General features: G+C 36.4%; 4 protein-coding genes across 15 annotated transcripts in view; 3 read left to right on the forward strand and 1 right to left on the reverse strand.

The window, feature by feature from the left end:
• Positions 1 to 1,832, forward strand: part of LOC127939046 (mitotic checkpoint serine/threonine-protein kinase BUB1 beta) — a 12,735-nt gene extending 10,903 nt beyond the window's left edge. For all 4 annotated transcript variants that reach the window (XM_052536034.1, XM_052536036.1, XM_052536037.1 and 1 more), the window contains exons 14-17: positions 21 to 157; positions 234 to 369; positions 1,167 to 1,282; positions 1,467 to 1,832. In XM_052536034.1, the coding sequence (XP_052391994.1) occupies positions 21 to 157; positions 234 to 369; positions 1,167 to 1,282; positions 1,467 to 1,578 (501 nt within the window). In that variant the 3' untranslated portion in view covers positions 1,579 to 1,832. The remainder of the gene's footprint in view (positions 1 to 20; positions 158 to 233; positions 370 to 1,166; positions 1,283 to 1,466) is intronic.
• A 6,729-nt stretch (positions 1,833 to 8,561) lies between these two features.
• Positions 8,562 to 29,873, forward strand: LOC127938478 (serine/threonine-protein kinase PAK 6-like). Of its 9 annotated transcripts, none has more exons than XM_052535120.1 (13): positions 8,562 to 8,637; positions 10,472 to 10,614; positions 11,632 to 11,662; positions 11,801 to 11,860; positions 13,119 to 13,211; positions 15,457 to 15,684; positions 18,039 to 18,506; positions 19,425 to 19,784; positions 20,739 to 20,872; positions 21,828 to 21,954; positions 23,496 to 23,621; positions 25,840 to 25,974; positions 28,306 to 29,873. In XM_052535120.1, exons 6-13 carry the CDS (start codon positions 15,469 to 15,471, stop codon positions 28,471 to 28,473), a joined length of 1,734 nt encoding a protein of 577 aa, XP_052391080.1. In that variant the 5' UTR covers positions 8,562 to 8,637; positions 10,472 to 10,614; positions 11,632 to 11,662; positions 11,801 to 11,860; positions 13,119 to 13,211; positions 15,457 to 15,468; the 3' UTR covers positions 28,474 to 29,873. The 9 variants fall into 9 exon arrangements, 8 of the variants coding, with proteins under 8 accessions (XP_052391080.1, XP_052391081.1, XP_052391086.1 ...); XM_052535121.1 differs by having other exon boundaries at positions 8,608 to 8,637; positions 10,303 to 10,614; XR_008148725.1 differs by lacking the exon at positions 8,562 to 8,637 and having other exon boundaries at positions 9,774 to 10,614; positions 28,306 to 28,719; positions 29,685 to 29,873.
• Positions 29,874 to 31,618: 1,745 nt separating this feature from the next.
• myh6 (myosin, heavy chain 6, cardiac muscle, alpha) lies at positions 31,619 to 38,494 on the forward strand. Its single transcript, XM_052535117.1, has one exon. It carries the CDS (start codon positions 32,206 to 32,208, stop codon positions 38,014 to 38,016), a length of 5,811 nt encoding a protein of 1,936 aa, XP_052391077.1. The 5' UTR covers positions 31,619 to 32,205; the 3' UTR covers positions 38,017 to 38,494.
• Positions 38,495 to 38,614: 120 nt separating this feature from the next.
• On the reverse strand, positions 38,615 to 47,760 carry LOC127938480 (mitochondrial basic amino acids transporter-like). The gene is made up of 4 exons (XM_052535127.1): positions 47,053 to 47,760; positions 43,143 to 43,186; positions 42,555 to 42,638; positions 38,615 to 41,272 (listed from the first exon to the last, which is right to left on the reverse strand). The coding sequence occupies exons 1-4, from the start codon at positions 47,078 to 47,080 to the stop codon at positions 40,502 to 40,504; spliced, it is 927 nt and encodes a 308-aa protein (XP_052391087.1). The 5' UTR covers positions 47,081 to 47,760; the 3' UTR covers positions 38,615 to 40,501.
• Positions 47,761 to 72,089: the final 24,329 nt, after the last annotated feature.

Consider the following 72,089-nt stretch of genomic DNA (forward strand, 5'->3'; position numbering starts at 1 on the left):
CTCCATCGCTCCTCCTCCAGGATCTTCTCGCTGAACCCGTTGCTCCAGACGATGTTTCTCTGATAGTTGTTCTGCTGCTGGAGCTGGTGAAAGAGTTTCATTCCTGTCGAGTGGTTCACGGAGGCCTGAAGCCAGAGTCGCTGTACTTTTATCACACGTATGTGAATATAACATGCATGGCTTCTGTACTGATGCTTGTTTCTGAGCTGATCGTCCTGTGTTTGTGTCTGCAGGGGCATCACAGCACTAGATTTCTCAGACTCGGTGGATCTGCAGCTCCAGACTGACGTCACAACAGCACGAGATCTTCCTTCTGCTCAGAAATACATCCAGCAGGGTCTCCTGTCGCCTTCTGACTCGCCCTATCACGTACATTCAGCCTCTAGTCATCTATTTTAATTCATAGAAAATTTTATATAATTATATTTATTTATTTTTCAATATATTATTATTTATATTTAATAATTTTTGTATTATTATTAATTATTATTTATTTTTTTTACATTATTTTTTCAAATGTAAAATCATGTCCCAGTCAAATCTTCTTGGTTAAATAAAATAAATTGAAACAGAAAACAATTCTATTATTTGTTTATTTTATTTTGTACATTTACAATGCAATCAATATTCTGCTTATTAAAGCCAAATATGAATCTCATCATGTTAATGTTTTTAAGGATTTTACATTTTATTCCAAAATAACTATATATATATATATTGCTTTTTTTTATATAATTTTTATTATTCTTACGTATTTATATTGATTTTGTATTTATTAAAATGTGTATTTGTTTACATTTATTTGTTTATACGGATTTAATTTTTTTAATTTGTATTTATCTATTGCATTAATTTTTTTATTATACTCATTTAATTAAATATAATTTATTATACTAACTTATTTATTAGTCCGTTTTTGTTTTGATTTTATTTTCAGTTACTTTAATTACATTTTTTATAATTTTTATATTCAGTCTCCTGAGGGTTCGCCATTATTTTATGCTGAATATCGTTTCACAGTGAAATATCACGTTAAATAAGTTTCACGGCGAATTTAAAACGCAGTAGTGAATCATCTTTAGAGCAGGAGAAGAGTCAAATGCTTAAAGTGTGTAAAAGCAGTATTGCATTTAACTTGTGCGGTTGTTTGTGCTCTCGTGCGACAGGTCGATCTGATCGGCGTCGCAGAAGTCGTTCACATGCTGCTGTTTAATCGGCCGATGAAAGTGACTCAGGAAAACTCGGCCTGGAGTTTAGATGAAGGATCCGGATCCCAGCACACGTAAGAACATCATCTCTGTATAGAAATACATGTTAAAGACATGCTTCACCCCAAAACCAGCCTTTAACTTCTGCAAATGATATGTCACAGTTATGTAATATTAATAATGTGATTGTGGTGCATGTGATGTTTTTGTGAGTTTAACCCATGCATGCACGTGACACGAGCTGTTCATGTTTCCCAGCGTTCCCGTCGAGGCTTTATGGAAGGACTTTTTCCACATGATTCTGAATCCAGAGGGAAAGTCTCCGGAGCTGGTTTTGTCCGAACTCATCCGTAACGTGAAGAACGACTGATGAAGTCAAGCTGCACTCATTCGTTGTACAGTAATGCCATTTGTTAAACAACAGCTCTGATTATGAATTGGTGGCTGTGAAATTAATGTTATATATATATTGTTTTTTACATGTTAATAAACTATTTTCACATCATAATCTTAAAGAGTTTTTTGAATTAAGAGCGTCTGAAAGCATTAGTCTTTGTATTAAAGAATGACTGAAGCTATGAGAGCTTGTTATATAATGAATAAAGGGTGTATGACACTAAATAATATCAGTATCTTTTGCTTTTTATGAAAATGCTGCTACATGATTAAAACGTTTGTATTAATTTCATTGTATTAAGAAAATATTTAGATAATGATATTCAAAAACTATATATCATAAAAATAAATGTTCAGCCGTCCACCAGGTGGAGATGCAATCTAAGGTTTTCATTGGCGAGCACTACTCCAAGCTCTTCTTAGTTTAGTTTTTTGTCCTCAGGAGACCTGTATTTTGGGTTCATATTATTAGACTGTTTTGAATCTCTCCAGTTTTCTTTGGGAACCTGAAAATCAATGCACAGATCACCAAAATGAGAGTGATTCTGCTGTATGGCAGTGATATTACAGCAGTTATCATTCAGTTCATTTAAACTCTTCATGTTTTCATCATTGCATTCTTTGATTGCACGTTACAATGAGTTCTTGCTTATTAACATTAGTTAAAACTAGAAATAGCAATGAGAAACTTTAATGAAAATGTGTGTGTGTCTGTGAGTTTGAGCTGTGTGTGTCTGTCTGTCTGTCTGATGCGTGCGCATCTGTGTGCGTGTGTGAGAGAGAGAAAGAGTCTGTCTGTCCGTGTGTGTGTGTGTGTGTGTGTGTGTGTGTGAGAGAGAGAGAGAGTGTGTCTATCTATTTGTGTGTGTGTGAGTGAGTGTGTGTGACCAGAGTCTTGCAGCCATGAACTAGCTCACATTACAGCTAACAGCCAAAACATTAGCACTAACACCTTGCATGAAAAACACCGGACACACAATAAACATAACTGAACTTTGATGAGTTTAATTACAAAGCAGGGTTTTATAAAAGTATAAATAGTTGCTTTCTTCTGCCACAGGGCTCTGCTTCCTCACATGTGGAAAAAGAGCTAAACTGAGGATGTGTGAAGTCTATCAGGTGATGTGTAACTTGTTCCTTATTTGAGAGACTGGAAGTGTTACATCTGACAAATTACTATAAAGAGGAGCATTTTACTAAATATGTTAGTGCCTAAAGTGGACACATTAGTGCCTTAAGTGGACACGTTAGTACCTTAAGTGGACACGTTAGTGCCTAAATGGACACGTTAGTGCCTTAAGTGGAAACGTTAGTACCTTAAGTGGACACGTTAGTACCTAAGTGGACACGTTAGTGCCTAAATGGACACGTTAGTACCTTAAGTGGACACGTTAGTACCTAAGTGGACACGTTAGTACCTTAAGTGGACACGTTAGTGCCTAAGTGGACACGTTAGTGCCTTAAGTGGACACGTTAGTGCCTTAAGTGGACACGTTAGTACCTAAGTGGACACGTTAGTACCTTAAGTGGACACGTTAGTACCTAAGTGGACACGTTAGTACCTAAATGGACACGTTAGTGCCTTAAGTGGACACGTTAGTACCTAAGTGGAAACGTTAGTACCTTAAGTGGACACGTTAGTACCTTAAGTGGACACGTTAGTACCTAAGTGGAAACGTTAGTACCTTAAGTGGACACGTTAGTACCTTAAGTGGACACGTTAGTACCTTAAGTGGACACGTTAGTACCTAAGTGGAAACGTTAGTACCTTAAGTGGACACGTTAGTACCTTAAGTGGACACGTTAGTACCTTAAGTGGACACGTTAGTGCCTAAGTGGAAACGTTAGTACCTTAAGTGGACACGTTAGTACCTTAAGTGGAAACGTTAGTACCTTAAGTGGACACATTAGTACCTTAAGTGGACACGTTAGTACCTTAAGTGGACACGTTAGTACCTTAAGTGGACACGTTAGTGCCTAAATGGACACGTTAGTACTTAAGTGGACACGTTAGTACCTAAGTGGAAACGTTAGTACCTAAGTGGAAACGTTAGTGCCTTAAGTGGACATGTTAGTACCTAAGTGGAAACGTTAGTACCTAAGTGGAAACGTTAGTACCTAAGTGGAAACGTTAGTGCCTTAAGTGGACACGTTAGTACCTAAGTGGACATGTTAGTACCTTAAGTGGACACGTTAGTACCTAAGTGGACACGTTAGTGCCTTAAGTGGACACGTTAGTACCTAAGTGGACACGTTAGTACCTTAAGTGGACACGTTAGTACTTAAGTGGACACGTTAGTACCTTAAGTGGACACGTTAGTACCTAAGTGGACACGTTAGTACCTTAAAGTGGACACGTTAGTGCCTAAGTGGACACGTTAGTGCCTTAAGTGGACACGTTAGTGCCTTAAGTGGACACGTTAGTACCTAAGTGGACACGTTAGTACTGTCACGGGAGGAGCACAAGACAGACACAGTGGGCGTGGCGTCAGGCCTCGGAGAGGCTTTTATTAACAGAAATCATAAAACAAAGGGGATAAAAGTGGCCAAAGGGGGAAAGTGTCCAAAATAACAGGGAATCTGGTGTCCTCGTCGTGCTGCGGGATTTGTGTAGGTCGGGCAGTGTTCATCAAGGAAGGGTCCAGGCAAGGGGCGGAGTCCGGCGGCCGCACGCGCTCCCCTCCTTGGTCCGGGGCGCGAGGGGCGGCGGCTTCTCCTAGCGGCCGCGTCTCTCTCGTTGGCCGCAGCGCTGGTAGGGGATGGACGGCCCGGCATCCTGGCCCGTCGGCCGTGTATACGGGTGCGGTTCCCATCCGGATCGCGGGTCCGGCAGCTCACGTCTTGGTGGCGCGGGAGTCCCTCAACGCACCCTTCCTGGACCCACGAGGACACCAGTGTGCATGCACGGGGAAGAGACCGGTCTCCTGAGGAGAGGCGCGTTGGGCTTTTAAACAGCGGCGGTAATGAGGCTCCACTTCCTTCAGGTGTGCCCCATCACACGCCGCCAGCCCTGACTCGTCCAGCGCCCCTCCTCTCACACACCCACTCCAGTCGGGAGCCTGGTGAAGGGCGGCGATTTAGGACGGGGTGCCGGTGACAATCAGGGAGGAGGCAGCTGACTCGTCACATTCCCCCTCCCAAGCGACATCCCCGTCCCCAGGGCGCCACCCACACGGGAGTGCTACCATCCTCAACCAGGCTCCAAACGGTCGGAGTGGGCGGGGCTTCCTCTCCGGGCGGTCCTCCCTCTCGCAGCGCACCAGAACAGGGACAGAGAAACCGGGTTTTAGTGACAGCCTCAACCAACCACCGGGCAAAATGACAATGGAAAAGTCACTTACCCCTTGTGTGGCTGGGAGGCTGTCCCCAGTTTTCCTCCGTCCCAGTCTGGGTTCTCACGAACGTTTGCAAGCGAGAGGGAGTGACGTCACCAGACGTTTCCCAACTGCGCTGTCTAGGCTCCGCCTGCCCGCATTCTCCACCAGTGTCACGGGAGGAGCACAAGACAGACACAGTGGGCGTGGCGTCAGGCCTCGGAGAGGCTTTTATTAACAGAAATCATAAAACAAAGGGGATAAAAGTGGCCAAAGGGGGAAAGTGTCCAAAATAACAGGGAATCTGGTGTCCTCGTCGTGCTGCGGGATTTGTGTAGGTCGGGCAGTGTTCATCAAGGAAGGGTCCAGGCAAGGGGCGGAGTCCGGCGGCCGCACGCGCTCCCCTCCTTGGTCCGGGGCGCGAGGGGCGGCGGCTTCTCCTAGCGGCCGCGTCTCTCTCGTTGGCCGCAGCGCTGGTAGGGGATGGACGGCCCGGCATCCTGGCCCGTCGGCCGTGTATACGGGTGCGGTTCCCATCCGGATCGCGGGTCCGGCAGCTCACGTCTTGGTGGCGCGGGAGTCCCTCAACGCACCCTTCCTGGACCCACGAGGACACCAGTGTGCATGCACGGGGAAGAGACCGGTCTCCTGAGGAGAGGCGCGTTGGGCTTTTAAACAGCGGCGGTAATGAGGCTCCACTTCCTTCAGGTGTGCCCCATCACACGCCGCCAGCCCTGACTCGTCCAGCGCCCCTCCTCTCACACACCCACTCCAGTCGGGAGCCTGGTGAAGGGCGGCGATTTAGGACGGGGTGCCGGTGACAATCAGGGAGGAGGCAGCTGACTCGTCACAGTACCTTAAGTGGACACGTTAGTACCTAAGTGGACACGTTAGTACCTAAATGGACACGTTAGTGCCTTAAGTGGACACGTTAGTACCTAAGTGGAAACGTTAGTACCTTAAGTGGACACGTTAGTACCTTAAGTGGACACGTTAGTACCTAAGTGCTAAACGTTAGTACCTTAAGTGGACACGTTAGTACCTTAAGTGGACACGTTAGTACCTTAAGTGGACACGTTAGTACCTAAGTGGAAACGTTAGTACCTTAAGTGGACACGTTAGTACCTTAAGTGGACACGTTAGTACCTTAAGTGGACACGTTAGTGCCTAAGTGGAAACGTTAGTACCTTAAGTGGACACGTTAGTACCTTAAGTGGACACGTTAGTACCTAAGTGAAACGTTAGTACCTTAAGTGGACACGTTAGTACCTTAAGTGGACACGTTAGTACCTTAAATGGACACGTTAATACCTTAAGTGGACACGTTAGTGCCTAAATGGACACGTTAGTACTTAAGTGGACACGTTAGTACCTAAGTGGAAACGTTAGTACCTAAGTGGAAACGTTAGTGCCTTAAGTGGACATGTTAGTACCTAAGTGGAAACGTTAGTACCTAAGTGGAAACGTTAGTACCTAAGTGGAAACGTTAGTGCCTTAAGTGGACACGTTAGTACCTAAGTGGACATGTTAGTACCTTAAGTGGACACGTTAGTACCTAAGTGGACACGTTAGTGCCTTAAGTGGACACGTTAGTACCTAAGTGGACACGTTAGTACCTTAAGTGGACACGTTAGTACCTAAGTGGACACGTTAGTGCCTTAAGTGGACACGTTAGTGCCTAAGTGGACACGTTAGTGCCTAAGTGGACACGTGAGTGCCTAAGTGGACACGTTAGTGCCTAAGTGGACACGTTAGTGCCTAAGTGGACACGTTAGTGCCTTAAGTGGACACGTTAGTGCCTAAGTGGACACGTTAGTGCCTTAAGTGGACACGTTAGTGCCTTAAGTGGACACGTTAGTACCTTAAGTGGACACGTTAGTACCTTAAGTGGACACGTTAGTGCCTAAATGGACACGTTAGTACTTAAGTGGACACGTTAGTGCCTAAGTGGACACGTGAGTGCCTAAGTGGACACGTTAGTGCCTAAGTGGACACGTTAGTGCCTAAGTGGACACGTTAGTGCCTTAAGTGGACATGTTAGTGCCTAAGTGGACACGTTAGTGCCTTAAGTGGACACGTTAGTACCTTAAGTGGACACGTTAGTACCTTAAGTGGACACGTTAGTACCTTAAGTGGACACGTTAGTACCTTAAGTGGACACGTTAGTGCCTAAATGGACACGTTAGTGCCTTAAGTGGACACGTTAGTGCCTAAGTGGACACGTTAGTGCCTTAAGTGGACACGTTAGTACCTAAGTGGAAACGTTAGTACCTTAAGTGGACACGTTAGTACCTTAAGTGGACACGTTAGTACCTTAAGTGGACACGTTAGTACCTTAAGTGGACACGTAGTGCCTAAATGGACACGTTAGTACTTAAGTGGACACGTTAGTACCTAAGTGGAAACGTTAGTACCTAAGTGGAAACGTTAGTGCCTTAAGTGGACATGTTAGTACCTAAGTGGAAACGTTAGTACCTAAGTGGAAACGTTAGTACCTAAGTGGAAACGTTAGTGCCTTAAGTGGACACGTTAGTACCTAAGTGGACATGTTAGTACCTTAAGTGGACACGTTAGTACCTAAGTGGACACGTTAGTGCCTTAAGTGGACACGTTAGTACCTAAGTGGACACGTTAGTACCTTAAGTGGACACGTTAGTACCTAAGTGGACACGTTAGTGCCTTAAGTGGACACGTTAGTGCCTAAGTGGACACGTTAGTGCCTAAGTGGACACGTGAGTGCCTAAGTGGACACGTTAGTGCCTAAGTGACACGTTAGTACCTTAAGTGGACAGGTTAGTACCTTAAGTGGACACGTTAACACCATTAAGTGGACATGTTAGTGCCTTAAGAGTACACGTTAGTTCCTAAAATGGACATGTTAGAGCCTACAGTGGAGTTTGACTTCTAACCCTATGGCTGAGGGATCGAATCTTGGGACGTCAATACCACGACTGAGGTGCCCTTGAGCAAGGCATCGAACCCCCAACTGCTCCCCGGGCGCCGCAGCATAAATGATGCCCACTGCTCTGGGTGTGTGTTCATAGTGTGTGTGTGTGTGTTCACTGCTCTGTGTGTGTGCACTTTGGATGGGTTGAATGCGAAGCACGAATTCTGAGTATGGGTCACTATACTGGGCTGAATGTCACGTCACTATCACTAAAGTGGACATGTAACCTCAGTGACGGCTTTTGTACTTTTTTTTTCTGAGAGTGAAATAAACAATTATTTATGACTGTAAATAGTTCTCAAGTTGGAAAAGACATTTAGTTCCCAGCCAACCTTAGTTCCCAGGACATCTACAAAATGGATTGAAATGCTGATAAAGACGAGAGGAAGTGAGACCTAAACACATGACCGTGTGACCGAAATGTTAAAGTGTTAAAACATACAAAACGTTTATACTTTAGCACATGCGATTGATTTTTTACAATTTTCTCTGGAGCCTTGCATTTGGAATAAAACAGTATTGCATGATCGTATCAACCATTATCTTAAACGACACCAACAAAATAGTACCACAACATTGTCATGAAGCAGAATGTGATGAACACACAGATGTCCGGACTCCCATGGATCTCATGTACTGTGTGTGTGTTAATGTTTGACCTCCAGTGGGAGGAGTTTGCAGATCTTTTGCTAGTTAAATGACTTCTGTCTGTAGTATAGGAAAGATTGTGACGAGGAGTTATTCTTGTTGACCAGACTAACACTCCTGATGGGTAAGTGGCTTGTGTTAAGAATGAATTCACAATAGCACTACCATTTTGTAATAAGTTACATAAATGTTAGAACAAAATGTTCTTAAAGCAACGTTCTGATGACTTTATTAATATCTGATACAAGTAATGTGGAGGAAAATCTTTCTGCAATCAACTGAGAAGCTTATAATAACCTGAACATTGGTGTGGACGTTAATGAGTTATTATAAATCAATAATAGAGTTGTTTTAGTAGTTTATTCTCTTGTTTGACAGTGAATTAGTGAGTGTGGACAGCTGAGCAGCTCTGGGTTTTTTCCTCCATATTCTCGCAATAAGAGCCATAAAAGCCTGATGTATCAAATATGATTTTCAACAAAATACATAAATGCACACTTTTTAAAGATTCTGTAAACTGTTCCATAAAAAAAATAAAAATAAATGCCATGCCATATCTAAATATTTTTTTACCTTTACAGTGAATATTTGATAGTTATCATGTGCTTCTTGGGAAAACTCGGTCAGTTGTGTAAATATTTGTATAATATCTATAAAAACCGTGTGACTGTGCATCGTCTCTTATAAGAACCCAACAGCAAACCTCACTTTTTTATTTTTTATTAAATTCATTCATCGTTGCTGTTTTGGGGAGTAAATAGACATTAGCTGAGAAACAGTAATAGAATTAATGTCTTGTTTCTTCAGGAACCAAACAAAAATGAACGACCTACTAAAAGTTGCCTGTGATGCTATATTGCATTTTTATTTTATTTTTTATTTTTTATTAATTCAGTAATTTAATTCCATCAATGAGCAAAGTCACAAAGTTTTAGTCCAGTGTGTTAACATCATAGATGAGCATTTCCATTATTCAAAACGTTGAAACCAAGTTTTGGTGATGATGAAAGATTTATAAGAAATGTTTATAAGTTCAGTCCAAATGTGATCGTGTTAACTTTTTAGTTTTTTTAGAATATTAGTTTTATAAAAAGTTTGGTGATAATATAGTTTGCAGTTTACAAACTACTTAAAAAATACCAAGTGTTTTTTTTTTTTTTGGACCCAGAAAAAAACTGTGGGGGGGGGGGGTAATTTTAGAAATAAAAAAAAGATAATGTTTTTAAAAATAATTACACTTAATTTAACACATTGGTAGTTAATTAATTAATTAATATATTTTTTTTGGACATTTTTCAACCTTGTGTCAGCAAAGTCACAAAGTTTTAGTCCTGTGTAATAACATAAATTAACATTTTCATTTTTCAATAAGACTGAATCCAATATTTGGTGATAATATCTCATATAAAAAGGTTTACAAACGATTTTTAAAAGGTCAGGTTTTTTTTTTTTTTTACCCAGAACAGCACAAGAAATAATAATAATAAAAAAGTAGAAAATATTTTTAGAAATAATTACAATTAATTTAACAAATTTGTAGTTAATTAATTAAATGATTAATTTTATGGAAGGTTGTCAACCATGTGAGAACAAAGTCACAAAGTTTTAGTCCAAACGTGATCATGTTAACTAGTATTTCAGTTTTATAAAACGTTAGAAAACAATATTTGGTGATAATATCGCATATAAAGAGGTTTACAAATGATACATTAATTTAGAAGTTTGTCAACCATGTGTCAGTTTTAGTCCAGTGTAATAACATAAATGACCATTTCCATTTTTCAAAAAGACTGAATCCGTGATTTGGCGATAATATCTCGTCATGACGTATTAGCAAGGAATTCTGAGCGGGAAGGCCAGGTTTGATGAAGGACTTCCTCTAGTAGCTCCTGATGAAGATGATGATGATGATGAAGAGACTAAAGCGCGGTGTGTCTGTCTGCTTTAACGGCCCGCAGCACACTAGAAGTCTGTCATGAGAGTGACTCGGAGAGGATAGAGACGCTCCCATACCCTCGAACATGCAGCAGCACGCAGATCTGTGTGTGTGTGTGTGTGTGTGTGTGTGTGTGTGTGTGTGTGTGTGTGCTGCGATCCTCAGGTAGGACCCTCTCTCTGTCCTGAGTTCCTCTCTCTTCTCTTTCTTCTGTAAGTGAAGCTGGATGGTGTTGGTCTCTGTTTGAGACACTAAAGAGAGCTCAGAGGATCTCTCTGCTTCCTTTCTCTCGTTCTGATCTCTCAACTCATCTTGATCCTCTTTCATTCCAGAAACTAAATGAATAAATGGTTTAAAGAACTGGAAATATGTTTTAGGATCATCGAGATCATTGTGGTTATTAAGCTCACATTGCTTATTACTGTAATGATGTTATGATTGCATCTATACAGTGCTATTTCAGTGTCATTAATATACAATTACAGTTTTTGTTAATATTCTGAATTTGTTGTAATTTTATATTTTCTGTTTTCATTTCATTAAAAAAAAAATCTATGTAGTTCTCCTTAATGTTTATTGCAGTTTCTGTTTTAGTTTTTTCAGTACCTAAAATTAAATTTTGTTAAAGATTTTTTTTAAATAATCTTTATAATCGTTTTTCTTTTTAAATGTGCCTATATTTATTTATTTTATATATATATTTTTTTTAGTTATTTTACTACCTAAAGTTAAACTAAACTAAAATTAGATTTCCTTTTTTTTATTTAATTAAATGTTTACTTTATCTCAAGTAACAAATAGATAAATGAATATATATATATATATATATATATATATATATATATATATATATATATATATATATATATATATATATATATATATATATTTATATTTTATAATTTATAATTTATATTTATTTATAATTAAATTAATTAAATATAATACCCCTATTTAGAATTTGCTGTACTGATATTAATTTATAGTGAGTTAAATAAACATTATTTAACAGTATTTAGTTTATGAATAACAATAAATAAATTGCAGTAATTAAAATAAGAGGGAAAAAAACTCAAAAGTACATCGTCCAGTGTTGAGAATATTGAGGAAAAATGTGATTTACTTTTTCATAATGCATAAATGATAATTCTTGTCTTTTCTTTTGTTTCTGACGTGATCCAGATGTTTTAATGAGATGAGTAGTGCGTGTAAAGTAAGTATATTCAGCTGCTGAATCACTCATAGCATTGAAATGTTATGAATTATTGTTTAATGTTCTTGAATTCAATCGCTTGTGTCTTGCTCCAAACCAGCAGGAGTTGTGTTAAAGATCTTTTGCTTGTCTAAATAGAGCGTGACGTTCCTGGACCTGGGTTTTGCATGAACTTAGGCTCGATGAAGAGGAGAAACGGTGATTTCTAAAGCTTTCTTTATCTGTATGACAAAAATATATCAGCTATATTGGATGTAACTTGTGTACAAACACATATTATTATCTCTCTGGACGCCTCGTGTCAACACGTTTCCTGTAATTCCATCATTTGTGAATTTATATTCTGCAGTTGCATCTCAAAATCTATGAATGTTGAGTTATTTCTCATAACTGGATTGATTTATGAATATTATGCCTAAAAGATGTCACAAATTCAACTAGTCATGTGACCGGGGTCATATGATGTTGCATTTATGTGGTTTAAGGTTCAAAAAACATATTATTTTCCACATAATCTACATTATTGCTGTTGTTTTATATATCATTCATGGAAAGGATTTCTGAAACATGTCAGTTGACGCTCATCGACTTCTTTCAAACTTCTTTTATGGATTGAAATGTTGCTACTTTTTTTCAGAACTCTCAGAACGTTCAAATGTAACATTGAGTGTTTGAAAAGTTACAGATTCTTCACTAAACATTTGCATACGACTCAGAAAAATACGCTTAAAAGCATTTAAAAAAGGACGTTTTGAACATTCAGATAACATTTAGAAATAACATTTTCATAACTCACTGGGAATGTTAGCGAAATGTATTTTAGGACGAATTTTGCACATCTCAGAACTTTCCCAAAAGTGTTTTCTTCCAGTAACATTAATAGAACATTCCTACAGAGTTATCTGGTGTTTAATAATGTTCTCAAAAAGTTGGCATACAAATATTATTTGTATAAATATTCACGGACTGTCAGTGGGATGTTCGTCGAACATGTTATATCGCTTGTTTCCGAGAGAACATTCAAATGTAACATTTCCACAATGTTTGCAAAGTGATACAATGCAATGTTCTCTTAAGATACATTTGTACAATATTTAAAATAAAGAAAGAAACGGGATGTTTTCATTGTAACTCACTGGGAATGTTATCAGAATGTTCATTAAACACATATTTCGCAGCTGGACACGTAGTTTCTCAAGCTTCTTCTGAAGGATAAGACTGAGTCAACAGAAGGGTGTTCCTGTCCTGTTTAATGTAGTGTACAGGCATGCATTTCAAACTAAAAGTGGAAAGTCTGGTTTTCACGGCTAAATACGCTCCTGCTGTAATAGCATGTGTGCGCTGGTATCTGATCTATCCCGGCGTGATCAGATGTAGGTCAGGCTCTTTCTGTGACGTGTAACTCTCTGACTCTTCATCTGTCATGTGTTTGCCTCCACACCCGCTGATCAAACAGCAGCGAGCAGCGGATGAAGATAACAGGACAGCCTTTCAGTTCCTCGTGTCTGGAGCCGAAGATGAAGTGAGGGGAATCAGACACAATCCACAGGTAAGACACGGGTGAGAGAAACAGGCTTCAGGTTCAGCTGATTTATACTGACATTTATTTACTGCTTCTATATATATATATATATATATATATATATTTATATATATATTTAGCAGTCAAAAGTTTTTAAACAGTGAGATTTTTAAATAAAAAAAAAAGATCTTCTGCTCACCACACCTGAATTTATTTGATTAGAAATACAGGAAAAGCAGTAAAAATTTGAAATATTATTCTAGAGTAAATCATCTGTTTTCTGTGTGAATCTGTATTAAAGTAGAATTTATTTCTGTGATGCTCCGCTGTATTTTCAGCATCATTCCTCCAGTCTTCAGGGTCACATGATCTTTTACTGCTCGAGAAATATTTATTATTAGTTATATATGTATATAGTTATATATAATGATATGATCAGTAAGTCATGGCAACTTGTGTTTTTGTTTGAAAATATATATAAAATATATATTTTTTGAATTATGGGATTCATTTAGTCAGGTTTATTTAATTTAAGTAGAAATGGCTTGATTAAGTTGATGATTATACTAAAAAAATGAAGTTTTTAAGTTGAAATAGATGGAGATTTTTACTGTGATATATATATATATATATATAATACAATAAAAACAAAAAAATATATTTTTTAAATATTTTTATATAAATATTTAGATGCATTATTTTTTTAAAGTGTGGAGCCCTGAACGACATACTAGAAAAATCTATTAATTGTGTGCACGATTTAATAATTAATAATGTGCATGATTTATTTTACTGCATATTAAAGCATGTGTATTTCTATATTTTAATATCCAATATACACTTTTTATATTTAAATATAACATAAAAACAAGAGAACAGAAATCACATGCTTCACCTTTCAATATTAATATTTGAGGAAAGTGCCAGAAATTCTGGAACTATTTTATAGTTATTAATTGCCTTTTTTTAAAGTAAGACTTTATACATAAACGTACTGAATAGAAAAGCCTCCTGCGGAATGCAAGCGATGCATGTGCGTGTCTAATCTTGTTGTGTGGTTTATTTATTGCTCACTGTGAGCAAATATTGATTGACAGCTTTCACAAGCTCTGTGTGGTTTAGGGAGATCCTGTGGCTTGTGTTTGTGCAGCTTTACTTCATGTACAGTATGTACAGTATGTTTACAGCGCACGCTCACTACTGTATTAGATGAGTCTGCTAAAGCAGGTCTGAATTAAATATCAGAGATGATTTGACTGACCACACGAGGAAGCGCAGGCTTTTATGGGTTAACAACAGTGAGGAACATCTACTGTAAGATAAAGAGAGTCATCATAAATATGCATGTTGTTTTTATTTGATATCTGCAATGACACACAGTGTATCATATTCAGGACTAAAGAAGAAACAGCATCTTTTATTATGTGCATTAATTGTGCGAGGGTTTGGTTTGCGTCATGCATCAGGACGAACAGCGAGGGTCACAGACGGACTCGAGGACAAACCGAACCGTGAACCTTTCAGTCGATGTGCATCTGTTAGAAACACACGGCCTCGAGCTGATGGTGATCCACATTACTGTCATGATCATTAACACACACTCAGAGTCACTACAGCCAAAGAACAGAGACATACACTTCAGACAAATGCTAGAATCAATTTTTTTTTTTTTTTTTTTTTTTTTTTTGTGACACTTTATATGGCCTAAGAGTTTGATAACTTTCAATGTAAGTCACTGAGATCAGATGAGACAGTGTAGCATACTGACACACAATTATAGAAATATCAGTTTTCATATATAATTGAGAGATTCAGTTCAGTTATTCTGACCTTTACTTGATCAAAACCAGTCAAGATTTGACACGTGAAGCTCGAGCTGAACCTGTTACACTAAAAGAGCTTTGAGTTTAACAAAAGCTTTAGAAGAGATTGAGTGTGAAACAGCAACGAGGCTTTAGGAAACCTAATACAGTGGTTTTATCGGTTTAGAAACATCTCTTTATGGGTTTCTCCTTCTCAGAAACATCTGGTCACTTCTACAGCAAGATCGATCCTCTCACTAGATTGGTTCCCACGGTTCATTAGTGAAGAACCGGTCCGGCCTCGGTCTGTCTCTGTGTTTAAGTGTGAAAGGGGCGTGTCCTCGGGTGTCTGATTGACAGCTCCGCCCCTCTCCGCTCTGGTTTTGACAGCTCTTGTGTTGTGTGTTCTCCAGAGCGGACTCATGGCTCTGCTGTCGTCTCATGATGACGGGACTCTCTCTTGTTTCCAGCAGGCTCTCAGGATGTTCCAGAGGAAGAAGAAGAAGAAGAAGAAGAGGAGGCTGGAGATCTCCACACCGAGGAACTTCGAGCACAGGGTGCACACGTCCTTCGACCCGGTGCAGGGCTGTTTCGTGGGTCTGCCGCCTCAATGGCAAAGCATTATAGACACGCTCCGGAGACCCAAACCTGTGGTGGACCCCTGCAGCTTCACACAGGTGCAGCTCAGGCCCCAGAGGGTAAACGTGTGTGTGTGTGTGTGTGTGTGTGTGTGTGTTTTATCAGTGCTATGTTGTTGTGCATCAGTTAAATGCATGCACTCATGTTATTGTTAAGTAGAGCTGATGTTATAGTGCGATGCATTTTACTGCAGGAGTATCACAGTAATGAAGGACTATTGTAACATTCTGCAACTGTTCAAATTTAGTAGCATTATTTTTAGGAATGTTTATGAATGCAAAACTATAAAGCAAAAAAAATTACAAGCATTCCACTGAATAATGTTTTATTATATAATTATTTATAAAAACTTGTCCAAATTCAAAAAATAATCATATAATATAATAATAATATAATAATATATATATATATATATATAAATATTGAATTGTTTGCAGAACTTAGTGACATTATTTTTATGAAAATTAAGCAAACATATAATTTATATATATATATATATATATATATATATATATATATATATATATATATATATATATATAATATATATATATATATATATATATATATATATACAGATTTCATATTATAATGCATAGCATTTCACTGCAGGGATATATTGTATATTCTAGTAATAAAATTATATTATTAAGATTATTACGTAATCAATATATAGTCTCTAGGTAGGTGAATCTCATAAAAACATTTTCAGATCATATTTCACTCTATAAACTATTTTTAGATATTGCTTAAAGAAAGCGATGTGTTTTTCAAGTTTTTTGCATAATTTTTATGAAAAATAAGGAACAAATTTAGTATAGCCAAAGAACAATACATTGCATTTGGAATGTTGAAATTCCTGTAATATATTTCTGTAAAATTCTTGTACACACACACACACACACACACACACACACACACACACATATATAGCATTTTCTTTTTTGCATCATTCGCAAAAAAAAAAAAAAAAAAATATTATGTAAAAATCTGTATTTTATCTTCTGATTTCACCGTGTAATGGAGGCATATTCCTATGATTTCTTGACAGTCGTCACAGAAACTCAATCTTTCATCGAGAAAGTGTGTGTGGTTGTTAAACAGGTTGGTGTTTCCCCAGGGTTCTCACGTGTCAGCAACACTATTCAGATCATGAGCTGACAGACCTGCTCCACACCGCTGTTATATAACCACCATCTTCATCTTCATCTTCATCATCTAGATTGCTTTCTCATGCCCAGTCCCTGATTAAAATATCTCATGCATATTGATTCATGCAGTTTCAGTATGAATTTGTTTCATACTCTGTTTTTAGGAGTAAATGTCCAATTTATTATTTTATGAATATAGTCACAAGATGAATCTCAAAAACATACCTAGGACATATTTCAATTCAAAAAGAAAAAAATTTGAAATTTATTTCTTGCAGAAAATGTTATATATATATATATATATATATATATATATATATATATATATTAATTTATTATTATTTTATTCTGCATTATTTTCACTGAGTAACATTGTTTAAATGTGAAAACAAAACAAAAAAACGTATATATATATATAATATAATTTTGCAATATTTGGGAAACTGACATTATTTTGACAATTAAGCAATGAATATTATTGCAGTAATGCAATGCTATTTTTATCATTACTATGTATTTATTATATGGTCATTTATTATATCTCCCCCAAAAAATTTCCAGATCATATTTTAATGAATGCATAATAAATAACATTGCTTAAAGAAATTGTTATATTTTATGAATGAGTTGCATAACAATCCATTATTTTTCTTATGTTATTTTTATGATAATTAAGCAGAAATATTAGACAAGCAGTATATAGTTAATATTAAATTGCAAATAAAAATGTCACTGCATAGATATACAGTATATTCCAGTAATACAGCATTATTTTTTTTACATAATGTAATAATAACACGTAATTATAATTTAAATAGTTAAATAGTCAATAGCTCTCAATCATATTTCACTCTAGAAATATATTTTGCATTACAAAATCAATATTTTTGGCATTATTTCCAAATATTATTGACATTAATTTTATTCCATTTAAACCAAAACATCATGCAAAACTTATACTGCATATAATTTTACTGCATAGATATTTTGTATATTCCAGTAATAGAATACAGCATCTTATCACTGATCCTCTTATTATTAAAATATAATAGTAGTGACATCATTAATGAAGACGGTTCTAGATGTTACAAATAAAAAGGTGCTTAGGAAAAACATCTAGATCTGTCAGCTGTCAATCAAACTGGATTTTTGGGAATCAAGGGATGAAGCTCGGTCTTTCTAGCAGCTGTTTGGACTCTCCTTCTGACGGCACCCATTCACTTGCAGAGGAGTTCTGATGACTTGTTTGATTTGTCTTCTAGAGCATTGTTCGCGGCAGCTTCATCGGACACGAGGACTACATTTCTGCGGCGATCGCCGAGATGAGTCGACTCTCTGTGTCCAGCTCGAACTCGTTGAGGAGAACCAGCCCGTCTTTAAGGAAACGAGCGCGGTCTCTGGGTCGTCTGGGGGAGGAAGCTGAAGGAGAGACTTACGAATATCAGGAGCTCAATGAGGCTGATCAGAGAAACGTCCAGTCGGTGTCAGACAGGAGCTCCAGATCCAGAGCGGTCCAGAGCGAGAGCGGATCCTCCACACGACCCCGAGCCAGGTCCGTGTTCATGGGACAGACGGCGCTGATGCCCCGGGACATCTCACTGGTGTCTAACCCTGACCGTGAAGGACCCGGGGTCTCTGAACCCGAGCAGACGGCCGTCTGGAGTCATGATGGAGACAGACTGAACTCAGATCAGCTCCAGAGGAGACCGCAGTCCACTTCTGACCTCACCGTGTGTAGAAACACTCTCTCAGAGCACTTAGAAACATTCTCTTTTTAAACCATTTCAAAACTCGGCAACATTCCGTTTTATAGAATTTTGAACATTTGTTACATTTGAACGTTCTAGGAATGTTTCGAAACAAGGAGTTACATTTAAAAAAAGAATTGACACATTTTTGACTAATTCTAATGTATATTAGAATTAAAATAATTATATTATAATTAGTATAATAAATAAAAATGTTTTTTAATTATATATATATATATATATGTTATTTTTTACTCACATTTTTAATTTGCTTTTTGTTTTATATTTTCAGTTCACAGTTTAATCTTAGTTTAGGCTTTTATGTGCTTTTGTCCGTTTTTTTTTTTTTTTTTTGTTCTATTAGTTTTAAATGTTTTCAAAAAATAGTTTTTTTTAATTTTAATTATTTCACCATGATAATTTTTTTTTGTTTACAATTGATTTATTTTTCATTACTTAAGCTTACTTTCTTTTTTATTTGGCTATGCAACATTTCTCATTTTCATTAACAATATATATATATATACACAGAACCTTTCACAAATATTAGCACACCTTGGTAAATATGATATATATATATATATATATATATATAATTTAAATTGAATGTATGCATTTAGCAGATGCTTTTATCCAAAGTGACTTACAGTGCATTCAGGCTATCAGTTTTTACCTATCATATATATATAGTTAATTTTATTTCAGCTGTTTTTTTTTTTTATAACTTCTATTTGCTCTCAAGGAAATCTATTTTTAATGTTTCTATAGTAATAGTTTTAATTATCAATAACAACACTGCCCAGCTCGACTTTTTTTGGTAATTAAAAACTACTTAAATGAATTCAAATAGAACGCACTTCCTAGGTTTATCTGAAGAACTCATGTTTCCTCTGATTACAGGTGAATTCATCGGGATTCCCAGCCATTTCCAAACCCAATGGCACTAGCAGTCCCAAACCAGGCCTTGTGACGCCGAGCGGTGACCCGAGAGCACGGCGTTCCTCTTCTCCCGTCAGATCCCCGGTGACTCCAGCATCGCCCAGCGGACACACACCCGTCACACACACACAGTTCAGAGCCGCGCTGCAGATGGTGGTGGACCCCGGAGACCCTCGCCCCTCTCTGGAGAACTTCGTGAAGATCGGCGAGGGCTCCACGGGTGTAGTGTGCATCGCCCGAGAGAAGCAGAGCGGGCGGCAGGTCGCCGTCAAGATGATGGACCTCCGCAAACAGCAGAGGAGAGAACTGCTCTTCAACGAGGTGTGAGCGTCCCCAAACTAAACATTTCACCCGACACAATCCACATGAGATTCATCACAATCACACAATCACACAATCACACACAATCACACAATCACACAATCACACAATCACACAATCACATGCTGTAAATGCTGGCTTTAAAAGGATCAAATCATTCATGAACAGGGAACATTAGTCTCTCAGTGACTCCATGAAACACATCATCATTAACATATTTAAATATATATATATATATATATATATATATATATATATATATATATATATATATATATATATATATATATATATATATATATATATATATATATATATATATATATATATATATATATATATATATATATATATATATATACATAAATACAGCATCCTCAACTAATATAAATACTCTTGGTAAATATGAGCAAAAGGTTTTTCTAGCTGTGAAAAAAAATATGTTTTTTTGATTATTTTTGATATTTCATTAAAACAAAAATTCTAAATTCTAACCTTTCGTTGAAGTAAAATAATGGAAATTTGGTGGGAAATCTCATCATTAAATTCATTAATTAATTAATTTATATATATATATACTGTATATGTATGTGTACATGTATAAATAAAAAACATTTTAGTTACTTGACAAAATAAACATTAACCTTGAAATAGAATAAAAATAGATTTAAAATGAAATAGAATATAAGGAATAAGAAATAATATATATATATAAATCAGAAAACAGTAAAAATGACAAAAACACACAACTAAATTGCTAAAGCTAACAAAATGGAATAAAAAAAAATTAAAATAAACAAAAAATATTAACAAAAACTATTATAGTATATCAGTGTTACAAAAATAACCCTCATAAATTTGTATAAAAAATAAAAATACTTCTAATATTTATATATATTTATATATCATTAAAAAAAAAGTAATACTAAGTGTTTTGTGTCTGTGTCCACACAGGTGGTGATCATGCGAGACTACAGACACAGAAGCGTGGTGGAGATGTTCCGGAGCGCTCTGGTGGGTGAAGAGCTGTGGGTGATCATGGAGTACCTGCAGGGCGGCGCTCTCACCAACATCGTCTCACAGACCAGGTGACAAACACTGTCTAACAGATAATGGACACGGATGATTCCTCAAAGCATGTGTTACTGATGACAGGATGTGTATTAATGTGCACTGTTTCCACCTGAAATCATGCTGATGTCGTTCAGACGGTACAGTATCCTCGTAGAAACCTTCACTAAAGCACCAGCGACTCGCTCAAGTGAGGAAAGAGTTACAGAACAAGCTGGAAACTGGTTTGTTTTGACGCTGTTTGCACAGCAGCTCTTTGTTGATGTTCACACATCCTTCATTCTGAACCTCTTTCATCCTCGACCGCAGACTTTGTTTAATAGTTCATGCAATACTTTATGCAAGAAATTGAAATGCAGTGCATTAGATGCACATTCACAATCACAATGTGCTCCAAAGTTTGCAGTCAGTACAATTTTTTTAATGCATTGCATTTATTTGATCACAAATACAGTAAAAATTGTGAAATATTATTACGATTCAAAATATATGTTTTCCGTGTGAATATTTATTAACATGTAATTTATTTCTGTGATGCTCCGCTGTATTTTCAGCATCATTCCTCCAGTCTTCAGTGTCACATGATCTTCAGAAATCAGAATAATATGATGATTTACTGCTGGAGAAACATTTCTGATTATTATCAATGTTGTAAACAGTTAATATGTTTGTGGAAACTGATGCATTTCATTTCTCAGAATTCACAGATGAACAGAAAGTTCAAAAGAACAGCGTTTATTTGAAATATATATATATATTTGATAAATTTAATGCATCCTCAATTAATAAAAGTATTAATTTCATTTGAAAAAAGTCAGAATGACCCAAACTTTTGAACAGTAGTGCACTAAACATGCATCAGAGGGAGCGATGGAGGTGTGTTATCATTCCTGAGGAGTGTAAAGAGGCACAGCCCGTGTTTATCTTTCATTATGTGTGTGTGTGTGTGTGTGTGTGTGTGTGTGTGTTTAGGCTAACAGAGGAGCAGATTGCTACAGTGTGTGAAGCTGTTCTTCAGGCTCTCTGTTATCTTCACGCTCAGGGCGTCATACACAGAGACATCAAGAGCGACTCGATCTTACTGACGCTGGACGGCCGGGTGAGACACGGTTTAATTAGGAAAAGAAGCATGAACTGCATAGACTTGACAATACTGTATCTCAAATTATTAACATGCATTAGACATTTACCAGGGTTTTTTCAGATGTTTAAGAATGTAGTTTTCTACACTGTAAAGATTTTTTTTTCTTTATTTGAAGTTGTAAATAAAATACTATAATAATTAGTCGTTTTTGAGTGAAAATTGTTTCTACACCAGTTTGGGTTTTCCCTTGTATACCAGGGTTACATTTAAATAGATAAAAAAAAAAAAAAAAGTTTTCTTTATCTGAAATAAAATAAATCATAAACCAAACTAAACTAAAATATTTTTGTAAAAATTAAACTTCTTTTATTTCAGTCCACTGCCAAGGCAAGTGACTAAAGTTAAAATGAAAACAGAAAATATAAAAATTACAGTTATATAGAAATGTTTTAAAAGAAAAAATAAAATAAAATCAATAATATTTCTAAAAGTAACAAATTAAATGAAAAATATAAAATATTTAGAACAGTTTGAAAAGAACAAAAACTAATAAAAATAAAAACATAATACAATTACTAAAACTAACTAAACTTAAAATGAAAACGGATAATATATAAATAAAAATGAGATAGAAATCTAAAAAACTAATAAAAATAATCACAACTAAATTAGTAAAATTAACTAAAGTTAAAATTAAGACAGAAAATATTAAAATTACAATTATATAGAAATTAAAAAAGTAATAAAAATAAAAACACAGTAAAATTACTAAAACTAACTAAATTTAAAATGAAAATGGATAATATAAAAATAAAAATGAGAATGAAATATAAAAAACGAATTAAAATAATCACTGTTAAATTACTAAAATTTTAACTAAATTATAAATGAAAACAGAATCATATTAAACTTATGATAATGTTGAAATGTTTTAAAAGAAATAAAAATGAATAAATATAAAAACACAGTAAAATTACTAAAACTAACTTAACTTAAAATCAAAACAGGAAAACTAAAAATAACAATAATATAGAAGTTTTAAAAGAACCAAAAACGAATAAAAATAAAAACACAATAAAATTACTAAAACGAACTAAACTTAAAATGAAAATGGATAATATAAAAAATAAAAATGAGACCGAAATATAAAAAAAAATCAAATTAAGTTAAAATTAAAACAGAAAATATATAAATATAAATTATATAGAAATGTTTTAAAAGAAACAACAACTAATAAAAAAGACAAAGACATAACAAAATTACTAAAACTAACTAAAATGAGATCAAATATAACAAATAATAAAAATAATCCCAGCTAAATTACTAAAACTTTAAACTTAAAATGAAAACAGAAAATAAAAAAATAAAATCTATATACAAATACTTTAAAGGAAACAAAAACTAACATAAAAATGACCAAAACGCACACAAAATGTACTAAATCTGGAAAACGGAAAATATAGAAAATGCATTTATTGCAGTAGACGTGTATGATGGAAATGCGACTGGTTTTAGTTTTAGGAAGCAGGATTGATGTGTGATTCTCTGTTTTACAGGTCAAACTGTCCGACTTTGGATTCTGTGCTCAGATCAGTAAAGACATCCCGAAGCGGAAGTCGTTAGTCGGGACTCCGTACTGGATGGCGCCCGAAGTGGTTTCAAAGAAGCTGTACGGCACCGAGGTGAACGAAACACATCCATCATGCATGCAAAGAAAAAACTAATCTAGCCTTTAATTTAATCAGATAATACAGTTTTATACTAACATCTACATGAATATGATTTATAATGCTAATTTCTGTCCAATAGGTTTATTAAATGTAGACCTAAAAGTGCTAACAAAGTAGGCAAAGACACTTTTAATCCTCACTTTAAATGGATGCATGACGGAATTCAATATTTGGCCCTAATTTAGAGAATATTATGAGTTTTAATCACTTTATTTAAGTTTATGCGACAGATGAATATAATAAAGAAGCCACAGTTTGATTCTGGTTCATGTCACACCAAATGTTTATATGATTTAATGCTGTAATTAAGGCCTTTTAATGGAAAGAATGGGAGTCAATAAATGATATTTGAATAGAGATGAAGCTGTTAACATCATCTCAACATGTTCTTCTAAGAACATTTAGCTAACGTTCCCATTTTGTTGTGAAAATGTTATTTCTGAAGGTTAAAAACTTCCCGTTTTTAGAGTGTTTGAAATCTTTAGTTTTTATTGCAAGTGAAACAAAGAACATTCCATTTTAGAATTCTGGCAAATGTTACGGGAAAGGTTAGTTTCGAATGTTCTCTGACAGAAATGGTAACATTTAAAAAACTGCTACATGAAAGTCCAAAAGAGAAAATTCTATGAATGATGTGGAGATGTGTGAATTGTGTTTATTTTATTTTTGAGAGACAAAAACTTTATTAATCGTGACTTCCAGCTTTACGATTTTTTGCAAATCGTTTACATTCACGAAGCTGCATTACACACTGCATGAAAGACAGTTTTTAAAAATCCATGTTGGGCACTTTAAAAGATTATTTTTTTTTTTGATCATATAAACATTGATGGAACATTACATTGTATCATTTTTGGGAGATTAATGTAATGCAACTTTTGAATGTTCTGAAACAATAAAATTAAATAAAAACATTAGACAGACAACAGAATAAAGCAAAACTACAATTTTAAAAATCAAAACTGATAATATAAAATAAAAACTATATAGAAATATACAAAAACATAACTTAAAAATAAACACACAAACTAAAACAAAAACTTTAACTGAAAATAAAAAAATATATAAAAATATTCTAAAAGACACAAAATATAATAAAAATAAACAACAGTTACTAAAACTTAAACTAAAATAAAAAATTAAAACTATATAGAAATGTTTAAAAATAAACAACAACAAATAAAAAAACAAAGACAGAACAGAATTACTAAAACAATGAAAATGGATAATATAAAAATAAAAACTATATAGAAATATAAAAATAAACACAACTAAATTCCAAAATGTTTTGCTAAAATTAAAAATGAAAATATAAACATTACATTATATAGAAATGTTTTTGAAGAAACTAAAACTGTAAAAATAATTTTTTAAAACAATTACAAAAACTAACTTAAAAAGAAAAACAACGTAAAACTTCACAGAAAATTTTATAAACATTTTAAACAACTTATTTAAGCGACTCAGAGTCAATTCTTTCTTTTGAGAGATAATAACTTTATTTATTGTGCACTTCCAGCTTTATTCATAAATCAGCTGCACAACACACTGCATCAAAAATCCATCCGGGGCACTTTTTTTTTAAGTGATACAAACGTTAAAGGAACATTCCATTGTATCATTTTCAAGATTATGGGAATATAACGTTTAAATGTTCTCTTAACATTCTGAAATAAATACTAACATAAAAAAAAATGTTAGACAGACATCCGAATAAAGCTTTTCAGAAAAAAAAACAATCCGTGAACGACCGTGGGATGTGAATAACATCTTTGTGCTTCAAGGCAATGTTCTGAGAGTGTTCTCTGTTATCTGGATGTTACTGGAGGTATTTTAGTCTCAACAGATACTGGAAAGACACAATCTCATGCACCTAAAATATATGCACCGCATCAGTGATGATACATGCTGGCAAAACTCATTTAGACATTCACTTCTATTTCTATTGCCTTCCAACTTCTTCTTGCTGTGCATTATCTCCTGTTTTTGTGGTTTTGTGTCTGTAATGTTGACGTTTTGTTTGTATCAGCTGTTATGACACACATAATGAAAACCAATACAAAATGTATATTCAAAAAGGAAAAGAATGAATGGAAATGTCATGGAGAAAGCCTTGAGAAACCTATATTTATTACAAAATGTAAATATGAATGTTTTGTGGTGATTGTAGGTGGACGTGTGGTCTCTGGGGATCATGGTGGTGGAGATGATCGATGGAGAACCTCCGTATTTCAGCGAGACGCCGATAGCAGCGATGAAGAGACTGAGGGACGAGCCGGCGCCGACCGCAAGAAACATCAGCACGGTGAAGCAGAGGATCACTGAAAACATAACTAGAGAAGAGAAACTGCCAAGGAAATAAAAATGAATGAAAACTAGATAGACGTGAAAAGAAAAAGTGAAAAAAATATATATATATAAAAAACACAACAAAATGACAAAACTAACTAAAATTAAAATGAAAACTGAATATATAAAACAAAAACTTTCACAAAATACTACTCAGTCATACTACAATAAAGCTGAATCTGAAATCATAACATGTAAAATTTATAACATGAATTTTTTATTTTTTTTTGGGGCGAAATGTAAAGTTAGTAAAGAATTACAAGAAAAAAAATAATAATTGTGAGATATAAAGTCAGAAAAAAAACAAAATCAGAATTGCAGGAAAAAAAATTAATTGCGAAATGTAAAGCTGAATTTTAGTAGAAAAAGTCTGAATTGTTAGAAATAAAGTCAGAAATTGGAAATATATATTATGAGAATCAATAAAATTAAAATAAAAAATAAATAAAAATCAATTGTGAGTTTAAACTCATAATTGCAAAATAAAAAAAATAATAATTCCAAGATATAAAGTCATTATTGCAACAAAAAAAGTGAATTGTGAAATATAAACTCAGAATTGCAAGAAATATTTTTACTTGCAAAATATAGTCAGAATTTTTTATTTCAGCTATTTGCAAAGGAAATACAAATGAATAAAAACTAGATAGACATGAAAATAAAAAGTACAAATTACAAAACACACAACAAATTGACTAAAATTAAATTGGAAAACTGAATATATAAAAACAAAAACTTTCACAAAATACTACAAAGTCATATAACAATAAAGCTGAATCTGCAATCATTACATGTAAAATTTATAACATTAATTTTTTTTGGGGCGAAATGTAAAGTTATAATTGTGAGAAATAAAGTCAGAAATGGGAGAATTTTTCATTGTTGTGAGATATAAAGTCAGAATTACAAGAAAAAAATAATAATTGTGAGATATAAAGTCAGAATAGAAAAAAAAGAAAAGAAAAAAATCTGAATTGCAGGAAAAAAAATTTGAATTGCGAAATGTAAAGCTGAATTTTAGGAGAAAAAGTCTGAATTGTTAGAAATAAAGTCCGAAATTGGAAATATATATTATGAGAATCAATAAAATTAAAATAAAAAATAAATAAAAATCAATTGTGAGTTTAAACTCATAATTGAAAAATAAAAAAATAATAATTCCAAGATATAAAGTCATTATTGCAACAAAAAAAGTGAATTGTGAAATATAAGCTCAGAATTGCAAGACATATTTTTAATTGCAAAATAATTAAAATACAAATGAATAAAAACTAGATAGACATGAAAAGAAAAAGTACAAATTACAAAACACACAACAAATTGACTAAAATTAAATTGGAAAACTGAATATATAAAAACAAAAACCTTCACAAAATATTAATAAAAACTATATGTAACCCAGTCATACTAAAATAACACTGAATGTGAAATCTTAACATGCATGTACATTTTTTTGCACATTTAAATCAATGCTGTTATTATGCACTAAAATTATTTAAATAAATATCAATTATTGATTGAAATTAAGCTGAAATAAAATAAAATACAAATATTAGATGAAAAAAAATTATACAAGTTTAAAAAGTAAAACGATTAATAAATACAAAAATAAAGCTAAATAGAACTTTATAAACATGGCGAAAGCAAATAAAACTGCTAATAATAAAATAGTAAAAGAAATACTAATACAAATATAAAATATAAAGATAAAAGCCTGTTCAAAATAATAACAAATGCTGTAAATAGAATATAAATAATACTAAAACATCAATGAATACACTCAGAAAAAAAAAGATTAAAATGTATATTCATTAATAAAATAAAGCCTAAATGGAATAAAATAAAATAAACATTAGATGACACCCTTAAACTTAACAAGTTAAAAACATTACAAAACAGTAAAATTACTAAACTTAAAACTGTAAAAAAATTAAATAAAGCTAAAATAAATGCATAATATAATTATAAAATAGTAAAACAGTTAATAAAAATGCTATAAATAGTTTATGAACAATAAAATATTATAACATAAAACGCTTAATTTAAAAAATGAATATGATAAATGTTGAATAGTACTACACTAAACTGAAAAATAAATTGGAAATAGCTAAATAGAAATATAAAAATGACAAAAGCATGACAAATAAAAGCTAATACACACACATATATATATATATATATACACCAAAAATAATAGCAAATACTGTTATGAATAATACTAAAAAAAGACTTTTATCATGTCATTATGATGTTAATTGGATAATAATGCTAATAATCCTGTGATCAGATCTCTCCGGTCCTGAGGGACTTTCTGGACTCGATGTTGACCCGTGATCCTCTGAAGCGAGCGAGCGCTAGAGATCTGCTCCAGCATCCCTTCATGCTTCAGGCCACTTCTCCTCGCTGTCTGGTGCCTCTAGTGGAGCAGCACCGCAAGCGCATGTCCCACTGCTGACCTAGGGGTCCCACATCAGCACTGTGGACTGGGAATGTTCCTGATCTGCTGAAACACTTCCCACTGGAGACTCGCAGGAACAATTCATCCCAAACCCATCATCCTGTCGGCATCCATTCAGCTTATTCTAATGCATCTGCACAGAAACTTTGACATTGTGTTGTGTGTAATATAGACTGAGCTGCTGGGTTTATTAAAGCCGTCTGATGATCCTTCTCAATGTGCTGCAGGACAATGAATTAAAAGGTAATTTGTGTCCTTATTTCTTGCAATTCTGAGGAAAAAATCATAATTGTGAAACGTTAACTTACAATTGCAAGACAATAAAAAAAGGTAATTAAAAAAAAAGTCAGAATTGTGAGATATATACCAGAATTACAGTAAAAATGTAATTGTGAGAAATAAGTCAGAATTCTGAAAAAATGTCAGAATTGTAGGAAAAAAATTGGAATTGGGGAAAAGTGAAGTTAGAATTGTTGGAGAAACAGTCAGAATCGTCAGATATAAAGTTAGAAATTGGAGAAAAAATATTTATATTGAGAGAAAAAAGTCAGAAAAAATAGAAATGTGAGATTTGACATTAGAATTGCAAAAAAAGGGACTGTTAGGAAAACAAAGTGGAATTGCGAATAAAAAGAAGCCGGAATTGCAAGAGAAAAAATTTAATTGCCAGATTTAAACTCAGTATTGCAAAAAAAAAAAAAAAAAAAATGTAATAAAGTCTTAAAAAATTTAATTGTGAAATATAGTCAGAATTTGGGGAAAAAAATTATTTTAAGATACAAAGTCAGAATTGTAAGAAACAAATAGAATTGTGAGATTTAAACTTAGAATTGCAAAATAAATAAAAAATGTATTCCAAGATATAAAGTCAGATTGCATTTTTTTTAGAAAATATAAATAAAAAATAAAATAATTGGGAAATATGAAGTCAAAATTCCAAGAAAAAAAAAAAGTGAATAGTTAGATATAGTCAGAATTGCGAGAAATGAATTAGAATTGTGAGATATAAACTCTAAACTCTGAACTAAAAAAGTCACAATTACCTTGTTTTATTTTTTATCCCCTGGCAGAAATAAGTGACCAGTGCGATGAAACCAGAAACATAATTTATAAATCATGTTAACTTTAAAATGTAACTTTTACTGTTGTACAGCTTTGGATAAAAGCATCTGCTAAATAATATTAAATGTTATGATTAATGTGTCCAGGAAACTGAACTGGAGCTCTTCTGTAAACCAGCAGGCTGTGGAGAAGCTCAATGCTGTTTTTATTTTGTATTCCAAGACTTTAAAATGATTTTTATAATTCATAAACTGTCTGCAATTGTGTTGTCAAATCTGCTTCACATTTTTAATCAAGCATTACATTTACAAAATGCATTGGAGGTACTATATAAAGCACTGACTGTATCGAATGCATGGTTTAACCACAGCACAGGACGCTTTTAAAGCATGTCTGATGATTGATCGCTGTTTAATAAGAGGCCAAACACTGATTATATCAGCCGTTGTGTAGTGAACACGTGTTTTTAACATCGAGCGAATGAGCACGAACACTTCTGTCTGCTAATCTACTTCCTGATAAGCTCGTTACTTACTTAAGCAGCACTTAAACACTTGTGAGAGGACATTTCTGACACTGACAAATATTTCAAGTGTTCTTACTCGAGCTCAAGTTTGAAAAATAAAACTAAATAGAAATATAAAGTAAAAATGATAAAATGACAAAAACTTAACATGCATCTTAAGTCTTTTTTTTTGCACATTTCATGAAGTGCTATTGAAATAAATATAATTTTTGTAACCCTAACCCTAACCCTAAACTTAAAAATGTAAACGAAAATTATAAATGTTTAAAATTTTTACTATTACTAAAACTAAAAAATAAAGCTAAATAGATATATAAATACAAAAAAAGAACGTCAAATTGACTAAACTTGTATCAGTAAAAATTTAATAATATAAATCTAAATACATCCGGTTGACTAAAACTATTAAAATATTTTTGTTCATTGAAATACGTGAAATAAAAATAAAATTTAAATATTAGATAAATATGTATTGTAAACGTTGCCTTAGCAGCTAACTGAAATAAGTTAATATATATATATATGTGTGTATATTAAAAGGAAACTAAAATAACACTGAATTTGAAACATTTTACTTATAAAAATAAAAGCTATATCATAATGTTAACCAATAGCATACAAAAAACAAATACAGATGATACTAAACCAACGCTGATTTCATGCATTAAATAAAATCACTTCATTACATCCTGACCATGACTCCATTGTAATAATTCTGCACAAATTCAGTTTAATGAGATTTCAAATTAAAGTTTGCATAAAGAAAACGCTTGATGGTTTTATTAGGAACACTGGGCCTCATTCGTGAAACGTAAGTCATTCATAAAGCCACTCTTACAGATGTTTTGCATTGAATTGCATGCATGCATACATTTATAAGAATGGATTTAGAGATGAGTTTCAGAGACTGTTGTCCTTGTTTCATGAATGAGGCTCAGTGACAGTACAGAGAGAGACAGATAATCACAGAAGAGGCACAGCCTTCTTTTCATTCCTGTTCTATTTCAGGGGTGTTTCTGAGCGAGGATGAGTCGGGACGTCCTTCACTGTCGGGATCTCAGAGGCGTCTGCAGCATCTATCAGAGGAGCACTGATAAAGTCACAGCCGAACAAAGATAACACAGATTCCTGAATCTCAGCTCCCATAAGAGCACAATAGCTTTGTCCTACTTAACTCAAACATTATATAAACTGTTTTCGGTTTAGTGTTTCCCATGCAATATTTTCTAAATTATTATTTTATTATATTAATTTCCCAAATATGGTTTGGGAACTGTAGGAGTTATAGTATATATATATATATATATATATATATAGTCTCTTTTGCTCACCAAGGCTACATTTATTGTACAAAAATACAGTAAAAAAAACAGTAATGTTGTGAAATATTATTAAGATTTAATAGCTGTTTTCTCTTTGAATGGATTGTAAACTATAATTTATTTCTGTGATGCTCCGCTGTATTTTCAGCATCATTCCTCCAGTCTTCAGTGTCACATGATCTTCAGAAATCAGAATAATATGATGATTTACTGCTCAAGAAACATTTCTGATTATTATCAATATTAAAAATAGTCTAATAGTTAAAACATAAACCTTTTTTTTTCAGGATTCTTTGATGAATAGAAAGCATTTAATTGAAATGGAAATCTTTCGTAACATTATAAATGTCTTTATTGCTTCTTTGCTGAATAAAAATATACATTTATGAAGTTACTTTTGATCAATTAAATGTGCCCTTACTAAATACAAACATTAATTGCTAAAAAACAAAAAACAAAACGTATATATGAACATACATCTATATATATATATATATGTGTGTGTGTGTGTGTGTGTGTGTGAAGGTCATGCTTATTGCTAGAGGTATGTGTAATATTTCTAAAGGGTGGAAACAATCAGAGAGGTGTTTGATGTCTATATAAGGATCTCAACCACTAAAAGGTCTTGTTACTGACCCCACACCACTTTTAACTCTTGATAAAAAACCCTGTCCCCTGTGTTCTTTCCTTTCACATCCTTATTTGGATCTCAGTAACTCTCTATAAAAACCCATCACTAGTGGTTTGTGTCACTGAAGTTTCCTCAGCCGAGGTGTGCTCATCAACTCTCAGTGTAGCTGGAAATCTGAAGCAGTCACTATGGGTGATGCTATGATGGCAGAGTTCGGAAAGGCTGCTCCCTTCTTGAGGAAGTCGGATAAAGAACGTCTGGAAGCGCAGACAAGAGCCTTTGACATCAAGACCGAATGCTTTGTTGTGGATGATAAGGTGGAGTTTGTGAAGGGGAAAATTGTCAACAAGGAAGAAGGGAAAGTCACTGTAAAGACTGATGATGGGAGGACAGTGACTGTCAAGGATGGAGACGTCCATCCCCAGAACCCGCCTAAATTCGATAAAATCGAAGACATGGCGATGCTTACTTTCCTTCACGAGCCTGCAGTGCTGTTCAACCTCAAAGAGCGTTATGCAGCCTGGATGATCTACACCTACTCTGGGCTGTTCTGTGTTACCGTCAACCCTTACAAGTGGTTACCCGTGTACGACTCAGAAGTAGTCGCTGCTTACAGAGGTAAGAAGAGATCAGAGGCCCCACCTCACATCTTTTCTATCTCTGATAACGCTTATCAATACATGCTAACTGACCGGGAGAACCAGTCCATCCTTATCACCGGAGAATCCGGTGCTGGGAAGACTGTCAACACCAAGAGAGTCATCCAGTATTTTGCAAGCATTGCTGCCGCTGGTGGAGCAGCTGGAAAGAAAGACTCCAGCAAGGGAACCCTGGAGGATCAGATCATTCAGGCTAACCCTGCACTTGAGGCTTTTGGCAATGCTAAAACCGTGAGAAATGACAACTCCTCTCGCTTTGGGAAATTCATCCGCATTCATTTTGGGACCAGCGGTAAACTCTCCTCTGCTGATATAGAAACGTACCTGCTAGAGAAGTCTCGGGTGACCTTCCAACTAAAATCTGAGAGGAACTACCATATCTTCTTCCAAATACTGTCCAATGAAAAGCCCGAACTACTGGACATGATGTTAATAACCAATAATCCATATGACTACTCTTACATCTCCCAAGGAGAAGTAACCGTCGCGTCCATCAATGACAATGAAGAGCTGGTTGCTACTGACAAAGCATTTGATGTACTTGGCTTCACGACCGAAGAAAAGATGGGAGTCTACAAGCTGACAGGTGCTATCATGCACTATGGCAATATGAAGTTCAAGCAGAAACAGCGTGAAGAGCAGGCAGAGTCTGACGGTACTGAAGATGCAGATAAGGCAGCTTATCTAATGGGGCTGAACTCTGCTGACCTGCTCAAAGGACTCTGCCATCCCAGAGTCAAGGTAGGCAATGAGTACGTCACAAAAGGACAGAGTGTGGACCAAGTGTATTACTCAATTGGTGCACTGGCAAAGTCAGTGTATGAGAAAATGTTCAACTGGATGGTGGTAAGAATTAACCACTCTCTTGACACAAAGCAACATCGCCAGCATTTCATTGGTGTACTAGACATTGCTGGCTTTGAGATCTTTGATTTCAACACGTTTGAACAACTCTGCATCAATTTCACAAATGAAAAGCTGCAGCAGTTTTTCAATCACCACATGTTCGTTCTGGAACAAGAGGAATACAAAAAAGAGGGGATTGACTGGGAGTTCATTGACTTCGGGATGGATCTGCAATCCTGCATTGATCTGATTGAGAAACCCCTAGGGATCATGTCCATTCTGGAGGAAGAGTGCATGTTTCCAAAGGCCAGTGATCAGACATTCAAAGCAAAGCTATATGACAACCATCTGGGAAAGACAAACATTTTCCAAAAGCCACGAGTTGTGAAGGGAAAGGCAGAAGCACACTTTGCCTTATCCCATTATGCAGGTACTGTGGACTATAATATTTCTGGCTGGTTGGTGAAGAACAAAGACCCATTGAATGAAACTGTAGTTGGTCTCTATCAGAAATCCTCTTTGAAGTTGTTGAGTCATCTATTCTCAACCTATGCAGCAGGAGATGCAGCAGAAAAGTCAGGTGGGAAAGGGGCCAAGAAAAAGGGGTCATCTTTTCAGACCGTGTCCGCCCTGCACAGAGAAAACCTTAACAAATTAATGACCAATCTGAAAACCACAAACCCACACTTTGTCCGTTGTCTGATTCCAAATGAGAGCAAAACTCCTGGAATCATGGACAACTGTCTGGTCATGCACCAGCTTCGCTGCAACGGTGTACTGGAGGGTATCAGGATTTGCAGGAAAGGTTTCCCAAACAGGATCCTCTATGGTGATTTCAAACAGAGGTACAGAATCCTAAATGCATCTGCCATCCCTGAAGGACAGTTCATCGAAAACAAGAAAAGTGCTGAGAAGCTGTTAGGCTCACTAGACATCGATCACACGCAATACAAATTTGGCCACACAAAAGTCTTTTTTAAAGCGGGTCTGCTTGGTACGTTAGAAGAGATGCGAGATGACCAACTCGCTCGTATCCTCACTAGGATCCAGTCTTATGCTCGTGGATTACTGATGAGAGTTGAGTTTCAGAAACTTGTGGAACGTAGAGACGCCCTCATGGTCATCCAGTGGAACCTTCGTTCTTTCCTTGGTGTGAAAAACTGGCCATGGATGAAACTGTTCTTTAAGATAAAACCTTTGCTAAGGAGTGCTGAGTCTGAAAAGGAGATGGCAAACATGAAGGATGAATTCAATACGTTAAAAGAAGCTTTGGAGAAATCTGAGGCCAGGAGGAAAGAGTTAGAAGAGAAAATGGTCACTCTTCTTCAAGAGAAGAATGATTTACTTCTTCAGGTGCAATCAGAGCAGGACACGCTAATGGATTCCGAAGAACGATGTGAACAGCTCATAAAAAGCAAAATCCAGCTAGAGGCTAAAGTCAAAGAGCTGGCAGAACGTATAGAGGATGAGGAAGAGATAAATGCAGACCTCACAGCCAAGAAACGCAAGTTGGAGGATGAATGTTCTGAGCTCAAGAAAGATATAGATGACCTGGAGCTGACATTGGCCAAGGTGGAAAAGGAAAAGCATGCCACTGAGAACAAAGTGAAGAATCTAACAGAGGAAATGTCATCCCTTGATGAAAACATAATGAAACTCACCAAAGAGAAAAAAGCTCTACAAGAGGCTCAGCAGCAAACACTGGATGACCTTCAAAGTGAGGAGGACAAAGTAAATATATTGACAAAAGCAAAAGCTAAGCTTGAACAACAGGTGGATGATCTTGAGGGCTCATTGGAACAAGAAAAAAAAGTTAGGATGGACTTGGAGCGTATCAAGAGAAAGATGGAAGGAGATGTGAAACTGACTCAGGAGAGTGTAATGGACTTGGAGAATGACAAACAGCAACTAGAAGAAAAACTTAAAAAGAAAGACTTTGAAATCAATCAGCTGAACGGAAAGATTGAAGACGAGCAAACGGCTTCAGTACAGTTGCAAAAAAAACTAAAAGAAAACCAAGCTCGAATTGAAGAACTGGAGGAGGAGCTGGATGCGGAGCGTGCGGCTCGTGCAAAGGTGGAGAAACAACGATCTGAAATTTCTAGAGAACTGGAGGACATCAGTGAGCGTCTAGAGGAGGCAGGTGGGGCCACATGTGCTCAGGTAGAACTCAATAAAAAAAGGGAAGCAGAGTTTCAAAAGTTGCGCAGGGACCTTGAGGAAGCCACTCTTCATCATGAGGCCACCACTGCCTCCCTTCGGAAGAAGCATGCAGACAGTGTGGCAGAACTAGGGGAACAGATTGACAATTTGCAAAGGGTCAAACAGAAGTTAGAGAAAGAAAAAGTTGAATTCAAGTTGGAATTGGATGACCTTTCCTCGAACATGGAGAGTGTGGTAAAGGCCAAGGTAAATCTTGAAAAGATGTGCCGCTCACTGGAAGATCAGATGAATGAGCATAGGTCAAAAGCTGAAGAAGCCCAGAGAGCACTGAATGATACGTCCACCCAGAAAGCCAAGTTGCTGACTGAAAATGGGGAACTTGGACGACAACTGGAGGAGAAGGAATGTCTAATCTCCCAACTCACTAGAGGAAAGACCTCATACACCCAGCAACTTGAAGACTTGAAAAGACAACTTGAGGAAGAGGTGAAAGCAAAGAGTGCTCTTGCTCATGCTGTACAGTCAGCCCGTCATGATTGTGACTTACTAAGAGAGCAATTTGAAGAGGAGCAAGAAGCAAAAGCTGAGCTCCAACGGGCATTATCCAAAGCCAATACAGAGGTAGCAACATGGAGGGCAAGGTATGAGACTGATGGAATCCAGAGAACGGAGGAACTGGAGGAAGCCAAGAAGAAACTTGTACAAAAATTGCAAGAAGCAGAGGAAGCAGTGGAAGCAGTGAATGCAAAGTGTTCTTCTCTCGAGAAAACAAAACATCGCCTGCAAAATGAGATTGAAGATCTGATGCTGGATCTTGAACGGTCGAATGCAGCATCTGCGGCCCTGGACAAAAAACAGAGATCCTTTGACAAAGTCATTGCAGAGTGGAAACAAAAGTATGAAGAGTCACAGTGTGAGCTTGAGGGAGCACAAAAGGAAGCCCGTAGCTTAAGTACAGAGCTCTTTAAACTGAAGAACTCTTATGAAGAAACGCTAGATCACCTTGAGACCATCAAAAGGGAAAACAAGAATCTTCAGGAGGAGATCTCAGACTTAACGGATCAAGTGGGTGAAGGACGAAAGAGTATTCACGAGTTAGAAAAACTGAGGAAACAGCTGGAACAGGAGAAAGCAGAGTTGCAGTCAGCACTTGAAGAAGCTGATGCTTCAGTCGAGCACGAAGAAGGTAAGATTCTACGAACTCAGCTGGAATTCAACCAGTTGAAGGCAGATGTTGAGCGCAAGATGGCTGAGAAGGATGAGGAAATGGAACAAGCAAAAAGAAACTACCAGCGTATGGTTGAATCCTTGCAGGCGTCTCTTGAGGCAGAGAATAGAAGCCGCAACGAGGCCTTAAGAGTAAAAAAGAAGATGGAGGGAGACCTTAATGAAATGGAAATTCAATTAAGCCAGGCCAACAGACAGGCAGCTGATGCCCAGAAGCAGTTGAAGATGATCCAGTCATGCTTAAAGGACACTCAACTCCAGCTGGACGAGACACTTCACAGTAATGATGATCTCAAAGAAAACATTTCCCTGTTGGAGCGCAGAAACAACCTGATTCAAGCAGAACTAGAAGAACTGAGAGCAGTGCTGGAACAAACAGAGAGGTGTCGCAAACTAGCTGAACATGAACTTACTGAAGCCACTGAGAGGATGCAACTCTTGCACTCCCAAAACACTAGCCTCATCAATCAAAAGAAAAAGCAAGAATCTGATCTGCTTCAGTTGCAGAATGAAATTGAGGAGTTAGTGCAAGAGAATCGCAATGCAGATGAAAAGGCAAAGAAAGCCATTACTGATGCAGCTATGATGGCCGAAGAGTTAAAGAAGGAACAAGACACTAGTGCACACCTTGAAAGGATGAAAAAGAACATGGAACAGACCATCAAGGACCTACAGCACCGTCTAGATGAAGCAGAGCAAGTAGCAATGAAAGGAGGGAAAAAGCAGCTACAAAAAATGGAGGCACGTATCCGTGACCTTGAGAATGAGTTAGATGCAGAGCAAAAGCGAGGTTCAGAGTCCATTAAAAGTGTGAGAAAGTATGAACGACGCATAAAGGAGCTGACTTATCAGACAGACGAGGATCGCAAGAACCTGGCAAGACTGCAAGACTTAGTGGACAAGCTACAGCTGAAAGTAAAATCTTACAAACGTTCTGCTGAAGAAGCCGAGGAACAGGCAAATGCCAACCTGGCCAAATTACGAAAACTGCAGCACGAGCTGGAAGAGGCAGAGGAGCGGGCGGATATTGCAGAATCTCAAGTAAACAAGCTGCGTGCTAAAACTAGAGATGGTGTACCCGGAAAGAAATCCCAGGATGAATAATGTGTCTTGAGTAGTTGTGTAATCTCACCCAGATTTGTTTGTTCACTAGTTTTAAGATAAGTACCAGGAATCCCTCTAAAAGATTAAACATTAGTCAAACCATAAATGTGTCCCTAGGCCACAAAACCAAAGTCTTTAGTCTCTGGGGTATATTTGTAGCAAATGCCAAAAATACATTGTATGGGTCAAAATTATAGATTATTATTATGATTATTAATATGCATTTCTAGATTTTTTTGCTCCCTAAGATTTCAGATTTTCAAATAGTTGTATCTCAGCCAAATACCATCCTCCAAACAAACCATACATCAATGGAAAGATTATTATTATTCAGCTTGGAGATTGTGTAAAATTGATTCTTATGACTGGTTTTGTGGTCCAGGGTGCAGGGTCAAAATTATCACTAAAAAACAACATGGAGGCAAAACTAAGTAATGAATATTTGGCTAATAATTTGAAATGCAATGAAAACTGAAATAAAATACAGTACTTTAAAATTACAGAATCTCATTTTTGTGTTTAACGCACCACATGACATGTCAACATCAATTGACAACAAGTTATATATATATATAAATAAAGACAAAAAACACAAGACTTATTAGTTATCCCATTTATTTTCACATATTTTAGATGACCAAAAACAATTGGTAAATTGTTTGAGGCCAACCACTTGGGAGCAGCACAGAACAGTTTTTTATACAAAAATAGGACGAACATTTTATTCGATTCAGTACAGTTCAATCTGTTCAGCAACGGCAGTAACAACGAACATGAAAAAGAAAGAAAACTATTCAAATTAAAACCACTTCAGTACTTCTGCAACCAATCTAGCTCCATAACATACAGTTTATTTACATCTCTCACAGACATCACACACAACATATTTAGTTTTTTGAAATACTAATACTAATACTAAATACTACATATTTACATTTAATACAACAAACAATCTGTAACCGTTACAGAAACATCTTCTGTCTGTTATACACTCCTATCCCACGTGTATGTTTTAGTCTCTTACATTCAGTACTTTGAAATCTAACATATGCAAATCCATTTATTTCTGTATGCTGAGAAAATTCCAGCGTCGATACACACGATCATAAAATATATTGATCTTACAGTATAACTCAAGAGACAACCCACATGCGTCAGTCAATCAAAAGATGTTACTTGAACACAGCAGGTCATTTAAAACTCTAATAGCAGTATAGATATAGATACAGTGGACCTCCAATGGGGCCGATACAACTTGTATCCCAACACTTTAATAAGTTACAGAAAACATGCAAATACTTCATTAATTTTATAGATAATAAACCATAAGTCTAGGGCAGAAGACTTACACTGAGGGGACAGAATTTGATTTGTCAGACAAAAAAAACTTTGGTTCATTCTCTTTTCAGTACACCAGCAACAAGGTAATACATTTTGAAGTAGACAATATCAACAGTTCCTCATACATCACAATAGTGATTTAGAAACTTCGGAACATTGGTGTCTACTATATTCATTACACAGCTTTAAAAGTGGGCCAAGATATTGTAACCTTTTAGGCAATTTCACCAGCAGCTTCCACTAAAAGGAGGTTCTCACTCCTCAGATTAAAACATCATAATAACAAAGACTATATTCTCCAGGGCCAGAATCATATTTGTCCAAGTCTTGGTGGAGTTGACCTTACAAATTTTATCTTATGTCCGGGGCTTTAACTTAGTCAGGGTAGAGACCATGTTAGATTAGATGCAAACAAAAACACGGCTGAGAAGGACCTTGGTAACTACCTTTCCAAAAATGAATTTACCGTGGACCAGAAACCTCTGGAAACAACTATAACCTTAAGAAGGCACAACCTACATCCACACGTCTACACATTACAGCCTCTTTTCTATTCACATCAATTGGTGTCCAGCCTAGCTAAACTTGATATATGCTTTGGAGGATTTGTTTAGACACTGGTTTCTCTTCAGTGTAGCAATAATTTGCAATGTCGAAGCAAGTTTTTCTAGTTTTCCCAAGCAACAACAAAAGTAGTTGACTACATCAACATGCAAATTCTTACTTTCAGAGGTCGGATTCTTTCATCTCTCATAAGGCAGACACAGGAAAGTGTTTGTTAAATTTACATTTATGCATTTATGCAGACGCTTTTATCTTAAGCGACTTACATTGCATTCAGTCTAACAACTTTTCCTAACATGTGTTCCCCGGGATTCAAACTCCCAACCTTGCGCTTGCTACGCAATGCTCTACCACTTGAGCCACAGGGACACTATAATTATATATATATATTGAATTGAATATAAAAAATATATTTACAAATGCAGAGCTCAAGTCAGTGTACAGATAGAAGTTGTGCAATTCCGTTTACAGTGGACAGATGTGCTCACTGCACAGCAACTGTTCGTTTAGTAACAGGTCAGCCATGATTTGGGAAGTGCTACGCGTCAAGCTAGTTGATATCCCAGAGAGATGAGGTTACTCACAGACTGGATGGTTGCACTTGTTGCTGCAATGGCGCGTGATGTGTACCTGGAGCAGCTTCGCAATCTTTCGGAGCGTCATCCGAACGTACGTACAAAAGGAAGAGGGTGACCGTTGCGAAAGTGGCTGCGTTAACTGGAAAAGCCCGTAGAAGAGTGGAAGTAAGTCCGCGTGTGAAAACACGCCAACCTTCGCGCTGGATGCTCTTCCTCGTGCAGTCCATGATGCTACTGTACTGGTACTTTCCTCCGACCCCGTCGGCCTGGAGCCGGGATTTTATCACATCCACCGGGTACGTCGAAAGCCAAGATGCGATTCCCGACATCCCGCCGGCGAACAGCAGTTTGGGAATCATGTACGGATCTTCCGGCTCGCATCCCAGCGAACGCGTCAGTAGGTCGTACGTGAGGAAATAAACGCCGAAGCCCGGTGTCTCCCGGATAAGAGTTGTAACCATTCCCCGGTTGACTCCCCGCAAACCCTCGCGCTGGTAAATGCGAGCCAGGCAATCCAGTGAGTTTTTGTAGACCTTCCGAGAGGACGACTTCTTCTCGCCCGTTCCTTGCATCTGCATTCGGGTCTTGGCCAGTTCCATCGGGCAGCAGATCACGCACTGGATGGCGCCAGCCGCCGCTCCAGCTAGGAACTGGTTCAGAGGTGTATCCTTGCTTAACATACGCATGGTGTTGCCCTGAACACCAAAGACGATGGCGTTGATGAACGTCAGGCCCATCATGGGCGACCCAATGCCTTTATAAAGACCAAGCATCTGCAGAAAAGGTGAAGCAAAGTGATCCAAGCTGCATTTATGTACATGTGTAAATGCAAAGATATCAAAGAGATGTCAAATATTTGAGTAATTGTTGCCATATCAGCATCAACGACTCGAGAATGATAAAATATACAAGTCTTAAGAACTATCCTTCAATGACTTGTATAAAATAATTTAACAATATTTTAGAAACTGTAAAAATGTAATGAAATAATATATTTAAATAAGTATTAATAAAGTACAATATAAAATGACTACAATATTAATAAAATAAAAGTTAAATATTAATTTAAATATTACTGTAGTTTAATCTGTTTGTAAGGGATTGTCACCCAAAAATTAAGATTGCTATAATTTATTCATCCCTCATCTTTTGAAGTCATTAAAATAAACAATTATACTTTTTTCTAATAACTGAGAAGTGTTTAAGAATAGCAATGAAATTAATTAAAATATTTGTCAAATTATTACATTTCATAAATAGTAACAAAATAATGTAAAAAAGTATTTTTATTCTATTTTTAAAAGTAAGATTATTTATATAAAGTATACATTGTCTACATTTTTAACTGTTTCCATTGACCAGCTAATATATATATATATATATTTTTTTTTTTCTGTATTTATCTGGCACAAAAATAATGGAGATCTCGATGAATGTGAAGCATTAAACATAAAAAGATAAATTCATACTAAATAAATAAATAAAAATTTAATAAAAACAGCAGCATTAAAAATATTAATTAAATTAATTAAATTATAAAATAAATATCAATTTATTAAATAAATTTACCAATTTATTGTGTGTATGTTCGCGTACACACACACACACTTTTCATCAAAAAGTACTAAAATCAGAAAATCTCCAAAGAACAACTAAAGTATAATTACATTTTACTTCTTAGTCAGACGCTGAGAAGGTTCACGTTTAAATATTCATTTGAACAACCTTTAAAAAAATCTAAATAGTTTACATGGGCAAGCATAGGGAAATCAAATTAAATTTATTTATATAGTCCTTTTCACAATATGACTATTCAAAGCAGATTTACTGAAAATCATGATGTTAATGATTATAATATCTGAATATCTTCATGCCTTACAGTTGCATTAAGTAGATTAGATCTGGCTGATAGTATAGTTATATTTTGTGACAAAAATAGAAATAAAACCATCAGCTAGTTGAGATATGCTCTAAAAATATATGGGTTTATGTGAGTGTAGGTGTTTGTGATGCAGTTAAAGAGAAGAATATAAAACCACTGAAGTTTTCACTCACTGATTCTTGACGTATGATGGACTGGAAACAATGAAAAGTGCCTCGGTAAAGTGGTTTATCAACACTCTGGACCTGAAGACGAACCTACAGGACAGACAACATGATTACTACAAGCCCATGATAAAAAGAGCTGGTACTTCAGAGTTTCTTTTGAATATGGAAACAGATGAACTGCCATTGTGGTTAAATGATTGAAAACCATCAATTGCAATTTATGGCCTAAATATTCAAGACCGTAAACAGAATACATTTTTTTATTAATAATAATAATATAAATAAACATAGTTAATAGCGTCACTACTAAGTTATTATTTACCCTGTGACCACAGGACTAGTATGATGTGCTTACACAGGAGTAATTTTTAAGTCACAGGGTTCAGCATGAAATGGATAGGATGGAGTAAAGTGTCACGACACAAACAAGCTCCCTGCGTTAAACATCAGCCAAAAATAGCAATGATAAGTGTTTGCTCGTTTGTTTTAAGAGAGTTCCTAAGAAATCAACAGCCGGTTCAGATGACAGATTTGCTCAACCTACGTGCAGCGAAAGCACTGACACTCGAACAACACAAGTCAATGATTACTAACCTTAACTGTGTCGAAAGGATGTCCGACGAGGACCCCGGCAGCACCTGGACAGAAAAGAGAAATTATATGAGTTTGTAATGCTTAACTATTGAGCAATATACTCTGTATACAGTATTTTTCGGACTATAAGTCGGACCTAAGTATAAGTCACATCAGTCCAAAAATACATCATGACAAGGAAAAAAAACATATATAAGTCGCACTGGACTATAAGTCACATTTATTTAGAACTAAGAACCAAAAGAAAACATTACCGTAATGTTTTTTCTAGGTTCATGTCAAATAAATTTTGATAAATAAGTTGCACCTGACTATAAGTCGCAGGACCAGCCAAACTATGAAAAAAAGTGTGACTTCTAGTCTGGAAAATACGGTACCTAAAGAAACCTGTTTGTGTCACCTAAAAAAAAAATTCTTAAAGGTAATTGCATATTTTCTTAAAATTGTGACCTTTTCTCAGAATTCTTAGTTTACGACTTGCAAATCTGAGTTTGTATCTTTTTTCTCCAAAAACATCTTGCTTAATTCAGAGTTTACGACTCGCTATCCAGAGGTTACGACTCACTAACCACTTGCTATCCATAGTTTATGACTCGCTATTCTTAGTTTACGACTCGCTATCTAGAGTTTACCACTCGCTATTCAGAGTTTATGGATCACTATTCAGTTTACCACTCGCTATTCAGAATTTACCACTCGCTATCCATAGTTTATGACTCTCTATTCATAGTTTACGAATCGCTATCTAGAGTTTACTACTCGCTATCTAGAGTTTACCACACGCTATTCAGAGTTTACCACTCGCTATCCAGAGTTTACGACTCGCTATTCATAGTTTACGACTCGCTATTCATAGTTTACGACTCGCTATTCATAGTTTACGACTCGCTATTCATAGTTTACTACTCGCTATTCATAGTTTACAACTCGCTATCCAGAGTTTACGACTTGCTATCCAGAGTTTACGACTCGCTATCCAGGGTTTACGACTCGCTATTCAGGGTTTACGACTCGCTATTCAGGGTTACGACTCGCTATTCAGGGTTTACGACTCGCTATTCAGGGTTTACGACTCGCTATTCAGGGTTTACGACTCGCTATTCAGGGTTTTACGACTAGCTATCCAGAGTTTTACGACTAGCTATCCAGAGTTTTACGACTCGCTATTCAGGGTTTACGACTCGCTATTCAGGGTTTACGACTCGCTATTCAGGGTTTACGACTCGCTATTCAGGGTTTACGACTCGCTATTCAGAGTTTTACGACTCGCTATTCAGAGTTTACGACTCGCTATTCAGAGTTTACGACTAGCTATCCAGAGTTTACGACTAGCTATTCAGAGTCTACGACTCGCTATTCAGAGTCTATCACTCGCTATCTAGAGTTTACCACTCGCTATTCAGAGTTATTACTCGCTATCCAGAGTTTACCACTCGCTATCCAGAGTTTACAACTCGTGTGAGAAAAAAAAAAAAATTCTACATTTGTATGCTATATTGCCCCATGACCACATTTAGTGCTAAATTTAGCATAAAACTGTTGTAAGCACAGCTATATATAAACAACAGAGTCAATTCTAGGATCGTCAGTGTTTTATTTCCATCTTTTTAGATTCAGAACAACAACAAAGTCAGTCATTGATTGGCAGACACTGAAAGATGCTAATGTAGGACTGGAAATCTCACAGGAGATCTATCGGAGTATCTCACAGGGTATTACATATCAGCGGTTACTGCTCCATGCCAAGGAGACCAATGACTCCTCATGGATCCACATGGCTGGACGCACATGTGCTCGGGTCGATGGGAGTCAGCCTAGACCGAAGGCGTTGGTCCATCCTGACCAATCAAAACATGTCCTTTGCTACAAACTCAAGTCGTCAAATGGGGACAAGAGCTGACTTAAGAAAAGATACAGTAAAGGAAAAATTACATAAACACTATTTTTCAATATATTTGCAGTTGACAAAAATTTGACTTCATAAAATTTGTAATTCTGAAAGTGTTCACACAGATATTTTAATAGTCAATAAGTTTGATTAGATCACTGTTAATTATTAAATATTGTTACATTGGCGCACATAAAAAAGATTAAATACCACTATTACTTGTGTTGTTCATTTAGAGAAAAACAGCAAGCAAAACATGCCTTTTTATTAACTGATTTAAAAATGTATGTTTAAACCAGTTTAAACAAATTGAAACAAATATATGTATAACATTTATATTTGTTTATATATATATATATATAAACATACATATTAGTACATGCATCTATTTGATTTATTATTGAGTGTGTGTGTATATACACTCACACTCATAATAAATGACCAAGTAATAATGAATTAGTATATTTTTTATAGATCTATATAGACATATTAGTGAAGGAAAAAATACTTCAGTTCTATTTCTAGGTCTAGTTCAATTAATATTGAAAAAATGACGAGCCACATTATCAATCATTCATCAGTAAACATAGGGAAACATAAACTGGGCTCATAATGACACCTGTGATCTAACTTTTATGAAGCACTGTGTCTTCACATCTGTAATATGAAACACGAGCCGGGAGGGGCTTTGAGAGAGATGTGACCCCGTCCTGTGGCTGGGATTGGCTCCCGCAGGGGTGTGTGGGATGCCTCTGCTTTTGACAGGACATGGACAGGCGTATGGGGGGGGGGTTATTCTGGGCTCTTCCGGGAAACACATTTCACAGCAGCTCATGCACGACTGTTATTCTCATAAGAGAATAGGATGACTTCAAGGAGAATCCAGACTATTACACTGAATACAGATAAGCACGCTATTATGACCACATTTGCATTACAGTGGAATTTATAACAAAAGCTGAATAATTAATGAATCCCAAATTCTGTCTTGTGCAAGTGAAACCTATTCAAATTAGATGTAGAAAACATGTGTAGGCTACTCCATAAATACTGCAACTTCATCTGTTAATCAATCAAAAATGTGATTAAGGCCTAAACTGGTTTCCTCCACAGGCTAAAAAATAAATTAATAAAAAGGTAATTGTGGCTCTCACAACTTTTCCCACATATAATTTATACATAATCTCAAATTTGTGGTATATAAACACAGTTTTAAGAAGAAATATCAGAATTGTGAGATATAAACTCACAACACTGAGATAAATAAATAAATGATATATATATATATATATATATATATATATATATATATATATATATATATATATATATATATATATATATATATTTTTTTTTTTTTAAATTAGAATTAAAAGCCAGAAAGAAAGAAAAACGAAAGCAAGACGTTATAAAAAATTATCAATTACTTTCTAAATAATCTTTTCCACCACAAAGGAAAATGTTGCCGATTTAACCCAATTTAGAACACGTCAATCATTCAGAAGCAGTCAGTCAGTCACAATGTAACATTCTTTACTTCAAAGGCGGCAGAGTAGAACTCCGTCACGTGACTCACCCACCTCAACACACAGCTCACTAACAACAAACTGAATATCAAACCAAAAGCGAAAAAAAACAGTTGCAGAAATAGATTTGAAATGATTGCTCATTAAAGCACATTAAAAATATAGATTTAGCATGAGTATTTAACAGAATTCAATAAAACCAAACTCTTTTCACGTGTCCAGCGTGATGTGGCTTCCTGCTACAAATAATTCAGCACGTGTGAATCGATCTGACCGTGTGAATTACATCAACTCACTTCAAAATAAACTCCACACATATGCATGACAGACTACTGAATCTGAATGTACAAATACAAGCTATATTTGATCAACACGCTGACTGTGCGTTGGTTAGACCCTCTTAACGAGCTTAACTAAGTCCTAATCGAGCATACACGGATTTACTGTACTCTACTGTACTCTACTGTACTCTACTGTACTGGTAGAGATGCCTTACCTCCTATGCATCCAGCAAGGAAGTCCATCACTGCTTGAAGCTGTGTTCGTTTAGATGAGATGAGCTCAAACCTGCTTTAGTTCCTCGGGCCTGTCCTGTGCTGAATGTCTGTGAGGAGGAGGTGATGCGGTGTAGCGGTAACGCAGCAGGGAGATCGAGTCTGCGCCAGCTGTAAGTCACTAATCGGGTCGTAGTGGAAAATTTCACCTCCTAGCTTGTCTGGCACCTGCTGGGTGCACCGGCTCTGCTTGTGCAGCGGGTTCTGGGTGGAGAATGGATGATGGATGGGTGTTGGTGAGGAGGAGGTGTGTTGTGCACGCGCCCAATCGCGACCCGCGGATTTAAAAAGGATTTCTGTTCCTCTTTGCTCTCGGATTTTATTACTGCGAAGACGCGTTCACGAGGCATTAGGATGGTTACCAAGAAGGTCATTTTTTAAATATTCAGTAGTCTAGCTAAGCCATAGGCGGTTGAGCTAATTAATATTCATGACGTGCCTTCGCGTCGGGGAGTCCGACTCGTTGAAGTGAATCGGTTCGTTCGGATGGATTGATTCGAATGCACAGCTCTTCACTCAGCAAACCCAGAGCACATCTACAAGATGTCTGTTAAAGTTAAAGAACACATCTGCTGTGAACATACATCTGATAGACGTCTTAAAGATGTCGGTTTTACATCATAAACATCTTACAGATGTATTATGAGCAATCACTTTAAAAAAATAAGTCTTTAATATGTAAATCCAGACGTGATATATGTTTGCTATCAGGGATATTGAGATTTTAAATTTAACCTTGATTTATTATTTATATTGAAGAGATACTTACAATAAACAAATCTGGGCTACTGTGTGATTTGGCTTCATGTTCCATTATTATGTGTGAATCATATCCATCTAAACTTGTAAATGACATTAGTAACATAAAACAAAATTACTCCTTTTATTTTTATTTTAGATAGACTAAATAATTATTTGGCACAGTACTGTGGTCGCCGCTGTATTTTCAAGATTAACCGTCAGTGACTCGCGAATCGACTCAATAGAATCTTTCAAAAGGAATCGGGTCGAAAAAGATTCATTGCACTCGTAATTTCTCTTCCGCGTTGCATCATCCTGTTTGTGCTGATGGTCCAAACGCGAATGCTGCAATGCGCGTGCTGTTAAACTCACTCATCAATCCGAGCTAATGAAATAAAGCTTTCTTCATCAAAAACGACGAGTTATAACGTCACACAGAGACGATCAAATGCACACCTCGTGATATGCACGCACTGGTGGCAATGAAAATAAAGTAGCTTTTTAATAAGAGCATGCATTATCGAGCTGCAGATGCACAAGAACCACGTGAGGATGAGGAACTAGATCAGAAACACTGGAGCACCACAGTGTTGCATTGTGTAATTATTTATTAAATACTGTATAATAATGTCATGGGCGTTTAGAATGAATAGACGATGCATTTCGCAGACTAACTTACAGTACAGTTCAAAGCGTGTTGTTTGTTTATTTATTTATTTATTTTTGTAGAGAGATTTGAGAGAAGACCTAAGCTATACTGTATGCTCTTTTTTTTTTTTTTTTTTGCATAAAAGCAAATTAGTGCATATCAGTAGTATGTTTATATATAAAAATCTAAATGTTATCAAATTTTTTATTTAATTATAAAAACAGCAAAATTGTAGGTCTTCTTTGGGCAAATTCAGCTTTAGTCACATTATTTATTAATAATCATAAGTGTTTCTTGGTTTAAAATACTTTTTTATTCTTTCTGCTTTAATTCAGAGTCACTGTTCCTTACCATTGTTTTTTTCCAGTGGCTGTAGAGATAATATTAGAATGGGAATATATATAAATATATTTCACCTAAAGAAAATTATAATATGTCATGAAATAATCCAAAAATGCAAAAAAAAAAAAAAAAAAAAAAAAAAAAAAAATCAATTAAATTGAATAAAAATAAATAAATAAAATAAATCCAAAAAATAATATTAATTTCCTGTAAATTAAATCTAATTTCTAATTCCTTCATTTTTTATTACAATAAAGAGGTAAAGAGGTATATTAAGACAACCACACTGAACCAAAATGGTAAAAGTTACACTTAAAAAATTATAATAATAATAAAAGAAAAAACTTTAATTAAAATTTAAACTAAGTATCTCAATGATACTGAAATAATGCTTGTTTACTTACAAATAATGTTTCATACAAAATAATAAACACTGTTACACAGGTCTACTTTAATGATTACAAATGTTTTAATAATTGCAAATAATTCAATCAGTAATATTTAATCACGTTAATGCAATTAGTGCATTAATTTAAATGACTTTTATAAAATTCTAATAAAAAAAATTTCTATTAGGCTTCCACTGATTAAGAAATATTTAATAGAAATTAATCAAATCTTTAAACCTCATGGAAATGTGTAAAATATTGGTTTATCACACTATAGTAATGAAGAACAGCATTGATTATCAGTATACAGTATTAATCTGCTGGTGAACAGCGCCATCTAGTGGCAGCAGTCTTGAACTGTTCAGATCTCTCAGGGAAGGATTGACGCACTTCAGCGGCGTTTGTGTGAAATTGACCTACTTTATCACTGGATTTATTAAACACTAATAACTGCTTATGAAAGTGGCTTTTGTTGAGCTGAGGGCAGGAATCAGACATTAAATCTTAATCTCCAGAGTTAAACATATCAAACTCTAACCCAATAAATCCCAAACACGAAAAGAATCCAATTAGAGCTTTTACACATTCAATATTATTATACATAACACATTTGTGCTCATCAGTGTGCATCATAAAGCATTTTTTATTTTTATATATATCCGGTTTCATTTAACTTTTTTTTTTTTTAGGACTAGTTTTTGTGGTTTGTGTGTGTGTGTGTGTTTTAATTTGCGTGTGTTTTAATTAGCTTTTTATATATTTGTCTATGTAGTTTTTTTATGTCATATTATATTATGAAATAATTTACATTTAGAATAATTTGTAATTATATTTTTACATCAATTTTACATTTTCTAAAAACAATATATTAGAATTAATTTAGTTATTATTAATATTTTCATTTATTTTATATTGTATTTTTATTCAATGAGAATATATATAATTTTATTTTTATCATTTTTAGTACACACACCCACACCCACACACACACACAATTAATTATCAGCTCTAATATATATATATATATATTCTTATAAATTTCTAATACATATATTTGTTTTTTATTAAATTGTTTTACATTTAATTTTTTGGTTGTCATTTTAAATTATTATTTTTTATTTTTTTATTTGAATTTATTTTACAATTCCATGTTTCATTTACAATTTTGCTCTATAATTAGATTGGATTCAACTTTTCAGGCAGTTAATATCTTTCCAGAAGTGCACAAAGTAATATAACCTTCAAATAATAAAACTCTGTCAAGTGCTTTTAAATGTTTTTAACACATGCAGTTCATCAAGAAGAGTCATTGCAAGAATGAAGAAGTGCTTCCAGTAAAGAATGTGTCAAACAGACGTGATACGAAGCTAAATAAATCAGTTTGAGTTCAGTCTGTTTAACTGAAGCTGTGCATATCACACATTCAGAAGCGCTGCATCATCACAGACGTGAAACATTAGATGCAGAAGTGAAGGAACGATCAGTTCAGGAATCAAGAACTCGTCACAACAGTAACTCCTCAATGTTTCCTTTGCTCTTTTTCTTCTCATGATTAACGTCTCCTTATGCAACGAGACACCGGGCGATCCTGCAAACATCTACAGAACCTACAGAAACAAAGATGACTCTTTACTCAAGTCTGAATCTATTCTAATGCAATGCAGTGACTTCACGGCCGGTGAAGCGCTGGTCAGTCGAAGGCATTGTTCTGCAGTCTTGCATTAAGACTAATAATAGCTTTAATAGCACTGATTAAAAAATAGATCATGTGACCCTGAAGACTGGAGGAATGATGCTGAAAATACAGCGGAGCATCACAGAAATACATTACACTTTAACACAGATTCACACAGAAAACAGATGATTTAAATAACAATAATATTGCACTAATTTTACTGTATTTTTGATCATTTAAATGCAGAGACTTTCTTCACTTTTTGCTGAAACACAATCAGTGCTGGTTTATGTTTTATTGGTGTTCTATTTAGAATTTTAATATTTTGTTTTCATTTGAATTTGAAAGTTTAAGTTTTCACTATTCATTTTATTTATTTATTAATTTAAAAAAGTGTTTTACATGTTTAGGGTCAGTTTAAAAAAGTTTATTATTATTAACTATTTAAATGTATCTTTTATTCAGTTTTAGTTTTTTTATTTCATTATCATTTTAGTATTTTAACTTAGTTATTTCATGTAATTTGTATATTTTATTTTATTTTATTCCAAAAAAATATATATATATTTTTTATAGGTTTTATAATTTGTTTTGAAATAGCTTTTATCATGTATTTTTTAGTTTAAATTTTAAGTTTATTTAATTTTGTTTTTCTTTTTTTTTATTAACAAATGTATATGTATATATATATATATATATATATATATATATATATATATATATATATATATATATATATATATATATATATATATATTAAATTAAATAAAAAAATACTAACTAGAAGCAAATATAAATTAAATGAAATAAAATAAATCAAACAGTAATAATAATATTTAAAATAAAAAATACAAACAATAAACAAATAAATTAATGAAAAATAAAAATATAGCGATAAAAGCTGTAATAAAAACTATAATAGAATATAAAGAATACCAAAATACCAAATAAACTATACTCATACATACACAGAAATATTAATGTAAAAATATTGGCTGAAAATCTGAAACTACGAGAATATCAGAATTGTTGCATTGTAATAAATTAAATAAGTTTAAGTACCTGGAAATAAATAAATGTAACCTAAATAGTAATATTTAATTTGATAATTTAATTTAATAATATTTAAATGCTAATATATTTAATAATAGTAATAAAAAATAAAACTAATAAGACATTAATATTAGAATCCATGACAATGTTTGGGCTTCATATCAATATTTATTTCATTTTATTATTTTAGTATAAATTAGATATTATTATAGTTTTTATTAATATTAATATTAGTATTGTTTTTTATTTTTATATTTTAATAAAAATGTTATCATCTTACCATCACTTTAACTTTAAGTGTTAGTAATCTAATTAGTGTTATTATTATTATTATTATTAATTAATTATATTTATATATATGTGTATATATTTATTTCAGTTTTAGTTATTTTAGTACATCAGGTTAAACTAAATGAAAATTACAAATGAAATAAAAATGAAATAATATAAATGTTAGTCAAAAAATATATAAATGAAAAACTGAAGCTAAACTAAAATATGTAATATTGAAATATTGCCTAAATAAAATAAATTTAATCTCAAGCAGTAAAATTACTAACCAGGAATAAATTAAACGTAAAAAGTAAAATAAAGCTGAAAATATTAATATAAAAGCTATTAATATAATTACTAAAAATTTTAATATCTATATATATATATATATATATATATATATATATATATATTTATATATATATATATAATACAAATAAAATATTAGATGAAAAACTTTAAACGAAAAATAGAAATTAAATATGTTTACTAAAATTACTAATTGGAAATAAATATAAACTAAAAAAAAATTATATTAAGTTTAGGATTTTTTAAAATTATTTATATAGTTTAAATGAAAGTTTATTTAAAATAACAAAAAGTTTATGCTTTTAGATTTAGTAAAGTATAATAACCCTGTGTTAGTACATTATATGCAGTAATACAGAAATATTGATTTATTTACTTACACATCACACCCATAGCTGATATAACGACTGATATTATAATGTTTTCACAAAACAATCGAATATTACTCGTTTCAAACATAGTGCACAGAAAAGATGATGTTTAATATTAACTGATGCATACAGCACAACGTGAATCTTTAACATGAAATCATAAATAAGTGTAGCTTTGGTGCTGGAGTCAATAACACGGGTCATTCACCCAGAAAACATGGGTTTAGCTCAGCTCGGACGCTTTCAGGCTCCTAGACTCCTACAAGGACGAGGACGAGCGTATCATCACATATCACTAACAGTACATTAGATGTTTATTATATTATACTTGTGGACTTCTATATGTGAAACATGTATGCTTAAGTAACAGACAGAGTTTGGGGAATGTTACTTTTTAAAGTAATGCATTACAATGTTGCGTTACTCCATAAAAATGTAACTAATTATGTGTCTTGTTACTTTTGTCTTTTTGATGTTTTTTTTTTTTTTTTTTTTTTTTTTTTTTATATGGACAGGGCTTGCTTGTTTTTAAAATAAAAAAGTTCTGTTTTTGGCCGATATTAAAGCCTGTTCACACCAGAAGTGAATAATAATACAAAATAATAATTATAATAATAATAATTTTATATATATATATATAATTCTTTTTTTTTTTACATATAGTTTGTTTAGTTTAATTTTAAGTACTAAAATAACTAAAACAAGTCATTTAAAAATCAATGCAAACCTAATTGGACATTTTAAAAATAATAATAAAAATTACAAAAACAAACAACGAAATTAATAAACCTTTATAACAAATTAAAACGTTAATAAAAACTACAGTGTACTGTAATGTGGAAAAAAAATGTATGTATACTACAATATATAAAGATATAATGTAATGGAATTATATTTCCATGTTATTCTCAAACAAACAAAACGAGTGTTTCCATTAACTCTTGCACAAATGCCCAGAACAGAAACGGATCAATTTAACCGTTCGTGTGCTTTAACCCATGAAGCTGTAAAGTGCACCGACAGCAGATCTGCTGGGTTTGGTTTGTGACCCGCTGTGACCCGAGGCGAGGTCAGATTGGGGGAAAAGTGTCCCATCAGCACAAGGAAGCATCTTCAAACAGGTAAAGGTTAACCGCTGTGTGTTCGTGACATCGAGTGGTTTATGGATTTGACGTTAGCCTTTGATCTGTGCACAAGAACAGACAGTTCTCTGGCTTTAGAACATATATATACACACAAATCAGGAATTATTACATGATAAATCGCATTCAGACGAAAAGATATTAAAAGCAAAAATTATCTAAGGGTAAATCTTTATTATATTTGTTTTGAATTTCATTTCAAGATAACAAATTAATATTTTTAAGAAAGAAAATTACGTTTTTGCATTGGAGCAGTTTTTTCATGATATTCACGATTGCAAGCTGAAAAAAAAAAATTGTATGCTATAATATTTTACATATACATATAACTAAAATAATAATAAAAAAACTGTTTTAAAATGAATTATAATAAAATAAAAAAAATGTTATGCAGCCACACAAGACAACATTTCTTATTTTTGTTTAGTATCACTTTAAATCTAAAATAACGTCTCGGTTACGTACGTAACCCTCGTTCCCTGATGGAGGGAACGGAGACGTTATGTCGACCGACAAATGGGGTCTCACTTGGGAGGCCAATCATCTCTGATTTTAAGAGAAAACGCCAATGAAATTGGCAAGTGGATTAACACACCTGAGCCACTCCCCGTGCCAGCGGGTATAAATAGGGCGACAGGTGCATCCACTCATTAGGTTTTACGCTGAGGAGCCGAGAACGTGTCCCGGCAACAGCGAATGGTTCAAGGTTGTGGCATGGGGACATAACGTCTCCGTTCCCTCCATCAGGGAACGAGGGTTACGTACGTAACCGAGACGTTCCCTATCTGTCGGTCACTACGAGTTATGTCGACCGACAAATGGGGTCCTATGGAAAACGCCATAACCTGAACCTCGTCACAACCCTGAGGCGCTGCAATTGTTGACAAGCCTTGGCGTGCCACAAAAGCTACGCTTAAGGTCGTAACCTTCCCAAAGCCCCAGCGCAAATTCACTGACCTTGGTACCGAAGGGGCCAAAGGGTGAGTACATCGCTGCTGGAGAAGGCCATGCTGCTGTTCCGCCCACATAAAGTAAATGGAAGGGATTTCAACCTTCAGTGAAAGATTGCTTCAAATCTTCCCTATTTGTTCTTTCAGCTGGCAAGACAATGGGGAAGCGAGCCTTTAGGAAAGGTCGCTACGGAGACCACATCCTACCCGTAGGGAGGTGACATGTGGATATACCGATATGGACTGACCCAGGGGGCAGTACTACATATGGAAAGGGTCTCTGAGGCAGGTCCTACCTTGGAGTAGGGATGGAACAGCTGCCAGAAGAGACTGACAGAGCGATCTGTCAAGGGAAGACACGGGTTTGCCAAGAGGGAAACCTTACCGTGGAAGAATACACATATGGGATTACCCGTAGGGAACCCAGCCATATGGACACCTAGCCCAGTACAGGGGCTGACCGGCTCCGGGCATGCTAACGCCAGTACTGGGCCTGGCGACAGACTGCTCCGCCAAGTCTGACGCCGAGGGTGCTGGAGGATGCTCGACCAGGGTACGCCAACCGGGGAACTCTACTGGGAGAAGAAGGCGCTCACATCCCCGTGTTAGGGGGAATGGCGCAGCAAGCGAGACACCCAGCCAGCCCTTCCCGCCAATTACCTGTTACCCAACACACGGGAGGAAACTGGCTCTACACGGAGGTTGTAAAACCTCGCAAAGGTGTTAGGTGTCGCCCAGCCCGCAGCTCGACAAATGTCTGCCAGAGAGGCGCCGTGCGCCAACGCATAGGAGGAGGCCACACTCCGTGTGGAGTGGGCCCTCACCCCCAGGGGGCACGGCTCGCCTTGGGAATGGTAAGCCAAGGCGATGGCGTCCACTATCCAGTGGGCCAACCTCTGCTTAGAGACAGCCTTCCCCTTCTGCTGACCTCCATAGCAGACCAGGAGCTGCTCAGAGCTTCTGAAGCTCTGGGTGTGGTCCACGTATATGCGAAGCGCTCTTACGGGACACAGCAACGACAAGGCTGGATCTGCCTCCTCCAGGGGCAGCGCTTGCAGGTTCACCACCTGGTCTCGGAAGGGAGTGGTGGGAACCTTGGGCACGTATCCAGGCCGGGGTCTCAGGACAACGTGAGAGTAGGCCGGCCCGAACACAAGGCACTCTTCACTTACCGAAAATGCTTGGAGGTCCCCGACCCTCTTGATGGAAGTGAGCGCGATCAGGAGCGCTGTCTTGAGAGACAGGAACTTCAGCTCAACCGAATCCAGCGGCTCAAAGGGACCCCTCTGAAGTCCCGCCAGGGCAATAGAGAGGTCCCAGGAGGGAATCAGGGGTGTCCTAGGAGGATGTAACCTTCTGGCACCCCTCAGGAACCTAACGATCAGGTCATGCCTCCTCAGGGACCGGCCGTCCACTGCATCGTGATGTGCTGCAATGGCAGCCACATACACCTTCAGGGTGGAGGGTGACAGCCCACGCTCCAGCCTACCTTGCAGGAAAGAAAGCACGACTCTGACCGGGCATCTCCGGGGGTCTTCCCGGTGAGAAGAACACCAATTCGTGAACAGACTCCACTTCAGAGCATAGGCCTGCCTCGTAGAAGGGGCTCTAGCCTGAGTGATAGTGTCTACCACCGCTGGGGGCAGATCACTTAGGTCTGCCGCGTCCCGTCTAGAAGCCACACATGGAGGTTCCAGAGATCTGGGCGCGGGTGCCAAATGGTGCCAGGCCCCTGAGAGAGAAGGTCTCTCCTCAGGGGGATGCGCCAGGGAGGGGCTGTCACGAGGAGCATGAGTTCCGAAAACCAGGTCCGGGTGGGCCAGTAAGGCGCAACCAACAGGACCTGTTCCTCGTCCTCCCTGACCTTGCACAGTGTCTGTGCGAGCAGGCTCACTGGGGGAACGCATACTTGCGTAAAGCCAGAGGCCAGCTGTGTGCCAGTGCATCTGTGCCCAGGGGGCCTGGGACAGGGAATAGTACAGCTGGCAGTGGGAGGACTCGTGGGAAGCAAACAGGTCTACCTGGGATTCCCCGAATCGACTCCAGATCAGCTGGACCGTCTGGGGATGGAGTCGCCATTCCCCGGGGAAAGTGAGCTGTCGTGAGAGCACGCTGGCTGCACGATTGAGCTCCCCCGGGATGTGGACAGCACGCAGCGACTTGAGCCACGTCTGACTCCAGAGGAGGAGATGACGGGCGAGTTGAGACATGCGACGTGATCGTAAACCGCACTGTCGGTTGATGTACGAAACAGCCGCAGTGTTGTCCGTGCGGACCAACACGTGCTTGTCCAGCACTAGCGGACGAAACCGTCGCAAAGCTAGATGCACTGCCAGCAACTCCAGGCAGTTGATGTGCCACAGCAGTCGAGGTCCTGTCCAGGACCCTGAAGCTGCCTGCCCGTTGCATGTCGCGCCCCAGCCCGAGTTGGAGGCATCTGTTGTGACAACAACGTGCCGGGACACTTGTTCTAAGGGCACGCCGGCCCGTAGAAAAGCAAGGTCCGACCAAGGACTGAATAGGCGGCGACACATCAGTGTGATGGTGACACGATGTGTACCGCGGCGCCATGCCCATCTCGGGACTCGGGAGTGTAACTAGTGCTGAAGTGGTCTCATATGAAGCAACCCGAGCGGCGTGACTGCGGCTGCGGATGCCATATGCCCCAGGAGCCTCTGAAAGTGTTTCAGCGGTACCACTGTCCTGCCTCTGAAGGAACTCAGGCAGTTCAGCACTGAGTGGGCACGCTCGCTGGTGAGACGTGCCATCATACTCACCGAGTCTAACTCCATACCGAGATAAGAGATTCTCTGCACAGGGGAGAGCTTGCTCTTCTCCCGGTTGACCTGAAGCCCCAACTGACTGAGGTGCCGAAGCACGAAGTCCCTGTGATCGCACAACTCTTCTCGGGACCGGGCCATAATGAGCCAGTCGTCGAGATAGTTGAGGATCCTGATGCCCACTTCCCAAAGTGGGGCAAGGGCGCCCTCCGCGACCTTCATGAAGACACGGGGGGACAGGGAGAGCCCGAAGGGGAGGACCTTGTACTGCCATGCCTGACCCTCGGAAGCAAAGCGCAGGAACGGTCTGTGACGAGGGAGGATAGAGACATGAAAGTACGCGTCTTTCAGGTCGATCGCTGCAAACCAATCCTGGGGCTGGACGCATTTGATAACGCGTTTCTGCGTCAACATCCTGAACGGGAGCTTGTGTAGGGCCCGATTCAAGACTCGCAGAACCAGGATAGGTCGAAGGCCACCGCTTTTCTTGGGCACGATGAAGTAAGGGCAGTAAAGCCCCGTCCTCATCTCGGCTGGAGGGACCGGCTCGATTGCATCCTTCGCCAGGAGGACAGCAATCTCCTCGCGCAAGACAGGGGCGTCCTGGACTGCCACCGAAGTCTCGAGCATGCCATTGAACTTGGGGGGTCGCCGGGCGAACTGAATCGCATAGCCGAGTCGAACCGTCCGGATGAGCCAGCGTGACGGGTTGGGCAGCGCAAGCCACGCTCCCAGATACCGTACAAGTGGCACCAAAGGGACAGTCGACATACCCGCAGTGGTGCAGCGATGGGGAGTCGTGCCGGAAGGCCCAGAAGGCACTGCGTCCTGGGTCATCGCAACCACACTCCCCGTGTTCCCGGAGGAACTGGCCAGAGACGCGTGGAGAGGCGTTGCGTCTCCGAACCGCGACCTCTTGGCCGCTGGCGAAAGGGGGCGTCGTGGGTGAGAATGAGGAAGCTGTGCGTCGCTCATTGTCAGCCCACAAGCCTTGCAACTCAGAGGAAGGAGAAATTGCTCTTCCAATGAAAATGTGGGTGCCACTGGCCGTTCGACCAGCGGCGGAACAGAACCAGAAGATTCTCCACCCGGCCCTCCTCCGGGGGAGGGAGTGGCGCTCTCTCCGCCATCTCCTGAAGAGCAGTTCTCCGCATCTCCGAGTTGCCCGTGTCAGGGCCGCTTAGTCGACTTCCTCGAGGACTTCGCAGCCGGGAGTGACACGGGGGGCGCCGCTCTCCTGCGCGGGGCTCGACGCGCCGGCCTCGAAGAACTCTCAGCACGGGGCGGAGCTGGTGTGGAGGACGCAGGGGGGCGCCCTCGGCGACGAGCAGGCTGAGGCACTGCCTGCGACGGAATGGTGGCAACCAGAGGATCACGTCGTGGCAAGATGTGCTGTATGGCCTCAGTCTGCTGTTGTTCTGTCAGGAACTACTGGGCACAGCCCCTGACAGCGTCGCCACACAGGACAGCCTGGGACATGGGAGCATCGAGAAAATGCACTTTGTCAATGTCTCTCATACAGACCAGGCTGAACCTGAAACGGCACTACTGGACCACCAGAGTGGACATCGCTTACCCGAGGGACTGCGTTGTGACTTCCGTCACCCAGAAGGGGGAGGTCAGTCGCCATGCGCAGCTCCTGCATCAACCTCGGGTTGGTCCTACCCTCGTGCATTTGTTAAAGCCTTGGCTTGTTGGGTTTGCAGGATAGCCATGGCATGCAAAGCAGAGACAGCTTGGCCCGCAGCACTGTAAGCCTTGGTAGCGAGCGCGGCCGACAGCTTACAGGCCTTGGGTGAGGGGCGCGGACTATCCCTCCCAGTGGCGGCGTTTTGCGGACACAAGTGCACCGCAATCGCACTCTCCTGCTGGGGAATGTCAACACACCCCTAGCTGCCTCGCCATCGAGGGTAGTGAGGACGGAGGAACGAAATGAGCTGCTTCCGGCCGTAAAAGGGGCCATCCACGACTACATCACTTCCCCATGCACATCCGGGAAGAAAGGAACCAGAGTAAAACGCGGTTGTGAGTCGCGCTCCACACCGAGAACCAATCAAACAGCCATGAGCACTCAGGGCTGGCGGTGCATTCACCTCCATCCTGATGCTCACAGCTGCCCGGGCAAGCACGGCTGTCGACTCTGGGTCCAATTCGGCAGTGGCGACAACACCCGAGGGGGGCAGCCCCGCCGAATCTTCATCCACAGAGGTCGATAACCCATCCCCCGATGCTGCAATCGACATCTGATCTCCGGCGGCAAACTGAATGACCCGCTGGGACTGCCATAAGACAGCCCAGCGGAATCACCCAGCAGCTGCACAGGACAAACACTGCGGAAGGGGTAAGAGGTCCGTGGGGCGTGGCCCGGCGGAGAAGCTCTCACGGTCACCTTCAAATCTCCCAGAGCACTAGCCGGCGGTCCTCTGCTCGAGACAGAGAAACCAGAACGGGTAGTGACAGAGGGGTCTGCTCCCTTCCCTTTAAGAAAGGGGAGACGCGATCACAGCGTTGCCATGGTCACACACGCAGTGCGTGCATGAACCATCCACGAACGCGCCTTCAGCGTGCTGAATGCCCAGACACGGAAGAGAGCGAACGTGGCCGTTGTCAGAGAACAGGAAACGACCGTATCCAGAAGGACGCGGACGAAACGGCGTCTTGAAAAAGACGCGAATCGTCCGCGATTTGCTCTTTTAGGAAATCTGCTCTCTTAGTTGAAGCGCCCAGGGGAATCGCTGAAAGGGACACCGCTGTTTGCGCCGTACCGCCAACCAGAACAGCTTCCCGACACAGCAGATGAATGGCTTTGTGGAGTATAACGGCTTTCATACAACCACTCGGCTCCGAAGCAAAAATCTAATGAGTGGATGCACCTGTCGCCCTATTTATACCCGCTGGCACGGGGAGTGGCTCAGGTGTGTTAATCCACTTGCCAATTTCATTGGCGTTTTCTCTTAAAATCAGAGATGATTGGCCTCCCAAGTGAGACCCCATTTGTCGGTCGACATAACTCGTAGTGACCGACAGATAGGGAACTAAAAACTAAAATTAGAATGAAAAAAAAAACAAAATGTGGAATTAAAATAATAAAAAAAGAATAATTTATGTATACTGTAATATTTTAAATACATGTTTCATATATTATTTCATGAACAATAACACTGTTACTTGAAATAAACTAAATGTCTACTGAATAATAAATATTAAATATTTTTAATTTATTTTTAAAATTTGAATTTCACATGAGTTTGATGACCTTTAATTTTCAGCACTAAAATAACTCAAACAAATAATATATATAAATTGTGTGCTTTTGTCATTTTTACTTTTATATATATATATATATATATATATATATAGACGTAAAAAAAGAAAAAATAACCAAAGCACACAACAAAATTATTAAAACTTTAACTGAAATTAAACTAAAACCAGAAAATATCAAAATTACAATTTAATTCAAAATATGAATAAAAACTACAATAGTATATTATTGATGCTATGTAAATATACATCATGAAATCAGGGTTATTATTGTAAACTAAAATAAAATCATTTAAAAAGAAAACATTTCTGTTACTTGAAATAAAATACTTGATTAGATAGATAGATTAAAATAAATAAATAAATGCATTAATTAATTAATTAATTTTCAGCTAGTTGCCAAGGCCTCATTTATAATTTTTGTTTAGTTGCATTTTGAGTACTAAAATAACTAAAAACCAAAAAAATAAAAATTAATAAAACTATATAGACTATATAGAATAAAATTACATATACACATGATATTTATACTAAATACATAAACAAACCGAATGAAAATGACAAAAACAGAAAGTTTTATTTTTATTCTGTATAAAAATGAACTAAATTAGTTTATTGAGCTGCTTAACATGTAAAACTGATTTTGCTTAACATTTGATGATTTTTCATTTTTTATTTATTTTAACTTTGTTATTTTGGTGTTTATTACTGATACTTTGTTTTAAAACAATAAAGTTCTTTTTTTCATTTTCATTCTTTTCATTCAGACAGATATTAAGCTGGAAATACATAAATTTTATTATGTTTTGCATTTTTGGAGGAAAATTAATAAACTATTTGAGATTGTGTTTATTATAGCAATGCATTTTTTTCCTCTAAAATCTATGATTTATTGAATTGCTATCTGAACTATTATTTTATAGAAAATGACATTCAACAGAAAAAGTTACATTATGTTAATAAATACATTAATTAATTAATTTTCAGCTAGTTGCGAATACTTTTAATCTCGTTTTTATTTACTAGCATTTTATGTATTAATAATAATAAAGTAGAAATTAATAAAAACTATATCGACATGTTAAAATAATAATAAAAAAAAAAACTAATTAAAAAAACAAAAACAAACAACAGCATTTTAAATTATTGTTTGATTTTGTTTTGTATTTTTACTGGAAAATTAATAACCTTTTTTTAGATTGTGTTTTATGTTGTATTTTCCCTCTGAAATCAATAATTAATGTAATTTTTATCTGAACTCTTATTTTATACAAAATGTCATTAAACAGTAAAATGTAAATGTTATGTTAGTAAATGTTAACTAGTAAAATTTTAATAAATAAATATGTGAATTAATTAATTTTCAGCTAGTTGCGAAAGACTTGCATTTAAAACCAATAAAGTAGAAATACATAAAACTATACAGACATGTTAAAACTAAAAAACTAATAAAAATGACATAAACAAACAACAACGAAAAATAAAATGAACAGAGATGATTGGATTATATTTTGGATGTTTGGAGGAAAATAAATAACATATTTGAGATATTGTTCTTTTTTTCCCATAGCAATGTACTTTTCCTATAAAATCCACAATGGATATAATTGCTATCTGAACTATTATGTTATACTATATGTTATACTAATAGTAGTACAGCTTTCATCTGTGTATACATATCCTTACAAGTACAATTTTTGCTGGATTATTCGTGTCCCTTCAAAAATAGTTCTTGAGATATTTTATGTTTATGCCGTTGTAGCGAAGTAATGTGGAGTAATAAATGAACATCAGAGATCCTGAGCTCCTTCCAAACACACAAATCATCAGTCTGAGGAAAAACTCTCCTGGTGTGCCTTCGCGGGCTAATAATAGCACCGCTCTTCAAAGTTAACAGAGGACTCGCATTTACATTCATGTGACACTGAAGACTGGAGGAATGATGCTGAAAATACAGCGGAGCATCACAGAAATAAATTACACTTTAACACAGATTCACACAGAAAACAGATGTTTTAGATTACAAAACTATTTCGCAATTTTTACTGTATTTTTGATCAAACAAATGCAGCCTTTATGAGCAGAAGATATTTTTGGGGGGTTTTCGTGTTCTCACCTGTTACATTGATTCACTCGCTTCTCAAATCACACACATGGTTTAAAGAAATATTTATGAATTTTGAGGTTTTATTTTATTATTTATTTTTTTTAGAAGCACTTGACAAAAAATATCATCCGCTCAAACTTTATTTAACAAAATAATATGCTTCAACTCTTTAGCTTCTGTCTCTGATCAACTCGAAGCTCTCCTAGTGTAACTGTACAAGCGTCCAGCGCAGATCTCTCCTGGTTGTGATCAAGTAAAGGTCAGAATGAGGTCAGTAATATCTCCAGATGAACTCTTCCTGGACTGAAGCAGCTCAGCTTTACTTGATTCTCCATCAATCATGTTTTAGAGTCTCAAATCTGATCCTCAGGATCTTTAGAGGAGCTTTACTTTCACTGTTCCTCAGCGGAGGAATGATCTTCTCAAGCCTCCAGAACATCTCACATTTTCTGAGGAGCCTTCATTTCTTCAGCTCTCAGTCACTTTACAGTTTTTTGATTTGTCAGGCTGTCCACGGTTAATATTTTGTCTAATATATTCAATCATATTACATGGCTCAATGCAATGCTGCAACACAGAAACGATTCCTGGCGACACAAAGATATATCCTCGTTATCAGGAAAAGATGAACGCGCTCCTCTCACACATTCATTCAGTTTGTTAGCGTAAGCAAAGACAAGCGTTCACAGATGCACATCGTCTGAACACACAAATCCCTTCGGGGACGCTGATATAATCTGTATTTCATGGCCATCAGATATTACTCAAAGCACCATTAGGTGAAGTTGTTGCGCAAGCTCAAGCATAAACTACTTTAAAACATTTCTGTACAAGTGACGAAAATCGAGGCCGCTCAGATGTTCTGCGCTTCCCGCATAAATAAATAAAGCCCCATCTGATGTCTATCTAATAATTCCAAACCCCATTTTTATTCGGTTAAGCATAAATATGACAGACTGGCGTCTGAGGGGCTAAACGAGGACAACTTTGAAGTTTTGGAGGTTAAATATGGTGACCCAAATGGATGACAATAAAGCAAATAAAATTAGTTAATATTATAATATTTTGCACAGTAGAAAATCACCTTACATTTTTTTTCAAATTAATTAATTATTTATCCTAAAAAAAAAAAAACGTAGTTTTTTTAACTTTGAATATTTGTTTATTTTTTTATTTAAAAAATATAACTACTTAAAAGTGTGTGTGTGTGTGTGTATATATATATATATATGATCTTAAAAACCCAATCTTCCTACATTTGGTTGTTGCAACAACAATAATGCAAGTTCTTTAAATAAGAAAAAAACAATAGATAATAAAACTACAATAAAACTAAATAGTCATCAGCCGTGAGACATTAGTCCAAGTAACTTTTTTACATTATTGCCAATTTACACAACATTCTCTAATAATTATCACGAAAATATATCACGAAAATATCCCTGATATTGCAACGGCCTATATAATATAATACAAAATTTTTTACATATTATTTGCTTCCAAAAAAAATATTTTGTAGACTTATATAAGATTAAATATTATTATTTATGGCTGTCTTAATTTCTTCATTTTCAAACATAAAACCATCAAGCTTGGTGGAAAAACCCAGGGAGTGCATCATTTCAGATTCACCCATCATGTAAAAACAAACATGAGTTTATAAGACTCTTCTGCGTTGGTCAGTTGTGTTATTATGGATTACAGACTCTATGTCTTCGAGTTAAAATCATCTTAATGCTGGATGTGTTTCAGGTTTTGTCTTCTCCAGATGTTCACTGATGGACTGTGGATTATTGTGATGTTTTTATCAGACTCTCGTTCTGACGGCACCCAGAGATGCAATGCTACTTTTCCCCAAACCTGATGAGGAAACAAACTCATCTACATCTCAGATAGCCTGAGGGTGAGCACATGTTCAGCAAATGTTCATTTCTGGCACAGCACACCGGTGGAAGTGAACTGTGACCGTTGGCATAACGTTTACATATTTGCATGCTTTCAGTCACACTTATATGCATTATCGCATTCTGTGCATGCAGTGTTTCAGCGCTTCAAACTTCAATCACACTGTAAAACTGGCATCTTTTCTCCAACGATGTCACCGATGATGCAAACATGCTTTCAGGATGAACAATGCAATGCAAAAAATGAGCGAAACCAATGGGACGCATGAAAACAGCCCAAGTGCATTTCTGCATGATGAAAAGCATGTGAGCTCCGAGCAAAATCCAGGTCAAGAGGGGTAAACACAAAGCAATGCTGTGTGCTTTTTGTTTCATTGACCTCCTGGAATGTTCTCTCTTTGGCCGGTTTAAAAAACGATGCTTGCTTTGCTCCAGTTTGTACATTTCCAGTGCTTTAAATGCTTAGATTCTTCATTCAGAAAGCAGTAGACGTGATCAAACGCTGCATTAGGACCAGGTTTGCGTCAGCATCGACTGACCACATGTTTGCTCTGTACAGTTTTCAGGGCCGATGGACGAGCGAGCCTGACCTGAACAGACCCCGTCTCCACCCCTCTTTCCACCCGCTTCCCTTTGTTTTGTCAACAGACCGTTTCGACAGGAATTAAATGCAAGCGTTTTCAATGAAAGAGCAAGTATTTAAGCTCATTATTGAAGAAATGCAACAGAATAATGCACGGTTTTCAGTTCCTCGAATGCCTCCCTGGTGTTTTATACGACCGCAGTAAAAATTGGGCCGCATGGAAGAAATTACTGCAAAAGTACTTAGAGCGAGTCAAGATGTTGTTAGCAATAATAATAATAATAAATAATGTTATTACTACTACTACTAATATTTATTACTATTCTTATTCTTCATAAAATGTAAACATTTATAAATAAAAAAAGAAATATTACTATTTTATTACTAATAATAGAGCACTTGATGCACTAATATTTATATAACAGTAATAAAATTATATATTAGTTAATATAAATAATAAAAATAATTATTTAAAAATAATTACTTTATTATTCATTATTGCTATAATTACTACTTATAAATCTAAAAATGACTAAATAAAAACAAATAAAAATATAACTTTTGTATTATTACTACCACTAATAATAATAATAATAATAATATAAATTATTATTATTAATAATAATCTTCATCATTATCATCATTATTACTTCTACTATGAAACGAAAAAAAATAGCAAATATAAAAAAATAGGTATAAATTTTACTGTAGGAAAATAATATATATCAATGCAAATTTTACTGTAGGTTTAAATTTATATATATTTGTTATTCAATTTCTTCTTAATATTAGATCTTCGTAATTTCATATTTTAAAACGTTTCATTTCGACCCATAACTTCTTTATGCTTCTTTTATAAACATCTTTGGGACGTTGAAGTTACTCAAACAAACTTTCTGATTTGATAACCACACGCCGTATTGCAATTTTAGTTTTATTTAATGCATCTGAAAGCTAAACTTTAATACACAGCTGAACAGATTTCATCACACTATCAGACATGAGTCATTCGCTTTCTAGTTTCCTCCAAAAATTCCCATGGGTTTTCCATAATGGTACTTTTTCGATATGTAAAGTTTGAGATTAGCATCACAGCTCTACATTGTTGTTTTTTAGTTGTAATGAGCTTGACAACTTTCTACATGCAGCAACTAACGTCCTAAAACACATTTGAGGTCTGACTGCATGTAATTTATACAGCAGACATGAAAGTGTCTTCCAGTAATGTTGACCACGGACTTTCTTTTACTCATAAAACACAAACCGCTATTCAAAAAACCTGGGAAAATCCCAAAAGACTGGTGCATTACAAAAGAAGTCGATGTCAAGTTTAAGCAGCTCAATGCTTCCTATACCCGGTTTTAAACGAAGAACGGCATGAGAATTTATTGCTTATTTATTAATGAATATTTATGCACGTGGAAGCTCTCAGAAAACCTGAAACCGGATCCTGTTTAGTAACTGAAACGAAGCAAAAACAAGCACGACGAGGCGAAGATATAAAATCCCACACGAACACAATGCACTCCAGACGCGTTCGAGAGCTACAGACGTCAAGCGCCGCGTGAACTATTTGTCACGTTAAACAATCCTGTCCTTTAACAAATAATTTCCCCGCACATGTGGAAGTAATACGCTCTGTGGGCAAAGTTCACACCGCATGAGGTTTCGTCCCTGCTTGTATGTTACAGCTAAATTCACGATCAATCCTTTTGATTTATTAGATCTTCTAGAGGTCACACAGCCCTATTTACACAACTTATGTAAGCTGATATCTATATATACAGCAGTGCAAACCTTAATACAGCGTGCTGGATGGGTTCCAGATGTCCTCAAACAGCACCACATCATAAAAACCTGTATTTCCAGATCTCATACTTCTGCCTGAAACCCGGAGGCTTTTACAACCCTAATTACATCCACTTGATGGTGTTGATAACAAAGTCAGCCAATGATGTCCTGTAATGCACTGCAGTTTTATTATACATGGGAGACTTGTACTTGAAAAATTCCAGCGCTGCTTTAAGACCTAAATATTCCCAAAGCGATGGAGAGCAGTTCATGCAATTCCTGAAAAGAAAAGCTTGCTGTGGTTGCGCCGTCTTTAACATTTGCAATTATGCATCGCATGAATCTTTTATCCAAAGCGCTCACGGTGCATTTATAAGTTATGTGTTTTATAATTACATGCATTGCCCTTAAAACATTTGTGCAACAGAAAAACCTCGAAAGGATCATGTGACACTGAAGAGTAATGATGCTGAAAATCCAGCTTCGATCACTGAAAAAAATTACATATTATAATTTATTCACATAGAAACAGTGATTTTAAATGTTAATAATATTGTAAAAATTTTTACTGTATTTTTGATCATTTACGCATTTTAAAAATGCATTCAAGGTACAGTATACATTTTCATTCACACTCATTTTCATTGTGAGCATGCATTACAAAAAGCAACTACATATTTTCTAGTTTATGGGCCTTTTGGGTCGCAAATACTATTAAAATGTGGATTATTTGAAACCGGGGTTATTAAAGTTCACTAAAACTGAAATCATAAAAAAAGCTTTTGAAATAAAATAAACATTAAAACAAGATTTAAAAAAAATCTGTTAATGTTTAACTACATTAAAATGTTATATATTAGTTATATAAATTATAGTTATAGAAAAGTTGTATAAAAATAAATCACTGAAACAGAAAATGCAAATAATTACACTCATAACAAATATTAATAAAATCTGTACTTAATTACACTAAAATTACACGGCTTGAATCTACATACAAAAATAATAATAATAAAAAAAACTAGTAAGACAGTATTAATAGTTTAGAAAAAAATTATGAATTTTTTTATATATAAAGCTAAACTTAATAAAATTAGAAATGCACTTTAAAACGACTTAAAAACGACTTCTTTTTAAGACAAAAAATTAATAAATTAAAAAAAATCTGATAGTTGTGTTGAATTTTTACATTTTCTCAACATTTCCTTTTTTTACAGTTCATACGGTTATTAGGCTTTAAAGCAAACAACAAACGAGACACGGACGAATAGCAGATTCACAAACCTTACAGACCAAATGTTGATCGTAACTTTTTCTTGTCTTACATCTTACAAGAACTGAGTGATTACAGGCCTGGAGGATATTTATGACTATCATTATTCCAGCTCATATTTACTGCAGGAACAATAATCAAACTTGATGTTTTAACATCCGAGTGTTTTCTTTCTAGGCCTGAGGTTTCGCAGAAGTGTTAAATCCTCAATGAAGACGAGTTCTAGTGCTTGAAATCTTCATCTACAGAATCTCGTGCAGAAAAAACATAAATTTAAGAGGCTTAAAAGCGGCAGTCGAGCTCCCTAATACCAGCCTGAACCAAAAAAAAAAAAACGCTGCTCTCCTCGAGGCCATCGTAAATCAGTCTTGGAAACACAGGGAGAAGAACATCATAAAAACACATCGTGAATATGGCTATTGTCGATGCTTTGACATGTGTGAATGTGAAACATGCCACCCAGAGCTGCGATCTTTCAACAACGTGTCCTGGAACTGGTTTCAGAATAAAAGAGGGAAAAAAGTTGATAGGGCTTTTTTCATCCGAAGCGTCTGGTGAGGTCCTGGGTTTCTATCGCGCAAATTAATGACACCGACGTCAATAAATCAAGAACGCACACCAGCGGAATATAACTGTTTGTAAGGCAACACAAACAAAGCCACGAGACGGCACACATGGTTATATTTAACAGCTCTGATGTGTGTCAGTTTAGATATTAATCCTAAATGTGTTGAAATGCTTTCTGTCGGCTGATTACACCTCGCTAATAAAATGCGTATAATTTTTGGGTGTGTGAACGAGCCGCTCATTTTGCCCATTCACACGTGCAATTTTAAAGCCAAGGTACATGAAACTCTTACATGCTTGGATTTGCATGTTATCCTGTTCTGATATGCATCAGCGTGCCATTCATAATGCAAAGAATGTATATGTGCTTGCAATGCATTGACCGAGCTTGTGTGTGTGAGTTTGCATACTATCATGTTTCAGGCCTAAGGGATGCATGCAATAAAACAGTGTGCACTAAAAAAGTGCATTAACTCCTAAAATTCTGCAAATGCATTAGTTCATCAGACTGATCAAACATTTTAAAAGCATTGATTCAACCCATCTAATGTGTAAATATATTCTGAGAACGTTCCCTGTTAGCTGAGTTAGGTTTAGGGTTAGGGTTAGGGTTAGGGTTAGTTTGCGTTGTGCATCTAAACTATTTTTAACTGAGCATCTTTAAAACAAAACAAAATGCTCTCAATAAAAAACTATTCAGAATGTGGCACACGTGTACAACTCCAAATCCTGTATGAACGGCCCTTCAGAAATGACTAACTGGACACACGTTGCTCTGGGTTAAACCACACTCCCATAAAATCCTTGTACACTCCCATCTCCAACAACAATCGCATGCAATTCATCATTCATCTTGCTGGTCAAGTATTGGACATCACCCAACATAAGTGTTGTTTCATTATAAAATTTTGGGTTTCTGAATATAAAATATGCAAACAACCACCAAGATGCATTCTCCACAAAGCAGTGAAATACAACCAGCACTGAGGAGCCAAGATCATCTGCGGCACAGCGCTGGCAAAACACACGCTCCATCCCTAGAAAGAGGGAGCAGAGTCGTAAAATGTTGGGAAGCTCTGGGAAATCAGTCAAAAAGAAAGATGCAATTAAAGGTCCCGCTGTGATCTTGGGACCCAGCCATACTGGGCCTGCTCTTGTGAAAGCACTGGGAAAGCAAGGCCCCATAAATCTCAATGGATGACACAGAGTACAAAACAATAAATATTTTTCACAACAAAAGTGTGTCCTGGAAAGTCTGTGAGGGGCATGCATGCCAAATCTATATGCGTGGAAGCCAAAATGGCATGGATATATGCTGCTTGTGAATACTTCTATAGATTTGGGGCTTTTCCAAGATCCGTCTGGATATTTTCCACAACAAGACTTTTACAGCGCAATTTACTGTGCAGTATTTCCCTTCGCGTTCACATTTTCCAATGGGGTTACCTTTGACCTACTTAAGCATGACACGAGAAGCACCATAAAACTGAACAAGGGGTTCATTTCGGGGCTATTTCATGACTTTTCATATTCTTTCACACTGAACATACTGGACTGAGCGGAGCTATCTTTGCTCAGAATTAATCTCTGCTCAAGAAATGCTGTAAGAATGTATATTTGATCAGATCAGAATTTATTTGGTTTACAGAAAATAAAAGTGTTCCTAACCCTAACCCTAACCCTAACTGTTCCTAACCCTAACCCTAATTGCAGTATGGAGTTTATTGTAAACTGAATCGCTCTGAGACACTAAAATAGCATCGGGTCAGGAGCTGCTCACGTGTAAATAAACACAGTGCCGCGCTTCACATTATGTAATTAAATCACAGCCAGAGTCATTTTGGTTTATTCTGATAAAATCGAGCAGCCCAATACAAACACTGCTTCATCTTTCTGGACGATCATCAAACCGAAGCATAGACTACTTCAGCGGTCAGTGACTCGCATCCTTCAGCTCATCCAGGAACTGGAATGTGAAGAGGTTTCATTGTTTTCCTAGGCGCTCTATTGAGCATCCATCTGCAAAGTCACTATAATACAACTTTCTGAGGAAAATGTTGGTCTGTCTGTGCAAAACTGTGTTCATATGCAGAGTGTGAGGTGTTAAGAGTGAATTGTAAGCATTGCTTAAATAAAATAACAAAATTTAACCGAATCATCTGGAGCACAAATGTTATAAGCTGCAAGCCAAAGTTTAAGGTTAAGCATGAATTTGCACCAATTATTCTTTAAAATCAATATCTTTAGCAGGCTTATCTTAGTTGAATCTGAATTCAAATCCCAGATCTCTGGATTGCTGCAATAACAGCTTTATCAATTCTGGGAAAGAGACGATCCGATTTCTAAGATCCTCGATTATGTGATTTCTCCCATAATCCAGTCATTTTGTCATTCCTTACTTTAAGCTGATGAAAGAGCTACTCAAGACGTGTGACTGACAGCCGGAAAAGCACTTTAAAGAAAGATTATAACTGGCTTTTCTTGTTTGAAAGAGGCCCTTTGACTGCGACAGCACAACAAGATTTTACAGATGAGTTTTTGCTCCATTTTTCTCCAGCTCCGAAGGCTTTCAAATGTTGTAAATCATCCTATAAATACTGTGGTGGATTTTGGCAGACTCCGGCCCGGGATCTGTCTTTTAAAGCAGTTACACCCCTGAAACCTCTTAATAGATGACTGTCTGACCTTACATAACCCGATTTGCACCGCGCTGCAGCGGCGCTCTACCTCATTCTGCGGCGTGGGGTGAATTTAGGTCGCTCTGTGTCAAAATAAAAACGCAGCTTGGTTCCTAGCGTCAGCTCTTTGATATTACG

The sequence above is a fragment of the Carassius gibelio genome, chromosome A20 (assembly GCF_023724105.1).
Source record: "Carassius gibelio isolate Cgi1373 ecotype wild population from Czech Republic chromosome A20, carGib1.2-hapl.c, whole genome shotgun sequence".
Lineage (NCBI taxonomy): Eukaryota > Metazoa > Chordata > Actinopteri > Cypriniformes > Cyprinidae > Carassius > Carassius gibelio.

Excerpts from the sequence above, each read along its gene's own strand:
- LOC127938478 (XM_052535120.1), top strand. The coding sequence starts at position 15,469 with ATGTTCCAGAGGAAGAAGAAGAAGAAGAAGAAGAGGAGGCTGGAGATC. Across the intron at positions 19,785-20,738 it reads GAGAACTGCTCTTCAACGAG|GTGGTGATCATGCGAGACTA; the intron begins GTGTGAGCGTCC and ends GTGTCCACACAG. Across the intron at positions 23,622-25,839 it reads AGAAGCTGTACGGCACCGAG|GTGGACGTGTGGTCTCTGGG; the intron begins GTGAACGAAACA and ends TGGTGATTGTAG.
- myh6 (XM_052535117.1), top strand. The coding sequence starts at position 32,206 with ATGGGTGATGCTATGATGGCAGAGTTCGGAAAGGCTGCTCCCTTCTTG.
- LOC127938480 (XM_052535127.1), bottom strand. The coding sequence starts at position 47,080 with ATGGACTTCCTTGCTGGATGCATAGGAG. Across the intron at positions 43,187-47,052 it reads CCTTGCTGGATGCATAGGAG|GTGCTGCCGGGGTCCTCGTC; the intron begins GTAAGGCATCTC and ends TTTTCTGTCCAG. Across the intron at positions 42,639-43,142 it reads ATCCTTTCGACACAGTTAAG|GTTCGTCTTCAGGTCCAGAG; the intron begins GTTAGTAATCAT and ends TCTGTCCTGTAG.